The sequence below is a fragment of the Phoenix dactylifera genome, chromosome 9 (genome assembly GCF_051530095.1).
Source record: "Phoenix dactylifera cultivar Ajwa chromosome 9, Ajwa_hap1_PhDact_Kaust_v1.1, whole genome shotgun sequence".
Taxonomy (NCBI): domain Eukaryota; kingdom Viridiplantae; phylum Streptophyta; class Magnoliopsida; order Arecales; family Arecaceae; genus Phoenix; species Phoenix dactylifera.
Window position 1 is genome coordinate 6,642,626 of NC_143198.1, and position 72,089 is coordinate 6,714,714.

The 72,089-nt window shown below is 40.4% G+C and overlaps 2 protein-coding genes and 1 long non-coding RNA gene across 8 annotated transcripts; 1 reads left to right on the forward strand and 2 right to left on the reverse strand.

The window, feature by feature from the left end:
• The first annotated feature begins 3,049 nt into the window (after nucleotides 1-3,049).
• On the forward strand, nucleotides 3,050-21,151 carry RECA1 (recA DNA recombination family protein). 2 transcript variants are annotated; one of them, XM_008777815.5, is made up of 13 exons: nucleotides 3,050-3,473; nucleotides 12,985-13,076; nucleotides 13,178-13,253; nucleotides 16,002-16,064; nucleotides 16,217-16,346; nucleotides 17,720-17,805; nucleotides 17,882-18,007; nucleotides 18,085-18,189; nucleotides 18,300-18,356; nucleotides 18,554-18,616; nucleotides 18,700-18,776; nucleotides 20,010-20,082; nucleotides 20,696-21,151. In XM_008777815.5, the coding sequence occupies exons 1-13, from the start codon at nucleotides 3,282-3,284 to the stop codon at nucleotides 20,795-20,797; spliced, it is 1,242 nt and encodes a 413-aa protein (XP_008776037.2). In that variant the 5' UTR covers nucleotides 3,050-3,281; the 3' UTR covers nucleotides 20,798-21,151. The 2 variants fall into 2 exon arrangements, with proteins under 2 accessions (XP_008776037.2, XP_089781404.1); XM_089925278.1 differs by having other exon boundaries at nucleotides 18,700-18,811; nucleotides 20,696-20,834.
• Nucleotides 21,152-23,050: 1,899 nt separating this feature from the next.
• Nucleotides 23,051-23,994, reverse strand: LOC120112462 (uncharacterized). Its single transcript, XR_015968502.2, has 3 exons — nucleotides 23,447-23,994; nucleotides 23,249-23,284; nucleotides 23,051-23,112 (listed from the first exon to the last, which is right to left on the reverse strand). It is a non-coding gene; the product is annotated as an uncharacterized LOC120112462 (long non-coding RNA).
• Nucleotides 23,995-47,594: 23,600 nt separating this feature from the next.
• LOC103696256 (DEAD-box ATP-dependent RNA helicase 53-like) lies at nucleotides 47,595-56,601 on the reverse strand. 5 transcript variants are annotated; one of them, XM_008777813.6, is made up of 8 exons: nucleotides 56,065-56,601; nucleotides 54,646-54,773; nucleotides 54,102-54,510; nucleotides 52,756-52,854; nucleotides 52,392-52,616; nucleotides 49,428-49,589; nucleotides 48,209-48,876; nucleotides 47,595-48,081 (listed from the first exon to the last, which is right to left on the reverse strand). In XM_008777813.6, exons 1-7 carry the CDS (start codon nucleotides 56,473-56,475, stop codon nucleotides 48,247-48,249), a joined length of 2,064 nt encoding a protein of 687 aa, XP_008776035.4. In that variant the 5' UTR covers nucleotides 56,476-56,601; the 3' UTR covers nucleotides 47,595-48,081; nucleotides 48,209-48,246. The 5 variants fall into 5 exon arrangements, with proteins under 5 accessions (XP_008776035.4, XP_008776034.4, XP_089781405.1 ...); XM_008777812.6 differs by having other exon boundaries at nucleotides 47,595-48,105; XM_008777810.6 differs by having other exon boundaries at nucleotides 47,974-48,105; nucleotides 48,213-48,876.
• Nucleotides 56,602-72,089: the final 15,488 nt, after the last annotated feature.

Genomic DNA, 72,089 nt, shown 5'->3' on the forward strand with positions numbered 1-72,089 from the left:
ATGTAGGGACCTGTTCTTACAGGCCATGTGTTAGGGATCGGAGTCCCTGGTGCTTCGTCAGGAGGTTGTCCGAGCTACCTGCATTGCCTACCAGATCTGGTTGGCCAGGAATGCTCGCACCTTCAGCGAACGACGCATGTCGCCGCGATTTGTTGTCGAGAGTGCCCGCGTTCAGGCGGCAGAGCTGTGTTACACTATCCCTATTGGAGGGACCTTGATAGCTCGGGACACCTGGGGTTCCCACTCTGCTTCGACAGTCTCTCGTACGGTGTTTTTCACCTGGGAGCCTCCACCCCCGAGTTTCCTCAAGGTCAACTTTGATGGGTCTGTTTTGGATGGTGGTATGCGGGGAGGCGCGGGTTTTGTTATCCGGGACCCGTGTGCCAGGGTTGTGGCTGCCGGTGGCAGTCAGTTATTTGACACTTCAGTTTCGAGTGCGGAGCTGACAGCAGCCTGGGCAGGCCTTCGCCATGCCCGGTGTGTCTTACGGGCTAGGTCCATTATCCTGGAGGGTGACTCAGCCACCGTTGTCAGTTGGATCCAGGGGGGTCCAAGGCGTGGCGGTTGTGACCATCCCTTGCTCCGTGATATTTGGGTTATGGCGAGGGATGGATGGGCTTTTCAAGCCAAGCATATTTACCGTGAAGGTAATGGAGCTGCGGATTAGGTAGCTGCGTATGTAGCTTGTCACTCCGGAGGCACCTTATGGATTGGCGATGGGGAGTTGCCCTTGGCACTCCGATATTCTATTTTTTTGACTTTATTGGGTGTATCCGGTCCCGTCCGGTCTGATCCACCCGCATTAGCAAAAAAAAAAAAAAAAAAGTAGACTGTTCATAATAGCTATTTCAACGAAAGAGACTCTTTTGCATTTAGGCATTACATTTCTTCCAAGGGGCCTTTAATTTCAAAGAAGCGTTTGATGGTAATCAATAGTGGTTGGATATATTATTTAAGAATAAATGATCAATTATTTTTCTTGCATGCTTATAAAACACACAATGTTGCCCTACATTCCATCTTTACTTTTGCATATTCTGTAAGCAATTTGTTTCTCCACAATAGCCACATAACAATCTTAGTCTTGATTGGAGCCACGATAGACTAAAGGTACTAAGCAAAAGGGTAGAGTAGCCTATTGCTATCGAGAAACATTGTTCAATAAACATCAAGTTTTGATAAAGCAAACTCTATTATTGTTCAATAAACAAATCAATAGAAAAGGTATCCTTAGAGTCTTTGCTAGTTGCTGTGGTTAAAGAGCACAAGAAGGTTGGGCACTTTCAATAGTAAACAACGAATGAATGAAATGAGATAGACCTGACTACACTCGTATGAATCCTTACTTAGATTCACTCAACGCTAAATTGGATTATAGGAATCTCATATCAATGATCCGAGCTAGTGGATATGATCTACTATCTTTAAACTGCTTATATGATAAAAAATATATATAATTTTGAGGCTTCTGATCTATGCATTATATGGTCAAAAAATTGAATAGTCTAGATAATATGAAACAATATATACTTTTAAGCACTTGATACATGGGCTATGGTTCTTCAAATCACATGATTTTTATATACAAGCAGTTTAGAGGCAATAGAACATATCCAATAGCTCGGATCACTAATGTAGGATATCTATCGTCTGATTAGACATGATTGAATCCGAGTAAAGATCCACTTGAATGTAGCCTAGTCTATTTCTGAATGAATAAAACTTTGGACCCCAAATTTGCTATTGTTCTTGGTGTCAAATGGGTTGGTGACACGTTTAATAGCTTTTGATTACTTGGAATAGTTGATAAAAATATTATGTCAAAGGTCCTCATAAGGTATGGCATTAAAATCTCACTTCTTGATGATAATCAAGCCCCCATTTGAAGGCCCTCTATCTTGAAAGAACCCCATCCAAAACTGGGACTAGAAGGGGCTGAAGCTTAAGGTCTGAGAGATTTGGTTCAGAAAGTATGCCGGTATTAAAGCCACATATTTGGTTTAACCAAGCCATTTGCTCTCAGTTCTTATAGACAACATTAGATCTTATAGTCCCACTTCCATGTCCTCAACGCAACTCCTAAAAGAAGAGAATTAAACTTGTTAATCCAAGCAGGCATGCAACTCGGATTGGACTCAATCCAAAACCGATAAGCCCATTTAACCCAACTCATCAAACACAATAGATAAATAAATATTATATGTTTCATATAAGATACTTTTATGTATCCCGGAGCTATATCGTTTAGTCCGATTATCATGTAATTATATCATTTAGTGCTATTAAAATTTAGATGAAAGTGATCAACCAAAAGAATTTATATAAGTAAGTATCATCATATATGTCATTTGTTTATTAAAATTGATGGACCTTTGAGATATCTCGCACTTTTCTCTTTGATTAAATCCCAATTCCACCTAACATTAACATGATAGATTGTCGCACAGAAGTCTCCTATCTTAAAATCCTTTATCAATCTGACCAACTCCAATTAAGCCAGCCTAACCCAATCCAACTCCGTAGTAACCCAAATCAGCTCGAAATAACTTCAATATGGGCTTTAGTTGGATTGCAATATCTAACAAGCTTCTAATGCATGAAAATCCTTGGAATATAGAGATATGCCTTTTGACAAACTAGGGTTTCATCAAACTGGATCCATGATTGCAACTCTAGAACATAGAAACAAAAATGCTTCAACTAAATTATGTGAAACTTAAATGTGACCTTCGGGCATGATTCTCTTGGTTTACCTATTTGATAAGCTTAGGCAAGACATCTAAGGCCAAAATGACCCAGGGTATAGTGGAGCCGAGCTAGGTCAATCTTGAGTTTGCTCTATGTTTGGTTTGAAATTAGTTTTGAGTTTGAACTGTAAAATCAATTTTAATTTATTTATAATTATTTCGAGCTTAATTTCAAACTTGCCCAAACATGAGCCTAATTAATCAATTTGAGTAAATTAATCCTAAATCGATCTACAAACAATTTTGCTTGAATCAAGTTCATTTTAAGCATGTTAATATTTTAATCGACCCAAAGATTTTGAGAGCTTGTCCCAAGCCAAGCCCTAAAAAGGACAGCGTCCGAAACTCCTATCAGTTGCTCAGTTCCTCCCATAAGAAAATTGCCACAAAATCCTTTTCCTTCATCTTTCTTCTTCTTTTAATTTCCCTCTTTATACGGCCGAGACTCTGCAAACCCCCCCCCCCCCCCCCCCCCCCCGCGTTCTTCTTCTCTTACCTCTCCACTTCTCCCATTTTCGGCGACTGCTCTCCGAGATGGGTTCCGTATCTCTGCTAAAAGCCCATATTCCTTTGGGAAATCCTAGCCTTTTCTTCCCCTCCTCTCCTCGATTCCCAGCTTCTTGTTTTCCCATCATTTCTAGGAGAGCGGCGAAGCTCCGTTGCGAGTTTGAGTGGAAGGGAAACGGCGCCCTCTCGGGGGACACCGATCCTCGTGTAATAGACCGGGTAAAGCCTCTCGCAGTTTGTATCTTGATCACTCCCATTCGAAAAGCACGCACTTGCAAGCCTTCATGCAGGCTTTACTGATTAAATTTTCGAAGCTTCTTTGTTTTCCTTTTCTTCATGAATTTATTATAAACGATAAAACTGGCATCAGCTTTTGTTGGAATTGGCTTCTCTTGGAGTGAAATGGTATAACTTTATGGCAATAGCTATGCACATGTTGCTTGGTTTCCTCTGGATTTAAAAGTGTTTGTTGTGGTGTCTGCCGGGAATGCTCTCTTGATAGTGGATGTTGGTGATGATATGGCCAGCAGAAAAATAGCTCTCTGTAAAGGAACTTTCAGCTAGAACAATCATATTTTGCTATCCATGCTAGTGCATTTGCTCAAGTACAAGAGCAATCTAGCATCTAATTTCAGCATTGATTTAGAAATGCTGGGATGAGAACTCCTCCAATAATGGATGGCATTTTTTCCTCGCTTATTCTTTTTTCCGTTTTAATCCTGCTATAAGGAAATCTTGCTCCAATGCTCCATGTAGACTTTGTCACGCCCCGGATCCGGATCCGTGACACGGCCGTGCTATTGCCGACTACCGCCCACAATAGCACGCAGCCTCATACCTGGGTAATAGGGTAGTCAAACCAACCAAATCTTTTCATATGAAAGCATTCTTAGTACAACATGCTGGTCAGTACCCAAATACAGAGCTTCTATGTAGTTTATATACACAAAAGTATACTTGCTTTACCCCAAAAGAAAGAAGCGCTAATACCAAATTAACGTGTCTCTGGCAGCTATCAGTGGTGAGGCTCTGAAAGAAAAAGTAAATGAACGGATATGAGCTACACGGCTCAGTAAGTAATCATACATAATCTTACCGGATCGAACATAACGGTAACCATGTTTATGCAGGGTTTGAGAAGCTGACATGCATATTTTATCTAATCATCTTCATGGCATAATATGTATGCAATTTAAAGGAGATAGCGGTTATAGCAAAATACAACATTTCATAACGATATATTCAAAACCCGTTGAAAAACCATGTATGCTTTGGCCAAGCACGTTCAGAAATGTCACGGCCCGCCTGCGCAGGGCACGTGACTATCGGGCCCACATGAGGGGGAAACACGGGGCTCCCCTGCCAGATGTTGGCCGGTTCCGGGGCTTCACGCAAGCGTCCTTCACCCCTCACCGATTTTGCTTCTCCCCAAAAACACATCTGCAGGATTTGGAAGCACCCGCCTCATATACCCAATCTCTGAAACGAGCCTCATGATCATGCTTCAAATATCATTTTCATAAAGTATGCAATTTAAACAAAGCAGTATTGCAAATCACAAAATTTTCATAAAACATGCACATGAAACCGTGCCCCCGGCATACCGTGGTCATGCTCTTAAATGCTACTGCGAAGTCATTCTTGGCCACTGGCGGGACCGGCTCAGTTATTAGGCGGCCACTGGCGGGGCTGGCTCAGTCATTCTCGGCCACTGGCAAGGCCGGCTCAGTTACATTGGGTCAGTAGCTCTTAAGAGTTCATAAATAATGCTCAGTATAGGTAGTACCTCATAGATGCTACGGCGAATTCATTAATGGTCACTGGCGGGGCCTGCTCAGTTATTAGTCGGCCACTGGCGGGGCTGGCTCAGTCATTATCGGCCACTGGCAAGGCCGGCTCAGTTGCATTCGACCCGTAGCATTAGTAGTTCTTAGGTACCCCCTTACAAGCAATATGCAGCTAGAGCAAATCATTATTACTCTTTACACTCATGCTAAGAAAAATCATAACATGGAACTCCATTCATTTTGCATGTATCACAAGAGCTATGAAAACATAATATGTGCACAACTATGAATTATGTGACTGACATGTACCACTCATGTTCATGTTTCATAACTCATATCTTAGCATGTAACGTAATCCCAATATTTTGTAGGCATAACGGAATATAAAACATATATCATCACATCTTGTGTAACTAGAGCATGTCGGGTACACATATCATTCTTAGCCTTATGATCCATAAAGATTAGGGCAGATTACTTACCTTTCTCACCAATCATGTATACAATTCAAGTTGTATGAAAAGCACTGGTTCATCTTATAAAACATAATACAGGATCTACGATAAGATTAAGATAGATTACTTACCTCAATTCGCTTTCCAAATTGCTCAAGTCCAGGTGACAGATCCTTAATCACCTAAATCATGTCATAATAACAATATGTTATTTCCTTTTCTACCTGAAATTTAGCCCAAGCCTAATTCCTCTGTATTGGGGTCTTGGCTAGGCTCATAAGTCTTAATTGGCCTTCCGATTGGCTACTAAGCTTAATTCCCAGCTTAATTGGGTTTAATTTCGGGTTTAGGGTCACTGTGACCCGTTTGGGCCTGAGTCAGGGTTAATCCGGAATCAATTTGGCCCCCAAATTAATTACATTGGCTTGAATTGGGCTTAACGTGTTTCGGATCCGAACCCGATTCCGGTCCGTTAACCCACTCTTTTCTTTTCTCTTCTCATTTTCTTTCTTTTCTTTTCTTTTTCTTTTCTTTTCTTTTTTTTTTTTGTTTCTCTTTTTCTTTCTTTTTCTTTTTCTTTTTCTTTTCCTTTTTCTTTCCTTTTCTTCTCTTCTCCTTTTTCTTTTCTTCTCCTTCCCGAAGCTTCCTTTCATCCCGATCTCCCATTCCTCCTCTCCTCTCCTCTCCGGCGAAGGGAGGTCGATGGTCTCCTCCTCACGGGGAGGGGGTCGGACGGCGATCGGCGACGCCCGCAGCCGAGCTCTCGGCTTCCCCGGTCGAGCCCGCGGCCGAGCTCTCGGCTTCCCCGGTCGAGCCCGCGGCCGAGGTCTCACGGCCGTACACGGGCAAGTCCCCTCCTCCCCTCCTTTTTCTCTCTCTCCTTGGTTCCGATCGAAAGCCCTAGCCATTTCGGCCGGTCCTCCGGTCTTCTTCTTCTCCTCCGGCCGGATCTACGGCCTCTTCCTCCTCTCTCTTTCTTTCTTTCTTTCTTTTCTTTGGTCCTTCCCTCCGGCACCACCACCTCTTGCCGGAGAGGAGGTGGTGGTCCGGCCGGGGCTGGCGGCCCTGTGGCCACGCCGGTTGCCGGCTCGGCCCGACCGGCGGCCCGGGGCTGCCCCCCCGAACCCCAGGGTACCCACGGCCGAGGCCGCGGTGTCCGGTTCGTCCGCAGGCCGAGCCCAGTTGGGTTCGGCCCGGGTGGTCGTCGAGTACGCGGCCTGTGAGTCCGGCCCGACCTGGGGCTTGTGGGTTTTTCTCCCTCTCCTGTGCCGGCCTCTTCCCCTCTGTTTCACTGTTGACACAGAGGGGGAGAGCACCCCACAAAGGGGTTTCTTTACTTCTGTTAAACTCTAACCTTAAAAACCCTTACCTTGGTCAGTTGTAGTCGGGCAGTGCTTCCTCCCTAGTAGTCCCTCCTTTCTCAGAGCTTCAGGGTTTCTTTGCCTCCGGCTCTAGGCTTCGGCTCCCTATCTCTTTCTCTCATTCGGTGTTTAGGGGGGTCTGTGATTTGGGGTTGCCGGCAGAGGCTTAAATATCTGTTTAGAGGATGAAACCCCCCCCTCTGAGAAGTCCCATCCTCTCCTTTCCACCATGCTTCGGGACTGGCCGCCGCCCCCCTTGTCTCCGGCGCGCCGGCATCGGCTGCCAGCAGGGGGTGCGGTAACCCCCCCTGTCGGTCTTATCCCTTCATTTTTTTTTTTTTTATTTCAATCATTATACAGCACTGCCCACAGTGAAATTTGGGCCCAAACCTTTAACTGGGCCCATTTCTTATTGGGCCTAGTAGGTTCTGGGCCCGGACATTACATCCTACCCCCCTTAAAATAAATTTCGTCCTCGAAATTAGTCATACCTTAAGGTTCAGGCTTTAAAAGTATTCAACTGCTCTCGATTACCCGATCTAGCACAAGATTAGATCATAAACAACTTCAATCCACCCTTGATAGATATTCATCAAAGTCAAGTGACAACCTTAATTTCTTTCAATCGAATAAAGGATGGATATTAATTAAAAAAATTCAAGCTTCAAATTTAGGAGGGAGAAGGTTCATACCAACATATTCTAGATCCAAGATCAAAATCGATGATCTATTAATTCATGTCAAAAGATGCTAAGAAGTTTCTTAGCATGACATAAAACTGGAGAATCTAGGATAGCACAGTGCTATCCAGAAATCAGAACATTCTCCTTTTATTTATCCAGAAAAAAAAATCTTACTATACAAGAAAACAGATCAAAACTTTCCGAATCAAAAGAATAATACTTCTGGCCAACTTAGATAAATAATTCCGATCACTATGTTTTCGCTGCGCATTCTGATCAAATTCCTTTGAATTCACAAATAACTTTTGATCAACATACTATTTGCCTACAAACAGAACTATTTAATTCCTCATCTGTATTTGCACTTCAAATCTTTCCTCCATCTAGATCGTATGTTACTTAGCCAAAACTTCTTTTTTTACTTTTCCATGAGCGAGCAAAGAAAGGGTATCCCAACATAAGATCCTCTTAAATAAGCGACAACGCTTTAAAATGAATTTTACATTTTCAACAACTTCATTCATTGAAAATAAGCCTTCTTTCCTAATACGAGATAAGCTCTCAAGTCATCTTAGGACATTTTAAGCTCGAAATTGTGTAAACTTCTGAAAATTATTTCTCAGTATCCCAATCTGTTATATTAGGTATCCTTAAATTGCCTGAACAATAATCTGCCCTATTTTAGCATTGCTAGAAGGTGATTCTCGATCTCACATATCCGTTAAAAGAAAGAGATGCATACTTTTGTCGTAAGATCTTTATTTAAAAATCTTCTTCTTTTGTGCTCCTTCCACTAGACGATGATATGTAAAATTATCATCCATTACTTTCACCTTCCTCATGAAACAATTTAAACTTGCTTCTCAATGATAAACGAAGGCATTTAGTAATTGCTCATCTATTAGAGATGAAACACTTTATTCCAAATCTTAGAAGCAGGGATTGCTAAATACAAACTCCTGAAACATCATGTGCTATTGGGCATGTTCCCATATCAACTCTATTGCTGATTCCACTCGCATTTCCTAATGACCCCATGTCATCATCATTCTCTCTTCTTCTTTTTTTTTTTTTTTTGTCAAAACATCAACTAATATTCGTTTAATTGATTTATCACAGGATCACAAACTACTGCACTTTATCCAATGTAGAACATTTGAGCCTAAAATATTCTTCAACATTGAAAATTATTCTCAGAATTTACTAAATGACTTCCAATCGAAATATTAATCTTGCATTATAATTTGCAAAGATCTAATATTTCACATTCCAAGTAAACAAAGGGGAAACTCTTAGATCTCATTTCTCAAATATACTTTCTTTCTATATAATAGTTGCCTGCATAATTGTCATACAGATTTTATCCTTGAAGAATATAAAAAAAAATATCTTTCCTTGTCCAAGCCTGAAACAACTTATGAATAAACCCTATCTTATCATCAAAATAATTAACTTCAAACTAGAAGTATCATCCACGGTACCCAGTATCAAGTTAAACTTCCAATATCACCTATATACTGATACATAAATAATCACAATGTACTTTAATATTCCATTGCTAGTACTCCACTTAACATCAGTCAAAATCTAATTTAATCATAATCCAAATACAAATTACTCCATCGAGAAATCTCCAAAATAATTTATTCTTATTTTGGCATGGCTTGCTAGCATTCTGATTCCAAACACCAAAATCCTTAGTCGTCTTAAGTCTTGAATTCTAATACCATACCAGTCACAATCATGCCCCTAGAATGGTTGTGTATTAGCCCTAACTTCTCTCTTTTTGTTGCTCATTGTCACCTATCAAAATATTTGTGTCAAACAATTTTCGTGATTGACCGATGATACGACTAATAAAATCTTTTCTTTCTTTCCAATTATGCGGAATCTCACCCAATGAGACTTAACTACCCATTCCCTTATTAGAGCTTAAAATTTTTACTCATGGTTAACCTATTGCTCTGATACCACTAGAATGTCACGCCCCGGATCCGGATCCGTGACACGGCCGTGCTATTGCCGACTACCGCCCACAATAGCACGCAGCCTCATACCTGGGTAATAGGGTAGTCAAACCAACCAAATCTTTTCATATGAAAGCATTCTTAGTACAACATGCTGGTCAGTACCCAAATACAGAGCTTCTATGTAGTTTATATACACAAAAGTATACTTGCTTTACCCCAAAAGAAAGAAGCGCTAATACCAAATTAACGTGTCTCTGGCAGCTATCAGTGGTGAGGCTCTGAAAGAAAAAGTAAATGAACGGATATGAGCTACACGGCTCAGTAAGTAATCATACATAATCTTACCGGATCGAACATAACGGTAACCATGTTTATGCAGAGTTTGAGAAGCTGACATGCATATTTTATCTAATCATCTTCATGGCATAATATGTATGCAATTTAAAGGAGATAGCGGTTATAGCAAAATACAACATTTCATAACGATATATTCAAAACCCGTTGAAAAACCATGTATGCTTTGGCCAAGCACGTTCAGAAATGTCACGGCCCGCCTGCGCAGGGCACGTGACTATCGGGCCCACATGAGGGGGAAACACGGGGCTCCCCTGCCAGATGTTGGCCGGTTCCGGGGCTTCACGCAAGCGTCCTTCACCCCTCACCGATTTTGCTTCTCCCCAAAAACACATCTGCAGGATTTGGAAGCACCCGCCTCATATACCCAATCTCTGAAACGAGCCTCATGATCATGCTTCAAATATCATTTTCATAAAGTATGCAATTTAAACAAAGCAGTATTGCAAATCACAAAATTTTCATAAAACATGCACATGAAACCGTGCCCCCGGCATACCGTGGTCATGCTCTTAAATGCTACTGCGAAGTCATTCTTGGCCACTGGCGGGACCGGCTCAGTTATTAGGCGGCCACTGGCGGGGCTGGCTCAGTCATTCTCGGCCACTGGCAAGGCCGGCTCAGTTACATTGGGTCAGTAGCTCTTAAGAGTTCATAAATAATGCTCAGTATAGGTAGTACCTCATAGATGCTACGGCGAATTCATTAATGGTCACTGGCGGGGCCTGCTCAGTTATTAGTCGGCCACTGGCGGGGCTGGCTCAGTCATTATCGGCCACTGGCAAGGCCGGCTCAGTTGCATTCGGCCCGTAGCATTAGTAGTTCTTAGGTACCCCCTTACAAGCAATATGCAGCTAGAGCAAATCATTATTACTCTTTACACTCATGCTAAGAAAAATCATAATATGGAACTCCATTCATTTTGCATGTATCACAAGAGCTATGAAAACATAATATGTGCACAACTATGAATTATGTGACTGACATGTACCACTCATGTTCATGTTTCATAACTCATATCTTAGCATGTAACGTAATCCCAATATTTTGTAGGCATAACGGAATATAAAACATATATCATCACATCTTGTGTAACTAGAGCATGTCGGGTACACATATCATTCTTAGCCTACAGTACATGCATAACATGTTAAATTTCATGTATGATCCATAAAGATTAGGGCAGATTACTTACCTTTCTCACCAATCATGTATACAATTCAAGTTGTATGAAAAGCACTGGTTCATCTTATAAAACATAATACAGGATCTACGATAAGATTAAGATAGATTACTTACCTCAATTCGCTTTCCAAATTGCTCAAGTCCAGGTGACAGATCCTTAATCACCTAAATCATGTCATAATAACAATATGTTATTTCCTTTTCTACCTGAAATTTAGCCCAAGCCTAATTCCTCTGTATTGGGGTCTTGGCTGGGCTCATAAGTCTTAATTGGCCTTCCGATTGGCCACTAAGCTTAATTCCCAGCTTAATTGGGTTTAATTTCGGGTTTAGGGTCACTGTGACCCGTTTGGGCCTGAGTCAGGGTTAATCCGGAATCAATTTGGCCCCCAAATTAATTACATTGGCTTGAATTGGGCTTAACGTGTTTCGGATCCGAACCCGATTCCGGTCTGTTAACCCACTCTTTTCTTTTCTCTTCTCATTTTCTTTCTTTTCTTTTCTTTTTCTTTTCTTTTTTTTTTTTTTGTTTCTCTTTTTCTTTCTTTTTCTTTTTCTTTTTCTTTTCCTTTTTCTTTCCTTTTCTTCTCTTCTCCTTTTTCTTTTCTTCTCCTTCCCGAAGCTTCCTTTCATCCCGATCTCCCATTCCTCCTCTCCTCTCCTCTCCGGCGAAGGGAGGTCGATGGTCTCCTCCTCACGGGGAGGGGGTCGGACCGCGATCGGCGACGCCCGCAGCCGAGCTCTCGGCTTCTTCGGTCGAGCCCGCGGCCGAGCTCTCGGCTTCCCCGGCCGAGCCCGCACCGGCGACGCTCACGGCCGTACACGGGCAAGTCCCCTCCTCCCCTCCTTTTTCTCTCTCTCCTTGGTTCCGATCGGAAGCCCTAGCCATTTCGGCCGGTCCTCCGGTCTTCTTCTTCTCCTCCGGCCGGATCTACGGCCTCTTCCTCCTCTCTCTTTCTTTCTTTCTTTCTTTTCTTTGATCCTTCCCTCCGGCACCACCACCTCTTGCCGGAGAGGAGGTGGTGGTCCGGCCGGGGCTGGCGGCCCTGTGGCCACGCCGGTTGCCGGCTCGGCCCGACCGGCGGCCCGGGGCTGCCCCCCCGAACCCCAGGGTACCCACGGCCGAGGCCGCGGTGTCCGGTTCGTCCGCAGGCCGAGCCCAGTTGGGTTCGGCCCGGGTGGTCGTCGAGTACGCGGCCTGTGAGTCCGGCCCGACCTGGGGCTTGTGGGTTTTTCTCCCTCTCCTGTGCCGGCCTCTTCCCCTCTGTTTCACTGTTGACACAGAGGGGGAGAGCACCCCACAAAGGGGTTTCTTTACTTCTGTTATACTCTAACCTTAAAAACCCTTACCTTGGTCAGTTGCAGTCGGGCAGTGCTTCCTCCCTAGTAGTCCCTCCTTTCTCAGAGCTTCAGGGTTTCTTTGCCTCCGGCTCTAGGCTTCGGCTCCCTATCTCTTTCTCTCATTCGGTGTTTAGGGGGGTCTGTGATTTGGGGTTGCCGGCAGAGGCTTAAATATCTGTTTAGAGGATGAAACCCCCCCCCCCTCTGAGAAGTCCCATCCTCTCCTTTCCACCATGCTTCGGGACTGGCCGCCGCCCCTCTTGTCTCTGGCGCGCCGGCATCGGCTACCAGCAGGGGGTGCGGTAACCCCCCCCTGTCGGTCTTATCCCTTCATTTTTTTTTTTTTATTTCAATCATTATACAGCACTGCCCACAGTGAAATTTGGGCCCAAACCTTTAACTGGGCCCATTTCTTATTGGGCCTAGTAGGTTCTGGGCCCGGACATTACAGACTTCATGTAATTTGATGGTTTCTTTTGGGTCGGGATCTATGATTCTATCACTAAGAATGCTTTATTATTATATTATTTGGCCAAGGAGTAATATATCGTCCTACCCAAGCTAGCATGTTTGACTATAAAATCACTTTTGCAGCAAAAAGCACTGGAAGCAGCAATGAATGATATCAACAATTCATTTGGAAAAGGAAGTGTCACGAGACTAGGAAGTGCTGGTGGTGCTTTGGTGTATGCTGTCCACTTTCCTTAATTCTTTTCAGATTTTTCTATTACTCGTGCATGTTTGTTTGTTCAGAAGCTGCACTAACAATATCACAACTTCATTATAGTGAAACTTTTCCAAGTGGTTGTTTGACTTTAGATTTTGCTCTGGGCGGAGGTCTTCCTAAAGGAAGGATTGTTGAGGTACCATTTGTTATTATTATATATAGAATCTTTTTTGTGGTTGGCTAATCACTCGATAAATTTGTGATATTCTGATCTTTCTTCAACCCTGGTTCTTTGGGATTACTGCCTGTTCCCCATTGAAACAAGGGAAAAGCAAAATAAACAGAAATGCAATCAGGATGGCTTGTCATAATTAAATTAAATTTTTCTCTGATGCTTTCTTTAATTTGGTATATTTTTATCACATACTAAGGATAATGCACTTCTCACCTATAGTGTTATTTAAAACTAAGATGTTTTTGGTCATTAAATGGCATGTGCAACTTGTTCTTTGAATTTGTATCCTATAAATTAGGTGAACTTATAAATTACAATACATTGTAACTTTGTCTCTCTCACCAATTATGTATATAAGTTCCTCTACAGTTCTTGAACTACCAACAAACATCTGCTGCCTAAAAGTTCAGTCATTACTACCTTCATGGCCTTGTTCTGGCAATGATTGTGGTTCAAAAATAATGCAAGCATGAAAGATAAGCCTTGAAATCAATCCTGCATCTGAAGTTTGATGATGTTGATGTAATAGAGGTGGAGTTTCCAAATTAGAGATTTGCCTTTCTAGATGCTACTTTTGAAGATTATTTGATCTAATATCTGGATTCAGTTCTTTTTTTAGTTAATCACAATTATATAAGGTTAAGAAAATAATAAAGGCCACTTTAAGAAAAGTAGTGCTAGGGGGTGGTTTTTCAATGAAACAGTATATATATCATGCTTTTTAGTAAATTGACTACAATAATATGACTAGCTACAGTAGACTGTTGTTTCTATTGATGGTGAAAAACAAGCAGTTGACTTATTAATTCAAGACTGCAAAGACTTCTGGATTAACTGAGTTAGGGGAGCTTATACACTGTCTTTGTCACTAATCACATATATCAATTCTTTCATAGTTTGTGAACTACTAACAAGCATCTGATTGCTAATAATTTCTGACGTCAGTTTATACTGAAGTAATTATATTCTAGGCCTTTCTCTTCAACGATTATGATTTGAAAATAAAGTAAACATCAAAGATAAGCCTTGAAATATGTCCTATATTAGGATTTGGATGAGCTACATAATGTTGAAATAAGATATATTGAATAAGATATATTAGGATTTGGATGAGCTATGTAGCTTTATTCAATATATGATTCGTCTTTTATGTAGCTCATATATTGAACAAAGGTTTTGTTCAATATATGAGCTACATAAAAGGTTTTGAAATAATAGATGAGGGGTTTCTAATATATGATTCGTCTTCTATATCTTATTCTTGGAGATCATTTTGATAATTGCTGGATTCTGTTTTTTCGGTAATCAGGATATATAAAGTTAAGAATATGATCAAGGTCTCTTCTAGAAAAGAAAACTTAGGCCTGGCTGTTCCAAGAAAAGTACATGCATTAAATAATTAAAGAAACATCTAGATCTCATCCTGCAGAACAAATGTTGTTTATCAAGAAAGAGGACCATTAGATGGTTGGTGGCGATCCCATTGACAAAGATTATTTGCAGTAGATTTCATAAATACTAAATGTTTTTGCTCATATAGTCTGTTATAGTTATTTATTACAGAGTGAATATAAGGGCATTTTTTTAATAAAAGAAGCATATATTTATAATGGGATGAAACAACCGTTGATTCAAGAGATGGTCTTCATAGATGATTTAGGGAAGGACACTGTGATGCATGTGGATGCAAAGACAGATGGACAGAACATATCCCAGGAGTTTCAGTAGTTTGAATAGATATGTACAATTCAGTTTTAACAATACTGATGTTAATAATATCACAAGTTGTATTAGACTGTTGTTGCTATTGATGGGGAAGAAACAGCAGGCCATTCTATGATCAGTGTATACATATCTGTTCTCATTTCCCATGTTTGAAATGAAATGGCTTTTGCATTATGTTCTGGAGACCTTAATCTTGGTAGTTCCTTTTGAGGAAGGCTTGTGAATCCTAAGATCTGCAATGGTAATGTTGGAAAGGACTAAACAGAAAAAGCATTTTGTATTGGAATCTTTCTCTTCAATGAAAGATTATAGTTAAAAATCATGAAAGAAAGAGGAAAATGTGTCATAGTGACTATTTTGGCTATCTAGTCTCAGGGTGGATAAACTTTTTCTCAGATAGCAGACCTGCTACCATTACTGCCATCTACCATACTAGCTGTACCAAGAATTCTGTTGAAACAAAAATGATATAACTTGTTTATTGGAAAATGAAATGTGTTCAGTTCATTTAAGTAGTAAAATTAATTTGTATTCTAACTACACCATGCTGAAGCATGACAGTATGATGTCACTATTCCACTTGTGATTAAGCACCGTGGCTTAAGGTTGAAGCACTTTGTTTCCTCTTGAGTCTTCATGTAGTGGTACTAAATAAATCCGCGAATTAAAAATCCTAACAGAGTCATGAGTATCAAATGACTGAAATATGGGTATCACATGATCTCGGGATACACATGTCAGCAGAACAAAGGTTTTGTAGGTCCTTTAAGATAATGTCTAGTATATCTGAATCTAATTCATCAATAATTCAAATGTAGCCTATTCTATTAGAAATCTTTCTACCGATATATTTATTTTGACCTAGAGACTTATTAACATTGGATAATAATTATGTTCTGGTGTGCATTATGAATTTATTTTCTTGAATGGAGAAGATATGTAACACCGGCAAATGGTCTGACTTTATAATGATTAATTTTGCAGATATTTGGTCCAGAGAGCAGTGGAAAGACGACACTAGCTCTACATGCAATTGCAGAAGTACAGGTGTTTATTTGTCAAAAAGCACCTCTTTATCTTTTATTGAGAACATGAAATTTTTGCAAAGATATAGTTAGACTAACTCAGTGCTAGAAAACTTGTCCAAAGTTAATGCCTCAAACAATATAATGATGTTCATATGTGCAACAAATATGCAGAAACTAGGAGGGAATGCCATGCTTGTCGATGCAGAGCATGCTTTTGATCCATCTTATTCTAGGGCGTTGGGGGTGGACATTGAAAATCTGATTGTCTGCCAGCCTGATAATGGCGAGATGGCATTAGAAAGTAATTCTTTCATTCCATTATTTTCTGTTCAGTTGTTAAAGGATGCCGACTGTTTACTCTTTGAGGTTGCCATGCATTTTGTCATATTGCTTCTTTCTGTATAAACTTCACTTGTATTGACAAGATCTGCAAGCATTCCCATGTAAAACATGCCTATTTTCCTATTTTCTTTTGCGTGTTTGTTTTTTATGTAACATTTGAGCAAGCTCAATAAAATGTAGTGAAAAGATCTGAAGATTGCCACGCAGAGGAAGGGAAAAGAGAACTAATGGAAGCGGTAAAGGATTTGATGAATCTACTTTGGATGATTGAATGCATGCTAGAAAATATAGCCTTGGATGGGTATGACCGTCAAATATATTATTTCAAAGGACTAAAACCTGGCTAGTTTGGATGATGCTAGTTGATGAATATTATACTAAATATACCTACTTGGCATAAGAAGCCTCGGATGGCTTCTACATAATATGGTGCATATTAAACATAGTAAATAAGTTACAAGGACCAAATCAGGGTTACACTTTGTTGTTATCACATAGCAATTTCTATGGCACCAACGCGCCATGCTTGCAATTTATATGTTATATGTACATAAATGTCCTTATAAAGTTATCACCGGTCTCATTCACCTATGCTTACTTTTCACTGTATTTGTCTTTAAATTACTCAAGATTTAGCTAGATAGTGCCTTGGTTATATCATATAACTGCACTTTGTATTCTCATAGAGGGATGATACCATCTTCCATATGCACATGTAAGAATTGTGGCTAGGCTCTGAATTTGCTTTCCAGGCTTGCCTTTTCGAGGCCATATTGTCCGCCTCTCTATGGCATTATGCCCTAGGAAAATACACTAAGAGATGATAACATACATGGTGGATAAAATAATGCATTTAAGGGGCTAATTGGACAGCAGATACAACACCCATGTAGTAATTCATGTTTTCATCTGGAAGATGGCATGTTCCATGGTTGGAATTGTTGTCTGATGTCTATGTCTGTTTGACCATCCTTGTGAATGGTGATTTTGAAAATCAGACCATCTTTTTTAGCTTTTAGGAGCTGTCAATGCACTTTTTAGTATATTATCAAAAGACTTCACTTTTTTCACTTTGTTTCTTGCCTTTCTTTTGATTCATGCAGCAAATTCTACAATAGGAAGGTAAACTGACATGTCTTGCATAATTTTTCCCTCTTCCTGCATCAATTAGATACCTATGCATCTTAAAAAAAAGAATATGAAAATTTAAATTATAGTCAGTTAATTTTTGTCAAGAATTCATGGTGAAGGTTGTAGTGTATGGGCAAAAACATATAAGATTAGGAAGATCTACATTTTACGTGTAGTTTAACTAACATTCTTTTATCTCAGTTGCGGATCGTATGTGCAGATCTGGAGCCATAGATCTCATCTGTGTTGATTCGGTCTCAGCTCTCACTCCTCGGGCTGAAATTGAAGTAAGCTTCTTTCTTTACAATTTTTTTAATTGATGTGATCCCTGCTTATCATCAAAGGGTGAAATTTTTGGTTTAGGGTGAGATAGGGATGCAACAAATTGGTCTGCAAGCTCGTCTGATGAGTCAAGCATTGCGCAAGATGTCAGGAAATGCATCAAAAGCTGGTTGTACCCTCATTTTCTTGAATCAAATAAGATACAAGGTTTGGCATTAATTTAACTTCTTCCAGTTTGTTTCTCCCTTAAAGTATATAACTTGTCACTCTGTGAATATGGTAAGATTGGAGTATTCTATGGGAACCCTGAAGTCACTAGTGGAGGGATTGCTTTGAAGTTCTTTGCATCACTTCGCCTTGAAATACGTCATATTGGGAAGATAAAGTCCGTAAGCCCAATGACACTGGCTCTAGTTTCAGTTTGGCTGTGCTAATATTATATTTAATTTATCAAAATATCTACTGTTGACTTTCTAATGGTTATTATTCCTTTCTGCAGGCAAAAGGAGATGAAGACATTGGAGTCAAGGTCCGTGTAAGAGTGCAGAAAAGCAAAGTATGTATAGCAAGATTAGGTTGTTCTTTTTCCTAATAAATTTATTCTGATGATATGAATCAGTATGACAAACCATGGTCACCTAATGATTATTTTCACTACAAACTTTGTGACTAGTATTTGCACACATCATTCAAGATGAGCTGATGCTGCTTTCTTTGTAAGAGCAATTCTGTTTCCTTATTCTTTTGCTTTAGGTGTCTAGGCCCTACAAACAAGCTGAATTTGAGATCATATTTGGAGAAGGTGTCAGTAAACTGGTAATCTTGTACCCTGAGGACAGATTTTAGGATCTTATATGCTTAAAACAAACTACCTCTGAAGCGACTGACTTAAAATGCAGGGTTGTGTTCTGGATTGTGCTGAAATGATGGATGTTGTGGCCAAGAAGGGATCGTGGTATAGCTATGACGAGCAAAGGTTCGACACTTGCATTTGCAATCATTTATTATGGGGTAATGATGTAGATACATACATATATATATATAATATGCATACATACATACGTACATACCTCTGTGTGTGTGTATTTATGTATGTACATATATGGTGCTTCTTCATGCATTCTCCTCAGTGTAAAGCAGTTACTATCATAAACTTAGCTGAGTTTCCGTTTCTAGCATCATCTGAAGACTTTATTGTAAAAGATACCAACTGTATGAAGTTTTGAGATAGCTTATAAAAATCTTGACCGGATACTGCTTTGTTGTTGGTTTTGAGTCTATGTGCTTATTGCACCCTGTAAAGGACCAATATCTTAATGGATCATTTTTCCTTTATTCTTATCTGACGGTGATTGACCTACATACATCAAGGATCTCTCTTACAAGTTCCTATTGTTTGAATGTTCTAAACACTCTGCCTTCCCATGCATGCATCATGTTAAGTGCAGAATATAAAGCATAGTATGCCGTACCGGCCGGTACAAATCAGTCCGGGCTGGGACTGGTACTGGATCAGCATGGGATCCGATACCGGAAGCTTTTTATTGGAAAACTAGCCCATACGACTGCCATATCGGTACGGAACCAGTATGGACCGATACGGGACCGATACGTACCGAGCTGCCACCGGTATGCCGACTGGTACTGGTATGGCGGACCTTGATATAAACAAATGTCAGCAGCATATGATATTTGTTTACCCAGCTGTGGCACCTACATTCCTAAATCCTGACGATCTAGAAAGCTCACCAGTTGGATTAATGTATATGGAATTTCATATCTTGTGTGCCTTTTGCATCAAACTTAAGAGTGCTTCTCACTTTTTCCACGTTTCAGCAAATTCTAATACCCTATTATCTCCAGGGGAGTTAATGTTTAATTATACATATTGTAGTTTTTTGTAGCAGAAATGACAGCAATTCTTGGATCGCTGCTGCAGGTGGACGATTGCTTTAAATTACAGTTGTAGGATGTCATATTCTACGAGAGTTATAAGCTCAATTTAGTATTTGTTTGTATTTGTATTAGCGTTTTGTCATAAACAATGACTGCCATAACCAATATGGGCTTTTGTTAGTGAAAGCATATTAATTCCACCTGGATGCAGTATCCAGATTCTTAAAGAATTACAGCATTTTTTATAGTGTTCATATATTCTCATACAAGTTATTGCAGCTCCTCTAACTATTGTACTTTAAATTTCAAACAGATTGGGGCAAGGCAGGGAGAAAGCGCTGCAATATCTGAGGGAAAACCCTCTTATCTGCAGTGAAATAGAAAAGGTGTGAATCCCTATTCCTTCGGGACATCAACTGGATGTGCGTTATCCAAATTTGAACCGTTTGATAGAACCCTAGTCTCTTGTAATCATAGTTGCAAGGCTGCAAGTTCAAATTTGTATTCACTTATTCTTTGTTCCTTGTGATGGCCCAGTTTCAGAAGTATGCTTTCAATGCTCTTGAAAATCTAAGCAAGTTTATGCTAGCTATTTTCATTTATAGTCACTTCATTGCTCAATAGTCATAAAAGTTGAAGCTAGAATGTGCCTTGCAATGGGTTCCATAAGGCTCGTACAGTACCACCATTACACAGTTATTCTTGTTCTCCTGTCCAGTGCAAGGGGACTTGTGAAATATCTTCAGCTCAGTGAGTTGCAGAAATTTCTCAACAACATTGCAACCTGCTTTGTTGTATCCTTACTCTGAACTATACATGACTTTTGATGCATAATAAAGACCAAAACATTAGATGATGAGATCATTGAGTTGATCTGTGCATTCATGCCATTGTTCTGAATATCAGATGTTCTGTGTTGGTGAATTAAAGGAAAAATTTTCTTATAATATCTGTTTTACTTGGAATGGATATTTGTCATATAACATTATTTCATAGCAGGCTGTTCGAGCTGTTATGATGGAGGAGACGAGACATATGAGCCTCATAGCCTTTGGCCAGTCATCAACTGCTGAAGACGAGATCATATATGATGAGAAATGATCCCTCAGCATAGCTTGTGCTTGGTTTATCGAAATTGTGCACACCTATGGACCAGGGCATCTGATAGTCTGATGTTGCTGAAAATTGTCAGCCAGTGACCATTTGGAGCAGTTATCCTCAAGGAAAGATTTGATCAGTTACTGCAGCAATTTGGCTGTCATAAAGTTCTTGTTGGAGCAAAAGGGTATATAAGAATCATTATTCATACACTTCATTTGTATCACTATACTCTCCTTTTGTTTTAGACATCAGGGTTTCAACCATGGCAGCTTTTGTGTATGGTATGAGCACTGGGAATGGCCATCTTTTTCTATCTTTATTTAGTATGAAGGATGACCTTTGAATTGTGCTGTAGTAACAGATTTCACCAAGCCTTACAGGCTTATAAGTTATCACCAATCACAGATATATAAAGAGATGTTAAAAAGCGGGTTGTCTGCAGCTCCATCTAAAGTTGAAGTCGCAGCATTTATGTAACAATTCAGACCTTGCCCAAAATGGCTAGCCGAAGGGTATTATTTGGGTTTCTTGATCCTATGTAAATATCCAAGATTTATTCAGCGAATAACCGATATGGGGCAATATGAGACTCAGACAGTTATTTTCACATCAATATTCATCTATCTTCCCCTTGAGATAAGCGCAATTATTGTTTGAAAACAAGCAAAACTACTGATATATTAGCAGTTTGGTATCATGCCCGAGCAGAGCAGATAATATGAGCACGTTCCGGTTGGTCTTACATCCCATAGGGGAATGCTGCTTGATATCATATTCAAATCAAGCAATTGAATCTGCTGTTTGGAAATTAAAATTGCCTGCATTCTAATTTTTTGTGACTGTTAATGAAGCCAAGGAAATCTGACTGACAACTTTGATCTTTCATTGCTTGAAGAACTCCATACCTTCATCCCTGGTCGCTTGCAAATATGATAATAATGTTTGTTCTCCTTGGAGGACCAAAAGCAATTTCCATGTCTATTCTTGTCTTTGGTACATATACTCTAGGATTACCTAAATGAACAGATATTGCTGGAGCCTTTATCAACAAAAATGGGAAGCCTTTCTTAGTAATTGATTTTATTTGTATACATATAAGCATATGTTCACATTTAGACTGATCGGATGCGTTGCAGGGATGCCAATCTCTTCTCCAGATCAACTTCAGGGTTTGCTGGAGTTGTATCAGTTCTGCAAACACATAAGAATATCAGAATACAGATAAAAATTGAGAATGAGTAAGAGGAAATAAAAGTTCTCAGCTTACAATCAGTAATTTCACATTATCTCTCTCCCCCCCCCCCCCAAAAAGCTACAACTTGGACTCCTTTAACTCCCAATAAGTGAAGGCATTTTTGGCCTTCAGATAAAAATTGAGAATGAGTAAGAGGAAATAAAAGTTCTTTTACTGTTTTGAGCATAATGCATGAAACAACTTCGTTGCAGCAGCAGAAGGAAAGATATCTGAAGGCATCCTTGACTTCTACATACTTAATAGTTCTCCATAACCAAATGATTTGCAGAATACAACTGTGATCTCTTAGTGCCCAATAAGTGAAGGCATTTTTGGCTTCTAGATACTCAACAGGAGTTCTTCAATAAAGATATGATGTGCAGAGAACAACTGTAATCTTTCAGCGAACCATATAGCTTGAGCAGCTTCCACTGCTCATTGCTTTAGTTTGGACATGGTACACAGATAAAAATTATTTCAGCTAATATGACATTTTATACTTGATGATTTCAACTTCTTTGTAAAGCAGTACCATGCTCATTGGATTGAACAAGATACATCCCGAGTCTAAAGAAAATATAGTAGAAATTTGATTCCTTTGCATCAGGGATCCTACAGGATGAGTGATCACGTTGCATTGGCCTCCAGATAGTTAAATTTGCACCCAAAATAACCAACTCTTTTTAGTTAGCGATCCCAAAGTACAAGCAAACAGAAACTAATCGTAGACTAGGTCACCTCGTTCATCGCCCGGCACTTTAGATAGTTCATCTGGATATCTACAGGAGATACTTCCTATCCCTTGTACTCTTTACTTTCTGTTGATTTGGCAGAATGTATTCACGTTAGAGCTATATAAATTGCTACTTTTAGCACAAAAAAAAAACAAAACTAATCTACATCATCTTCTTTCTTGTCCTGAACTCCTTGAGATGTTACTGTCTTGTTTAGAGTGAGCATGAGGCATAATTGCATAAACACCATTTAATGAACAGTAAAAAGAAACATGTATTTTGTACCTTGTGGCATTGCCTACTTTCTTGTTGTTCGCTGCAATCCGGCCTTTAGGAGCTGAAGATAACTATGAAAGTCAAGAAAAGAGGAGATTAGATCAGCATCAAGCTTATCCATATTGATGAATCAATTAAACATGTATATATCATTTGAAACTGCATCCTGATTATACTCTCTCTCCCTCAAATAAAAAAAAGGGCTACCTGTGAGGCAACATCAACACCAATTTCGACAAGCACCTGAAAAGGAACATCAAGTGAAAATGAGATTGTCATTTCAACTTTGCAATACAGATTGACAAGGAAACTGAAGCGAAATGGGATTTATTTTTGGCTGCTCTAGAAGAATTGAGTTCCATGGTGAATCCCGGCCTAATTGTAAAACTGCAGCAGTTAGTCTACCTGATTAGTGAGCTCTTCTGTTTGCTCCTCTGCCTCGTCTTTATCCAAAGCTTCATCTGTAGCCTCTGACATCATCTCAGTCTGCATAGAAAAATAATATATTTCTTCTTGAAAGTAAAATTCTATGGGTAATTAATGCAGCTACTCTGAAAACAGATATGACATTGACGACTTGATCGAGAATTTATTTGTCTTCAATCTTTTTATTTTCTGTCATTTATGATCTCAAACAAGTCCTCCAAGGACAACTACAGCCTCCAAACAGCAAGTTGTTCCCCAGACTGTGCGGACTGCTCAGGTGAGAAGCCTGTTTTTCATGTCCTGTCCTGATCAGTTGCCTGAGAGCTGCTCAGATTTGGGGACTGCTGCGAGCCCCCCCGATCCTCAGCCACGATGGTTGTCTTCCGAGGACTTCCTACAGTCTCTGAAGACCTCTGCGTGGAGTCCGGGGCAGGAGGAGTCAGGAGTCCCGACTTTCTATCTAGTCTATCACTATTAGCTAGATACCAATGCCCGGATCTTCGAAGACATCAAAGTGCATCTGAGATACGTGGTGAACAGGATGCTTCTCTAGGCAGTGGAGGTCCTCCACCCCGCCACTCCATCGTCCCTTAAGATAGCCAGAAAAATTTAGGGCCCCCCTTTCGCTTTTGCAGTACCCAGGACCGTGTTGGTCTCATGGGAGCTCCCACTCCCTAGTTTTCTCAAGATGAACTTCCATGAAAGTGTTGGCGAGGGGGTGGATCAAGAGGTGCGTGCTTTGTCATCAGAGACCACGAGGCCAGACTGATAGCAGCAGGAGGTTGGTGGATCTACGACACGGTGGCTGCATGAGAGGGTGTTACCTATGCGAGGCGGAGGCTGGAGCAGACCACAGCCTCCTCGAGAGTGATTCGGCCACGGTGATCGAGTGGATCCAGGATTGGAAACGTGGTGTTGATTCTAGACCGCTGCTTCAGAATATCCGCAGACTCTTAGCCGAGTGTGGACTATCCTGAGCTTTTGCACATCTTCAGGGAGACGAATAGCGTTGTTGATTGGGTGGCTTCCTTCGCAGCCCACTATTCTAGGTGCTTTGCTTGAATAGACCCTGTGTCGGTGCCTGTTCCCTTATACTGTCTTATCGTTTCTAATTCAGTTAGCTGTACTCACATCCATCGTGTATGAGCCGTTGTTGTACCAAAAAAAAAAAAGGGAGAGAGCAAGTTGTTCCATCACTAGGCCAGTTATCATGGTCATCAAGTTACGAGTCTGCCTCCAATAGAATTCATCAAATGTGTTCAAAGATGCTGATGAGGTTAAAATACACAACCTAGTAATGGTATCCAAAACTCAAATGCTGGTTGACTTCTCAGAAGAAACTTTTTGATCAATAGTTTGAAGCAAATCCAATGCAGCATTTTGTTGGATGGCAGACCTCCAGAAAAGGTAACTCTTATTGACAAAAGCCTATATGAATTGAGATGTATCTAAAAATAAGTCTCTAAGATTGAAACTTAGTGTAGGAAGAAAATACATCATGCGATAGGAAGGCTATGTAATGATGGTTTTTGTCACCTAACACTTCTTGTCTAGTGTCATCAACAAAATCGGCAGAACTGGTACCAGGCACCATACCGGTTGTCCAGAGAGACGAGTCGGTACGGGCCCGTGCCATGTCGGGTCTGTACCGATATAGTAGAAGAGGCGGAGGAGAGAGAGAACGATAGAGGAAAAAAGAGAGAAGGAGAAGACCGAGAGAGGTCGGTGGAGAGTCAACGGAGGGCCGAGAGCTGCCGCATGGAGGAGGCAGAGGCCGAAGAGCTACCAAAAACCGGCGGAAGAAGGGCTCCCTCCGGTCCCCTATTTCGTTTGAAATAGGAGTCGGAGGGGGTCCTTTTATTTTTGATGTTTTTAAGTGAAAGTCTGCTCCCTCCAATAATTGCAGCATGACCTTAGGCTGTTAGAATGCAATTTTTAGGGATTCCATATCTCTCAGTTATGAATAGACCCAAGGACCCTTTAGGCAAGCAGGAAAAAAAAAATCCTCTAGCTAAGTGATATTTGTTCTCTCAAATTTATTCTTCTTCTTCTTCCTCGTCTCCAACCAAAAAATCTTCCTCCGACTTGAGCATCAGAGAACCCGGTTGGAGCCAATCCAGCGAACTCACTGACCTTATTTGTTGTCTTGCAGATCCACGAAAGCAGCCTGTATGATCGATCCGAGATCGATAGCATCAATAACTATTTTCAGCTATACCTACAAACATATATCCAAGGCATGCTGATGGGATCATTATAAAATCTACATAAAGAAAAATAAAATTAAGAAAGCCTGTGCATAGTTTAACCAGGAAGAGTCAAATATTCAACCTCTGGATAGCATGGAAAGAAGGTTGGCGTGTTAATGTATTTTGATGCAAGAGCTTTTCCATCCCGCTGTACTTCCGCCGCCAGAGATTGTGCCATGGCACCCTACCTTTCTCCCCCTGTCCGCCTCCCTGCCCTCGGTTCCAACTTATCAGCTTTTTATTTTGTAACGCACAAACAAATATATCTTTTATATATATATATATATATATATAGATAGATAGATAGATAGATAGATAGATTAGATAGATAAAACAATGATGAGCAACCGGCAACTCTTCGCCGGCACCTATCAAGGAAACAAATAATGTATGAGCTTGTTACTCCTTTCTCAAATTTTCAATTATAAGAAATAATGTCCCAAGATAGGACAAATAATGTTCCATAACATCATAATTAGGGTTACAAACGGATTAGCTCCCCCAATTTTATAAACAAATAATCATTTTGGATCTGGACAAATTCATTAGCTGATTCAGTAGATGGGGGGTCGGATCTATAGAAAAATTTTTAGACCTAGTCGATCGCTCAAGTTTGTGCATCATAACACTCTATGTATCACACCAACTTTATTAAGTTCAACAATGCCATTATGCCATGTATCATTCCAGCATGCCTTTCCGTTATTAGGTTTGGGCATCACCAATCTCCATATGCCACATGGCATGCAAGCGGTTAAGTAGATTTTTTTTTCTTAATCAAGTTTGTGCATTAGTACTGTTGGAAAGTGTCATGGAGTTGCTATATAGTCACCGTGCTCAATCACAACTATTTAGATGATTCACTTTTCTTAGAAGTCATTTTTCTCAGCAGATATCCTATAGCATTTTGATTAAGAAGCAAGCTTATATAATGACGACCGAGACACTTCCATCCCTTTTATTTTTCAACGGTTTTTGTTCCAAAAAAAAACAAAACTGCAAAATTGTGGCACTTAGATCCTTGCTCTAACTAGCTTTTTGATACAATGTTTGCATGGCACACAATTGTCGTTTTTTATCTGAAGATATTACGTAAGTAGAGCTGCATGCGGTTAGAAATTAGCAAATATAATTGCATGAACCCTTGCATATATCTCAGACATCGCAGTTGTCCTCAATGGCCATAATATAGTTTGCTCTTAGATGTAGACCAAGTAGCATGGCAATAGCATATAGTTTGTTTTACAAAAGTTTTGTTTCATAGAAATCTATAATTTAGAAATTAATGAGCTGTTGCAGTAAGTAGATTTGTACAGTGTCTACAAAGGATCTCATCTCCACCAAAGGCACTGAACATGTGGGCTTCATGATTGTGTACAAGCCTAATTGCACCTCCACCAAGTTGATTAGATCAAATTGTATTGCAACTTGTACTGCATTAGTTCGTCTCCCAATCATTTTTAGTAGTGAGTGTGTTTAAATCTTATGGTTTCTAAATTCAATAAAAAATAAAAAAAATGGAAAAAGTGGACAATATATCTTGTATTTCTACATAATAATTTATGCAACATATTCAGATAAGTTGACTATTCTCCTCTAGTGTAGAGAAAGAGAGAGAGACGTGAATGTGGTAAGCATATTTCTCATTAGTTACATGAATACTGTGTTTCGACAAAAATGCTCGCAAGTTTATAATTGCATCCATAGTCCAAATGCTATAGAGATTAAGGACTTGGTACACGAAATTTTTTTTTTTCATTGGAATATTTTTTTGAGAAAAATGATTTATGAGAATATGATGTTTGGGAAAATAGTTTTGGCATGTTTGATTGATCATAGAAAAGTGGCACATTCTAAAGTGGCTTATATTTGGTTGAGTATCTATTTTTTTTGAAAAAATTATATGAAATACCTATTATACCCTTAATAAAGAAAAAGATCTTATCCATGGATTTTTGATGGCTTAACCATACTTTTGAAAAAAAACAAAATACCTCAAGTTCTAACCGGTGGAAAGCAGCTTTTCCATGTTCTCCATAGGTTTTTCTTTTCCATGGATATGAAAATTTTATTTTGATGAGAATATTACTTTTCCATCTCTCTCATTTGAAAACTTCAATCAAACAAAAGGTATTTTTTTTATTTTTTCATTGATCATTTTTTTTTTTCTTCTTTTCCAGCGAACCAAACAGGCCTAAGGGTTTTGGTAGAGTTGGTAAGGTGAATGCACCAGATGCACCTAAAGCCAACATAGCTTGCTATTAGCAACCCTAAATCCGAGCCGAATGGGCTGAAATGATGGCTTTTTGAGGTCATTGAATGGTTCTGGTGGCCACCTAATCTCCAATACTTAATTAAATATTGCACCTTGTTTGTCACCAGTTTGGCTCATTATCTAAAGTTTCTTTTAGACCTTATACATCACCTTTTATGCCACCTTGCCTTTGATATAATAAGCTTTATTGAAGATGTCACTTTAGCAAGTCCTGAGATGGATGTTACTTCTGGCCCAGTCTTCAAAATGGGATGGTTGAAAGGCCACAACCATAAGATGCTATATTTCGTAGTTAAGTTATCTTACAGCACAAGATACAGAAAGGAGCACTGGAGAGGATTTTTTTATTAGGAAGATCAGAAGATGCTAAAGATTACCTTTAAATGTTGCTTTCTTTCTTCATGATCAACAGTGTCATTATGGTGCTCATCACTACATTTAGAGAGGAACGAGAAATATGACTGCCAACTTATATTTGTTAATTGTTTCCATAGCTTCTTATATATGCTAGCTAGTAACTCCAAACGTGTAATTCTGCATGCAAATGCAAATCGAGTCAAATATTTCTACTTAGATAAAGTATTACATTACCATGATAGAAGGAAAACGACCCTCTATAAGTATGCTACAAAATTTGACCTTGAAAATATATGTATTGAAGATAATTATGCAAGAATATTACTTTTGCATACATACTCGTACAAATACGGCTTATTGCACTTACTCCATAATTATCACTACCGTACATGCACAGGCACACACAATACATATATAATTATTCCATTGATGATACTAATAAGTAACCATTTTTAAATGTAGAATGATAATATTATCATTTTTCATTGATACTCCTTAAAAATTTAATATTCAGTTTGTATTGTCGAGAGCTATATTTTTGCATAATTTTTTTAGGGATATTAAAGTTGAAGGGTCATGAAGTTACTTTATACTTAATATAATTATTTTATTAGCACTGTTAGCCAAAAATCTAATGGGTCGGGTATCATTGCAAAAATAAGATGATTTGATGGCTATATATATATATAAGTAATAATTTTTGGAGTGTAAAATATGCAATTCATATTTATAGGAATATACATGCAAAATACCCTCATCAAAAGACAAATGACATATATTCTATTTTATGTTTCAACCTAGCAAATGAGCTAATAAGCCTATTGGTTGTGCCTCCAGATAAAGGAGCAACTATATCTAAAGCTTGATCGATTGGTGATATTTGAAGTATTTAATATAGGTAATCTCACATCATTTCTTTAAAATAATTTGGCTCACTCCAACCATTATTCTAGAGGAACATAAGGATGTTGCTTTTCCATTTTATCACTGAGAATATGTCTGGCTGCAAAAACATATGTGAAAAGAGAAAATTATATTTTTCATACAAAGAAAAAAAATTGAAATATAGAAACAAAACTTTCTAAATTTGTTAGAAAAATATGTTTTCTCCATAAATTTTCTTGCAATCAAACATACTCTTAGCTATTCTAGCTCTATGAATCGAATAATAATTTTTTAGGCTATCATCTCTCACCTTGATGATTAATCGAGTATGTGTAATTGATTGCAACTCTTGTCAAAATACTTTGAATATGTGACAATGACAAATTTTTGGATAATATGATAGGCACATGTTTTTCCATTAAATCATGATTTTTGATACTTTTTTGTTGCATCAAAAATTGTTATATGCATTCTATATGCAAGAAACTATAAAACAAAACATTTTATAATAAGAAATAAACTAATTTGGAAGGCTATAAATGCTAGATTATCGTTGATGGATGCAAGGTAATGTTATTATGTCAAAGAAAATGAAAAGTCTTTATAACATGATATTTGCAATATATCTTTGTTTTGAATATCAGGGGAAAGTATTATCAATACAAATAGAAGGCGACAGTTAACTTGCTCCATCCCTTATAATTCACAGATGTATTCATTATCTTCCATATTCATATATCCTAAAGTTTATCGTGTTCTCAATAATGTCCCAAAGGAGAAGGATGATTGAAAGTTGGTGCACTTAGTAAAGTGAAAAGTGCACTAAGAAAATCCATTTATTTATAGATATACTGAACTCATCATAATCACTATCCATTGAGTTGAAGGGTTTATCACTTTGTCACATATAAACACCACATTAGTTTACAATGTCTTTAAGCTTTATATTCTAGCAAAGTGGTATCTCTTGTCAAGCATAACTCTAAGAAATGATCTAAAGAAGAGCTTGACCTAATAACCAAAGGTATTGGATTGAAGTACTAGCTAGTGCATCCCCAAGTACTAGCTAGTGGATAATGTGGATGGGTCTCTCTCTTTTTCTCTCCAAAAAGGCAACAATGATCCAACCTTCTCAAGTACAAATCAACAAAATTAAGTAAGACCTATGTTACTTTAATTCAATTTATTAGGCAAACCTTAAAAGTTCAAGCATCCTTTTCATTCAACATCCATTTAAAACTTTTGAATGTTTTCTCCTTGTAAAATCATATGCACTACATGTTCTTAAATGAATGTATCCACAACGAATTAACTTATCATAATCTAGGGCAATATAGATGTATTTGGAGGAGCCAATAGATTTCTAATGTCATGGGGGCACCCCTCAATATAGTAGAGGAGTATTGCTTGAAACTACACAAGTCTATAAGGGGTTCCAACATGAATAGTTGATGCCGCACAAATGCGGAAAAAGAGGAGAAGAAGGAAGAACAAGAGAGGAAGAAGGAAGAAGAGGTTCTAGAGACACAAGAAGAAGAGAAGGGGAGGAGGAGGAGGAAGAATAAGATCTGGGAGGAAAAGAAATTCTTAATCATTCATTAAACCCTAATCATGAAAATAGTTCCCTATATATAGGGCCCAAATACACAACTTGCATAAACCCCCCTTACACAGAAATAAATCCTAATGAACCCACAAATAACACAAATAAGCCCTAAAATGCAAATAAGCCCAGAAATAAAATAAACCACAAATAAACCCTAGAATGCAAATAAGCCCAAAAATAAAATAATAAAATAAATATGCAAATAAACGAGTCTGGCTCAATCCGAGGGCTCAGGATCATCTGGATGAAGGGCTCTGATGTCCCCATCAACTCCTCCCGGGTGAGAAAAACTCGACCCCGTCGAGTACAGGTCTGGCCGGCTGTCGTACTGCTCCAGAAAATCAGGGTCAAGGCGCTGCAACTCGGCTCACGAAATCCACGTCACATCTGATTCGGCTCGATTTCCACCGAACAAGGTAACCTTGGTAGCTTCCTCTCCTGGTAGAAATAACCTGCTCATCTAATATATGTTCTATGTGTTCTCTGCGTGCATGAAACTTTGGAGGTGGAGGCTCAATAGCAGGTGCTGGGTCAGGGTGATCAACAACAATGGGTGTATCAACAAAAGGATCAGAAGGAATGAATGTGGACTTCTTGTATGGGACTAAATCTTTAATATTAAATGTCGCACTAATCCCATAGTCTTCAGGAAGATCTACAACATAAGCATTCGAACTGATTTTCTTTAAAACTTTGAACGGTCCCGCACTACGAGATTGCAACTTTTTGAACATTTCCGAAGGTTGTCGTTCAGGTCTAATTCTTACCATGACATGATCGCCTACATTCAATTCTTTATAACGTCTGTGCAAATCAGCAAGAGATTTATATTTTAAATTATTAGAGTGAATATGTTTGCTGATCTCCTGATGCAATGAATGCAAGTGTGAAGCAAATGATTGTGCAGACTCAGAGACTCTATGTTGATGAGACATGGGAATCAAGTCTATGGGCTGCCTAGGTTTATATTCATTCACCACTTCGAAAGGACTCACGCCTAAGGACCTATTGACCGAACTATTATATGCAAACTCGGCGGTCGGTAACACTAAATCCCAGGTCCTAGTATAGGCTGATGAAAATTTTAATTTAGTGCCAATCATGTGTCCAAGAATTTTCCTAAAGGAACTCACGAATCTAACATCTCTATCAGACATAATAGGTGTTGGAAGGTCAGGAGGTCTAACGACTTCATTGAAATAAAGTTTGGCAACTCTAGAATTGTTAGAAGTCCTAGGACATAGGAGAAAAGGCGCCATATCCGAAAAATGGTCCACAACCATAAATATGGAATCATGCTTGATATAGGTACGAGGAAGTCCCAACACGAAGTCCATATTGACATCTTGCCATGAGATCGTAGCACTAGACATAAAATCTAAGAGGTCGTTCAACCTAGGGATGGGAAAACGATACTTAACCGTAATTTTATTGGGGGTGCGGAGTGTGGGTATAGCACAGGGGCTCAAACTCTCATGAATATACCCTCGAGTGAGGAGTTTGTCAACTTTACATTTCAGTTCGGTGTGGTCGTTTGGGTTGAGCCTATGATGGAGAAGAGTTGGTACGAATGCTCCAGGAATGAGGTCAATGACGTGCTGGAGGTCACGCATCGGAGGAAGTATATCTGGAAGATCCTGAGAGAAAACAGAGTGAAACTCCTCCAACAGGGAAACTACTGCGGGTGGGTGCTCAGGATTCGACTCCACATTGATAACTCTAGCCACAAGGTTAAACACAGGTGATTGGCTGTCGATATCTTTCATTACCTCGTTCGAAGTAATGATGTGAAGTGATTTATCTTTCCGTAGGGTAGCACTCTTTTTTGTAGAGGCGGGCTCTCGGGGAGGCAATGAGTTCAGTACAATTTTCCGACCCTGGAACATAAAGCTACACGAATTCGAACGTCCATGAAGTGTGACGTCCCTATCGTATAACCAAGGTCTCCCTAAAATGACTTGACCTACGTCCATCGGAAGGCAGTCGCACCAGATCTCGTCTTTATAAGATAGGAATTGAATCGGTACAAGGCATCTTTCCGACACCGAGATGGATGTCTTATCTACCCAGGCTACCTTATATGGGTTGGGATGAGGGGTAGATTTCAGGCCGAGGCGGGAAACAACTCCAGACGCAATGGCGTTAATGCAACTCCCGCTATCAAATAGGATTTTGCATGTTTTATCATTGATCTTAAGAAACGTGTAAAATATGGAGGTTCTACGCCAATCTTGTTCGGTCTTGGTTTGAGCTAGAGTATACCGAACCACATGAAGCCTAGGATTTTGGTCATTCCGATCAGTGGGCTCATTTTGGGGTTCAGACTGGATAAACTCTAACCCGGTCTGTTTGTCTCCAAAGTCTTCTACAAAATCCTCGATGTTTGGTTCATAGACTTCTTCGACACATTCAGTCTCCTGGGTTCCTACTTCAAGTTCAGTCATTAGATAGATCTTGGCATTACATTGGGACGCGATATGGCCAAACTTTTGGCACCTGAAACATTGGGTTTGGCTTCTAGAACGAGGATTGGGACCTAGTATGCCCTTTTCTTTATCATTTGAAGAGTTCTGGACAGGTATCGGGGATGTCCGAATCGGTGCTTGGCTAGGGCCGGGCTGGTTAGAAGGATTGGGAAGCTGCCTGGGTTTTGATTAGGTCGGGCTCCTGGGGCCATGGGTCGAGGGTCGGTACGCCTCACTACAGAGGCTTGTAAGAAACTATCTACATCTTGAGCCAACTGGTATGCTTGGCCAAGGGTGGTAATCTCTCGGAGGATTAATTCTTTCTGAATCTCCTCGCGGAGTCCTGCCTGGAACCTAGAAAGAGTAACAGTCTCCTCTTCGATTACACCGCACCTCATGTGAAACTCTTCAAATCGTGCAATGTAATCGGCGACGATTAAAGTCCCTTGAGTTAGTTTCTGCCACCTATCCATAAGGCGTTGTCGGTAAGAGAATGGCATATACTTTTCATTCAGTTTTTCTTTCATATCCTCCCAGGTGGTGATACGAGGAAGCCTTTGGGTCTCACGCATATGTTCAACGTTATGCCAGTACCAGTGAGCTTGCCCAATAAGCTTCATTTTAGCAAACCGTACTTTTCTATCATCAGTTATGTCGTACCACTCAAAATAATTATCCATGGCTGCTCTCCAATCAAGGTACACACTCGGCTCTAATTGACCAGTAAATGTGGGAGCATCTACTCGTACGGTACGAAGTAGTCGCTCGTCAAGATCGCGCTGGTGATCAGGAGGAAGTTGGTTCCTAGGGGGATGGGGAAAAGCTACAGGTGGTGTGGTCAAACCAAGCTCGGGATAAGCTGCGATTGGGGTTGACGGTTCAGGAGTCCTAGGGTGTTGGACTAGAGCATGGATCTCTCTTTTGAATTCATCTTGATCAGCTCGTAATGCAGCTAATTGTTCCAAAATATCTTGTAGAACTCTGGGGTCCATGGTGGGTAAAGGGGTCTGAGAGTCAGTGAGGAGGTACTCTCTACCACTACGGGTTGGCATGCAGGGACTACTCTAGTTGGTGATATGATATGCAATGCTACTAATGAACCCTAACTTACTAAATGCAATGCAGGACAACCTACTAATGCAATCTACTATGAATTCGGAAATCAGCAAATTTTCACAAAAATAACTTAAAATTAAATATTACTAATTTTGCACTTTGGTTATTTCAGAATTAAGGCAGGAAATTAGTCACTATAAGAAATTAGGTTGCAAACACGTATTACAGTCGTTCAAAGTCCGAAAGTAATCTGATCTAGGAATGTTGAGAACTATCCTGCCGCTAGGGTGTGCTAATTTAATATCTAGATTTAGAGGGTGAATAGGACGGGTGTGGTAATATATGTTCAGGATTTCAAAATATGACTGGAAAGTAAGTTTTCAATTATGGTTGTCATGCAAGAGAACTAGAACACAATTAGATAGACAAGCCCAAAAGGAGGAAGAACCTGTTACCTGTGATGGATGCAGTCAACCAGAAGCATCCATTGTGGAGTCTCGAACACGAAGTCGGCACCGGGTGGAGCTAGCTGAAGCGATGGGTCTGGATCTGCAACACAAGGGACTCAGTGGAGCTGATTGCTGAAGCCAAATTATTGCAAGGCTGCAATGGATGCCAAGGGGATGCTGCCGTGGGCCTGTGGTTGCAGTTGGGCCCGTGTAATGAAGAGGGGAACAGGCAGCGGGGTTGGCACGGCCCTGCGGAAATGGTGGCCGAAATCAGAAAGTTGCTGCGGAGGCGGGAACGGTCGGAAACAGTGCCGGAAGTTCCTCGGGCGGCAACGGCTCGGGTGGAGGTGCCGGAGGCTGGCGGCGCTCGGAGTAGGCACGCTCGGCAGAGGCGGCGTTCGGACGGAGGCAACGGCGGCAGCGACGGGATGCGGTCGGCGGCTCGGGCTCTGGCGGCACGACGGTGAAGACGCGGCAGAGGCGGTGGTGGCGCGGCGTGCGAGCTTGGGCGGCGGCGGGAGGTGGATTGGGCTCGGGCGGCGCGGCCACGGAAAGAGGGAAGAAGGAAGAAAATGACAGAGGTAAGGTTTTTTTTTTTTTTTTTTTTTTTTTGCTTGTTGGACCCGGGTTACCGGGTTGTGGGTAACGGGTTTAGGACTTACCCGTTACCTGATTTCTTCTTCAACCTCCCGTTCGATTCGGGAGGGCGAACCGGTCGCTTCGGCGGCTGCGGCGGAACGCCCGAACAGAGGGGCTATGGCGTTTGCGGTCGCCGATCCGTGGTCGGCGGTGACATGCGGCGGCTTCTTCCGACGATCGGTCACAGGACCGACGGTGGCAGAACCGTGGAAGTCGTGGCACGGTGGGTGTCCGTGGGGCGCGATGACCTTCGGCGGCGAACCAGCGGCACGGCGGCGTCGTGAAGGGAGACGGCGGTGGGTGTGGGCACAGAGACAGGGACGGCCAACCAGGAAGGGGCTGTTCTCTTCTCTTTTTTTTTTTTCTTTTTTTTTGTCTCTGGTGAAAACCGACAAATGAAACTTCCATGGAAGAGAAGCAAATGAAACGCTTTCATAAAAATTCTCGTAGAATCGAGAATGAAGTTTTCATTCTGTACATGCCAGATCATGAATTAGTAACTGCATCCAATCTCCGAAAAAGTCCCAATTGTTTCGAACTTTCTATTTTTGGAATGGGATATTTACGGAATCCCCATGAATAGATCAAATCTTATTCCATGATATTTCCATAAGATTCCTCTTTCTTATTCTTAAGCAAGCCCCCGAGAGGGCTTAGTTGATCATGATTTATGTTTCATCTTTCTTGATATCAAATAAATAATCAACATTTCTGAAACTATAACTGCCACTATCACTCCGACTAGGAATGTTTTTCTCCGTACCATTTAGAATGGGTTCTTCACTTCTACTGGTATGCCCAATAGCATCAAGACTATCCATTGATTTATTTAGTCCACACCTATGCTCTAACTTATTGTTAGACAACATCGAATTGAACCACCATTTTTCCATAGAGTCTTCTTGCCCCCTATTTGATGAAAATACAATAGATGAATAGAGGGGAGGGGGGGGCTGGTGAAAACCGAGAGAGAAAGGAAGAGAGGAAACACTGGACCGTGGCTTTGGCAGCAGGGGCAAAGCCGACGTGGCTCTGATACCAAGTTGATGCCGCACAAATGCGGAAAAAGAGGAGAAGAAGGAAGAACAAGAGAGGAAGAAGGAAGACGAGGTTCTAGAGACACAGGAAGAAGAGAAGGGGAGGAGGAGGAGGAAGAATAAGATCTGGGAGGAAAAGAAATTCTTAATCATTCATTAAACCCTAATCATGAAAATAGTTCCCTATATATAGGGCCCAAATACACAACTTGCATAAACCCCCCTTACACAGAAATAAATCCTAATGAATCCACAAGTAACACAAATAAGCCCTAAAATGCAAATAAGCCCAGAAATAAAATAAACCACAAATAAACCCTAGAATGCAAATAAGCCCAAAAATAAAATAATAAAATAAATATGCAAATAAACGAGTCTGGCTCAATCCGGGGGCTTAGGATCATCTGGATGAAGGGCTCTGATGTCCCCATCAATAGTACATAGCACAAGTGCATGCGGTAGTTCAATTCAAGGGGTGCAAGTTAGCGTGTTTTGTGCTCGACTTGATATTAGGAGTAGATCCAAGTCGAGACAAAGGGAACCATCAGCCTAGGCTTTGAAACGAACTAAGCAACTTGAGCTTTGCTCAAAAAAAGCTAGAGTCATAGTTGATTTGAAGCTAAACAACATGAAGTTGACCCAAAAAAATAAGCTCAAAAATTTCTAGCCAAGCCAAAAATTGACTAAGCTTGATCAAGCTCAACTCAATAAAGCTTGAATATAATTTACCATATCGTATATTATATAAACAATTTAATGAAAGTGTCCCTTTCTCGTTCGAATCTTCTTCCTCATGAAAGTGTCCATTAAAAAGTATGTATCGCATGACCATAGACTATGTACTGGTGAATGCTATATTTAAAAACTATATATTGATTCACCTGGAGGTATGTATTAGGTTGTTACTAGGTATGTATCAAAGAAGCTTAAAATATGTATTAGAAACGTATCAAATATGTACTACCTAGGCATGTATTGTGTATTGATGAGCATGATATCATGAAAACTGTCTATCAATTTGTCTGGATATGTATCAATTTATCTGAAGGTGAGTATTGGATCGTTGCTGGTTATGTATCAAATATATCAAAAACCCATCAAGTGTATATCACCTGGATAGATACTATGTATTGGTAAATACGATGCTTTAGAAACTATGTATCAATTTGTTTGGATGTGTATCGATTTGCCTGTAGGTATGTACTAGGTCATCATTAAGTATGTAACAAAATATATATATATATATATATATATATATATATATATATCAGAAATCCATCGAGTGTATATCATCTAAACTATACTATGTACCAGTAAACATGAAAAAAATTGCTCTATTCGATTATTTTTTTTTAGGACATGCATCAAAGAATTTTTGTTTCTCGTAGTAGCAGGTTTATTCCATCTAGTACGATAAAGATGTCTGCATGAGCTGGATGACTTAACAATAGCCTCTTTTCAACCGATGAACCCTATCTTTCCTTGGTGCACCCACGCTACAAGAGAGATGAGACAGAAAAGATGGCGGAAGCTGGGCTGTCTCGTCCTAACACGGAGAAAAGCTGCTGATAAACCGGTAAAAGGAGAAAACAATGGGTGGGCAAAATATTACCCCCTCCCCCGGCTGTAGCTAGCTCTGATTCTCGAGTAAGGTCGACACAGAGAATCCCAGTTAAATCTTGCAGCTGTGATTCGCGAGTAAGGTCGACACAGAGAATCCCAGTTAAATCCAAGCATTCCGGACAAAACCCAGTCCAAAAGGCGCAGAAAGAAAGAAACAAAGCGTGAAGGAATTCCAATTTCTTTCGGAGGAGAGAGGAAAGCACTCTATTCCTCCTCCAAAGGCAGAATATATCACTCTTTTTATTCTTATCCCTTTCCCTTGGAGGGGAACCTACCGAGCCAGCCTAAAGCAATAGCTCGAGCTCACACCTACCTAGTTTTCGAGGGGAGTACTTGTTTTTCTTAGTTCCTGCTTTGCGTTTGCGGTGGGGTGTTTAAAGCGCCGGTAACATGTTCTTATTTTGGAGTACCTTTCTAGAGGGTTTGGTGTGGTGTTTGAATTGAAATTCCTCTCCTCACGCCTTTAAGTTCTCCATGATCACCACCTCCTCAATCCTTGTCCCCTCACCTCTCTCTCTCTCTCTCTCTCTCTCTCTCTCTCTCTCTCTCTCTCTCTCTCTCTCTCTCTCTCTCTCTCTCTTCCCTCGGCACCTGCCCAATTCTCCCTAAGACAAGGTCATGTTATGAGGTTTAACAAGAAGTGGGGTTTGTTTGGCTTAAGTGGGATGGAAGAAGAGGTAAAATGGGTTGTGCCTGGCTCCCTGTATGCCACTGGCTTAGAAACTAATCTACCAATAGATTAGCTACTGCGGGTGGCATGCGAGGAGCCAAGCATACTCTCTCTCTCTCTCTCTCTCTCTCTCTCTCTCTCTGTATTTATATATATATATATATATATATATATATATATATATATGTTGTTTTACATCTTGTGCGTTCTTAGAATGTTAAAAGATGGGATGAAGTGGATATGGTGTGTGTTCGTCTCTAAGTTTCTAAGCTTTGTGTTATGCTTGGCAGCTGTAGAAGTGATTTGGCGGCCACACCTCATCAGAGCTAAAGAAGAAAAGGTTTTGGCTACTAAAATCTCTCTCACATCTTGATATTCTAATTTGTAGAGGATCTATGTATCCATGCTTGTGATTTTAGCTTAAAAAATAAACATGGTATTATCATTTATTACTTATTGGTATATTAGTTTTGAGAACAATGACCGACAGATAAGTTATCGATTTAGATATATGAGTTTGATTGGTGCAATATAGCGTTGCCTAATAATTGTCTTGGTATCTTGGCTTGTTTATATATTTCAACCAGCTTCTCTTTGAGCTAGTGAAGGTCTTCCATCGTTCAAGAAAAAGAAAAAAAACAAAGAGATCTATGTTTCTTGATGTTAATTAATGATGCACCAGCAATGATGTTTATGGAAAATGATGTCATCGATTTTAGCTTTTCTTTCTAAAAAATATATATTCTTGATTAATAGATGAGGGAAGCTTTCATTTTGTTAATTGTAAAGAAAATCAGGAGGAAGTCTCTCTCCTCGATTCTTTCATTACCAGATGACTCATTCTTAGACAGGTTTTTGTATTCCCTTCAACTTCTCAGTGAATGAAGGCAGATGGTTCAACATTTCTCAAAAAGTAATTAGCCGGGTTCCTTGAAATGTGCTTACCTCTTGGTTAATCATGCACGGGTACGTACTAATGTGAATAGAAATGGTGTCATAGGTTTTGGCTTTTTGTCTTCTCAGTTCATGGATCAGAGAAGTATTCTTAAATGTTGAGGGTGAAGATGCATTCTTAAATGGTTTTTTCTTTTAACAAAGAAAATTGGGCGGAAATCCCTCTCCTCCTCCATTCTTTCCTTCATTGATATCTTAATGACAATTATTGAACCGGATGTTTTCATTGTTTATTCATGACATGAATGAGATTTTTTGTAGAACAACTTGAATCTCTTGATGATAGGGACAAGATAAGCACACAGAAGGAAAAAAATAAAACAGAAAAATTCCATAATTGTGTGAAAAATATAACATAAAAATAAGTCAATGAGATCCTTAGTTTTGAGGAATTGATTTGGCAATATATGTGAGAAGAAATTCATGCAACTAGGATATATATATATATATACAGAATTTTATTGGTTGTGTAACTTGGCTCCGCATTTAATACCTTGGGTGGCTGCTTTTAAATGAAAAGAGAATTTTACCAAAATTTTTGCCTGGCTTTATCCACAATCTGCATTGTAGAGGATATGCTTCCTATATATTTTTTATTGCTATGAGCTGATATGCTTAATATAAACACATTACTAATATTTTATGATGGAGAACCCTTGAGCTGCCATCTTATTTTACATTCTAATATTCTTATCAATCTCCTAGACTGCCTATGAAGGCCTCTCCTTTTGTCTCAAACATGAGCACAGACATCAAACTCCAAGATCACTCCTTAAAAAACTCTTCGTTTTTTTCAAATGATAAAGGAGTCAAAAGCCACCAGGATGACTCCTTAAAAACTCACAAATGCAACTGGATACAACTGTTGTAATTTTGTTTGGACTACCATATGTCTCTTTCCAAGTGGATCACAATGTAGATCCAGGAATTCTGAAGCCATAATTTCACCAAGAACTCAGTTTCATCTTACCATATTTCTGCTCATCTTCAGACTCTCTCCCTTTCCTTCAACACTATCTCCTCATAGCACTGTGACATGGCCTGCCCCACGTAATTGTAAGGCCTTGGGGAACCCATCAGAGAGAAAAAGCTTTTGTACCAAAAAGTTAGTTTGGTGCGTCCCACCAGATGAGCGGTCTCCCAGTCGAGCCTGGCGAGCAACCCTTTGCGTTTCTTTTTTTTTTGGAGTTTTGCCCCCGTCCGTGGAGCCGAGACAAGGAGTATTCTGTTTCCCCAGGGAGAACTGTCAGCTTTCCATTTTTCCAAGGTCTGACAGGATGATGTCCTCCTCAAGTCTCATGTGTTTCACGGCGTTATGGAGTAGATAGATACTGATCTCATGACCCTTCTCTACGGCTGTGTTCCCAAGTCCATCCTTTCCTCTTCTCACACCACCCTCCTTTTGGTTCAAAAAATAACTTACAAACATCACAAAACAATCCTGAAACCACCTGACGCGCAAATTTTTCACATGCTAATCCTCGATCTTTCACCAAGGCTGGTTCTGATTATTTTTTTTTTTTTCAGCACCATGTTTTGCGTACCGTTGAGAGTAGTAATTGATTCAGCCGATATAGTTATTAGATATTGATATCACTGACATGACCTTCACCTACTTTAGATCGGATTTTCTTCTATTTTGGTTGGAAAGAAATAAAAACAATAAAAAGTTATGAAGATTGTACCATAGGTAAGATTTTTTTTTCCAAGTTCTTCAGTGTGGTGAGGAGTTGTCATCAACTTGCTATCTAGCTTTCGTGGTCACTTGAATTTGTCATCCAATTAACATGCATGCAGAATGCTGGACATTCTTTTCACGTGTAGTATATGCAAGCGTTGTCCTCAGATGAAGCCATCTCATCTACCTCATGAAGTGTATCATGTCTAAGAAAATTTCCATAGTCCTTGCTATGGTGTTTGATAAGCATGGGAAGCGTACATCTGGTACATGCAAGCACATAAATTTGTGCATTTTATCGTGTGCAAGAAAAAATCCTTAGACACTGCTGGTGTGCTTGATAATTATGGCAAGCAGTATTTGGCACCTGCAGGCATTTAAATTCGATCTACATGCACATAGTACATTTAAATGATAGCATTGCTCAATTATTAGTTGATTTACAATCAAACACAACTTAATCATGGAAATCTATTACATGTTTAGCATCATCATTGTCTATTTTGCTCTTTGCTTGGTGGCATTAAGGATCTCCATGGTATTACATCTTGTGTATTAAGCTTTTAATTTCTTCCTAAAGATCGTGCAGGGTACAATGGTTGTTGGATGGTAGCTAGCAATTGTTGGTTATATAAGAATAGGGCCGAAAGGGGGCTGGGCCATGCCTGTGCCCAAACTCGGCCCGAATATTTTTTGGGCCTCGGGCCGGATTTATGCTAAAAAATTTTTGAATAATCCAAACCCGAGCTTGACCCGAGCTCGAGCCCGAGCCCAACCTGAACTCGATTGGGCTGACCCGAATTACTCATTTTGACCAAAAATAGGTATGGGCCAAATCAAATTGAAGTTTAATATTTCATAATACTGCTTCACAAGTAAATGAACTAGTTAATAATTGGGCTCTCTCCTATAACACAAGTAAATGATACATGACACTATTCTCAGCTAAACGCATTCTAATTTGTCCTTTACTTCTGATTATTCTTTCTAAATAACAATATACAAAAACAAATTGGTCTGAGTCTGAATTCGGCTCCATTTCGGGCCTTGTTCGGGCTCGAGCTCGAACTAAGCCTAGATCAATGACATACCCGAGCCTGGCCAAAAAACGAAGAGGCTCCACATTTAAACCCAAATCCGGTCTAAACTCTTTCAAGCCTAGCCCATAGCCCAGCCGAAAGCCAGCCCAGCGAGCCCATTTCTATCCCTATGTAAGAAACAATTCATCCAAATAAGGATATTTAGGAAACAAAAATTGTAGGCTGTGCAAAACAATCATAATTTTAACATGGATGTTGATGGTGATAGCATCATGGATAAGGGGAGAATAAACTGACCATATAAAGCATGAATGCAAAATGTAAATGGCTTGTTAATCAAATTTGGCAGGAAAATATGGAACAACATAATAGTATAGTCCAAATAAAGCAAACCGCTCGATATAATTAAAGAGTTGCTTGGAGTTTTGTAGTTGAAGTTACACGGTAGGTCAAATCACATTTCTTGACTTATACAAAAGCTGACTACTTATATTCGGAGAGAGGCTTAGAAAAAAGAAGTCTATTTTTGACAAACATCCTGTTGAACATCTTGCGAGCGAACGTTAGGTTAAATACCCGAGGTACACAGAGATAAGAATTTTCTGGACGAAAAAATAGGTTTTGAATCTACTGATAATGAGCGCCTGGGCGTAGACCTGGGTGCCCATGCACAGCGAACGAATGGCAGTGCAAGCCTTGAGGAGGGTGGATAAGGTGAAGGAGAAGGGCAGGAAGGGGGCCTAGGGATGGTGCGCAGCATCATAGAGATAGAGGGGGTGGGTGACGGTAGAGGAGGAGATAAAGTGAAGAAGAAGGAAAGGGAAGAGAAAAAAAACAATTTTCAAAAAACAAATAATAATAAGATACCTACTCTAGTAGTTGCAATTCATTTCGTAGCTATTTTGATTGTAGGTCAACCTACTACAATATAGTCTGAAGTTACACTTCATCTGTAACTTAAGACGTATATGGCTCTACCTACAAAACTCCAAATAGTCTCTTAACAACCGGAATCGACCTTCTAATCTCAAAAATACGAAAAAGTCCAGATGCAAAGGCTCATGCATGATTCTATAGCTACCCTTTTATTTTCTCTGGTTCAAAAGCCGACCCGCCCAAGCCCTCCTTTCTCTTGGGAGACCCCTCTCCACTGCTCCCACCAACTACACCTCTCTCTCTCTCTCTCTCACACACACACACAACTGGAATACCATTTTCAAGGTAAGATCTCCTTTTTCCTCATCAAGTTACCAGTTTTTGGGCTTCATAAAATTATTTTTGGGGACTTTTTTTTTTGGGGGGGGGGGGGGGGGGGGGGGGGGGGGGCGTAGCAATGGATTGTAGGAGATAAAAGGTTTTGGCTGCAGGCACTACGGATCTCAGGGTGGATAGGTTCTGCCTCTATCTATTCAAAAAACTATAGCTTGAGTTTTGCTAAGAATTAGTTTGAGGTTTTAGTGTATGTTGTGAACTTATAGACCTTTAATCTTGAACAAAAAATGACAAATAAATTGTCAAAATGACTTGTTATAGAGGTAGAGAGACAAATAAATTGGATTCGAGATGTTCTATGCTCCTCTGAAGTGGCTGTCTTGGTGAATGGAGACATTGGAAACTGGATATCCCTTGTCACCCCTTCCCTTTTCTTTTTCTTTTTTTTTTTTTAGTGAAACGGCTGCTCACACTACTCTCGCATGAGCATAACCAACTACATCACTATTTAGAAGACTACATAAAGCAGAAAGAACAGATAACCGCTGGGTCCACATAAAATTTTCAGAATGATGAGCAACAAATAAGGCGACCCAATCCGCAGCTCGGTTCTCCTTTCGAAAGACGTGCCTAACCTGGACAACACGGCACTCCCGCAGCATGCATCGTGTATCACGTAGGAGCGGGTACTCAACCCCCTGCCCCTCCTCTCGTAATGCTCTACCAACACAACTGAGTCTCACTCCAGAATTAATGATACAGCCGGTATCAAGTACATGTCTCGCATATGAGAGCCCCTCCCATGCGGCCCTGAGCTCCGCCCCAAAAATTGAATCCTCGAAGGAACAACATCCCCCCGCAACAAGCAGCCTGGAGCAGTGGTCTCTAATCACAAATGCCGCACCCACGCTCCCGCCCCTGGCAGGCAGACTCCATCAAAATTCACCTTGAGATGGCCAGGAGGTAAGGGCTCCCAAGAGACAAGAGCAAACCTGGATGCTGTAACAGCGAAAAGGGGGTCCCAGATATCCCTAGCCAACTCAGATGAATCAGATCCTACAACTCAATGATCTCCACAGCCTGACGAAGAGCCCATTCTACCACAGATCTCAGGGGTGCCCTCTTGTCCTCGAAGACTTTATCATTTCTGTCCAGCCAAATATGATAAGCTAAATAAACAACAGTAATACCCCACCCGATAGTGCTCAGAGATCGAGTAGCATCCCTAACCAGCTGTAGAAAGTCCCCCAGCATAACACCGAGCCTCGGAAGAAAAAACGATGCCCTCCTCCACACCTGAGCTGCCCTAGGGCACTCAAACAGAACATGGCTGACAGTCTCCACCGAATTCGGGCACTCCCCACACATCCAAAAAATCCTGATACCCCTTCTGGCTAGCATGCCCCTAGTCGGCAGGCAGTCCCAGACCACCTTCCAGATGAACAATGCCACTCAGGGGTGAACCCACATCCTCTAGATCCATCTACCATCACACTGCCTCATCGCCTCAGCCCCCATCACCGCATGTATGTCAGCCAAATGTACCCTAGCCGACCCAGTCGCCACCCATACCGGCCTATCCTGTGCACCCTAAGGAATCGGGATGGCAAGTACCCTCTCAGCTAACTGCACCCCGAAGGCCTCCCTGATCAAAACCTCATCCCACCGACCCCTACCAGGGACAGTCAGGTCCCTAACTCTGAGCCCGACCAACCTCGCCGAGTCGACCATCATCGGCATCCACCCGAGTGGTAGCTCCGGCACCCACCTGTCCTCCAAGACATCAATGGACTACCCATCACCAATCATCCACCTAATCGCCGGTAGCACCCTTAGGGCATAGGAACATATCTCCCTCCATATGAAGGAACAGTGACACCTAGCCCGGGGCTCCACCCCTGAAAGGTATGCACCGTACTTGGCCCTCAGTAGGGCACTCCATAGACTATCTGGCTCTAGAGAAAATCTAGCAGCACGTCGCGTGGCTGGTACCTCCTGTCTCGCCAACAAAGACTGAACTCCCAGACCTCCCAGCCTGAGAGGCTGACAGACTAACTCCCACGCCACCAAATGAATGCCTCGCCTTCCCTCTCGTCTGCCCCACAGAGAGTCCCTAAACAACTACTCCAAAGACCTCAATAGCGCCTGCGGCACCGATGTATTCGCTAGTAAGTACACCAGGATCGAGCTCAAAACCGTCCACACTAAGGTGATCCGCCCCATCATGGAAAGGGCATCCATCTGCAATCTCTCCAGTCTGCGTCTGATGCTCTGCTCGGCCTCGGAGCAGTCACTATGCCGAAGCCGCTGCCCAATGATGGGAACCCCAAGATATCTCATCGTACCCTCCTGCTCGCCCACACTCAGAATATATTTAATAGAAGCCTTGATCTGTAGCTGGATCCTAAGACTAAAGCAAATAGCTGACCAGCGGCAGAATAGTAATCCTCCAAGATATCCCGTATCACCCTCGCCGCCCGCCGCGTCGCTCGCACTAGTAACAGACAATCGTTAGCAAATACTAGGTACGAGATCTAGCACGACCCCGCTGCTGGACTGTACACCTCCAAGACCTGATACTCCGCTGCATGTCGAAGGGCCCTGGATAACGCATTGGAGCAGAGGATGAACAGCAGGGGATAGCGGGCAGCCCTGCCGGAGACCTATCGCGAACTCGAAAAACTGAGTGGGTGAACCATTCTCCAGAATAACGAAGGAGGGAGAAGTCACGCAACCCATGACCCATCTAATCCACTACTCATAGAACCCAAAACTCATCCATGCATTGTGTAGAAAACCCCAACACATCCTATCATAGGCCCTCTCCATGTCTAGCTTAATCCCCATCAAGCTCCTCTACCCGAGGCTCGCTAAAGATCGAACAAGAACTCCTAAGCAATAAGAATATTATCTGTAATATGTCGCCCTCCCACAAAGAACCCCTACTCCGGACTGATGAGTCTAAGTAGAACCATGCATAACCTGACCACCAGAACCTTTACCGTAGCCTTGTACAGAGTAGTGCACAAGCTAATCGACCGGTAGTGGCACGACTTTGTGACGTCTATCTCTTCGATATTATAGCGACAAAGTTCTCTTCCAATCTGCTGGTATGACTGCCGAGCTAAAAAACTACTGTATCACCTCCACCACATCCTGACTAATAGTCGACCAATACCTCCTAAAGAAAATTAGGGAGAACCCATCCGAACCTGAGGCCCTATCCTCCCCCAAGAACCCTAATGGATGCAAACACAAATGAATATTGCCAAAATGTTAAAAATTCCATCAACATCCGAAAAAATAGGATGAAAAGACCAGCCAGATATCATCTAGTCCATCTTCGCCCCTCCCAAGGATTCATTCATGGCATGAATAAAAAGGTGAATAAAACGCATCAAAAATGTAAAGCAGCCAAACTCTTGTTTTATGCAATCATGGTAGATGCAAGGGCTAAAAACTAGATCGCTTCTTTTATCCGAAAAAATCTACATGGCTTCCTAAACAAGGTAGCAGATTAAGTTTTTCAAAAGTCCTTTATCCCTAAATGGAGAGGCAAACAAAAGTAGAATAATCAATTGCAACTATTTCTCTAATTACATTCAATTGTAAAGTAGAATAATCAAAAGATTACACATTAATCAAGACAAATACGAATCAACCGAAATGCCATTACATCTCTGCAAGTATCTTTCTTGTGGATCCAATAACACTCAAAATGCTTTCCTCCCTCAAAACCAGCCCTTCAATAAAGCAGACTTGCCCCAAACTCCAATATTAAAATTGAAATGACCAACCTGATCGAACAAATCCATCGACCCACTCCAGGCCACTACAGCTTAAATCGGAATGGCTTACCGATCTCAATTAACATTAAATAAATCCACTGAATAAAAAATAAAGCTTAGCACAGACCAAACAAAAAGAAACTATTTACAAATAATGAATTAATAATAATAATAATAATGAAGGATATTGACATTGTGGGACTGAAAATCCTTAGATCAGTTAGTTTACCAATTCTAGACGGCACACTTCCAAAATGCGATCCCTTTTCAAGTGGCAGGAGTATAATAATAAACAAAACTGGGCAAAAAATATATAACTACTAGAAAAGAAAGCACCATATGGTTCTTGGTATACATTACAGGTATACTGCTCTCCAAAACCACCAATCATACATCACTGATGATGAAAACATGTAGATTATTTTCCTGTCAGTGGTTAGAGAACCTGAAGCTTATACATCTAGACGTAAACTTGTCCTGAAACACCCTTGGGAGAGAAATGAAACCTGATGCTGGCCCCTCACTGAAGCCGCAAGGCTGCTGTTTCTGTAGTGTCTCAGACTTCCATGGATGCTGTCATCCACTATCCATTACAGCAAAAGAATTGGAATGGCATCACATGATGGGAAGCCTGTTACCAACAAACAGCAGCAATCTAAAGCTGATTTAGGCAGTGAATCAATTCATCAGATAAGGCGTGCAATAGGGGTAAAAGAAAATTAAAATATTAAGACACGCATCTGGTACCAGCAGCATACTTGCATGTTCTTCAATATGTATTAGGTAGAATACTAGCCTAAGATGAGCTCATAAAAGATCTTCCTGGCCAGGCATCACCAGCATCATCCTTGCCAGAACCTCCACCATTAGTGCCAAAATTGCTTGCACCAAATCCACCGAAGCCACCTTTTGAGCTGGAGTTTCCAGAACTGTTAGAACACCCAAAACTGGACTTGCCGAAACTACCAAAACGTCCTGAGCTCGAGTCACCAGAACTACCAAAATGCCCAGACCCTGAGTCACCAAAGCTACCGAAATGCCTGGAACCTGAATCTCTAAAACCACCAGAACGCCCTGATTCTGAGGAACCAAAACCACTAGATCGGCCACCAAAACGCCCAGAACCTGAATCTCCAAAACCACCAGAACGCCCTGAACCTGAATCACCAAAACCACCAGATCGGCCAAAGCCAGAACCACCAAACCCACCAGATCGACCTGAACCAGATTCACCATATCCACCAGTGCGGCCACCAAAGCCACCGGAACCACCAAACCCACGAGAACGGCCAAATCCAGAGCCCCCAAAACCACCCCCACGACCAAAACCTGAGCCACCCATTCGACCACCTCCATAGGTGTCAAACCGGCCACCCATGCCACCAAACACGTCTTCGCCTCCACCCTCTACCGTAATTCTTGGAAGCTGAAACGAACAAGGTAGCAGTCATGACGAAGTGAACAAGTTCCCCATAGGTTTTTAGATATAAAGAAACAAGCAAAATAACTATAATACAAATATCAATAATGACATCATCAACATTTCATACATCATATATTTAAAAAAAACAAGGCATCTATCATTTGCTAACCATACCCATTTGGCATATATTTTAGGTCAATGAATAGAGGCTTAGGGCATACATGCACTTGCATCACTTGATCAGGTAAGTGTAATAGACACATGGAGAACTCAATTAGTCCTGTCTTCCAGTAAAAATAGAATGCATATTTAAAGAAGCAGATAACTCAAACAAGAATACATGATTCTATTTGAAAATTTCACAACAGCATAATGCCTTCATTAGATAATTTTTAGCCTTGAACCAGAAATATGCTACGACATAATCTCAACACCCTATGCAATTTTCTGATAAGCAACCAGCAATATTGTTTAGCATGCACAAGGTGGATAACGTTTAGTACGTTATAATTATAAATGAACCTTCAAAGAAAAATTTAAAGAAACAACTGTACCTCAGTAAATTTGCATCCAACATCTTGCTCAATGACCCTGACAGCTCGAGTTTGCTGGTTAGCGTAAATGAGAATGGCAGTTCCTTTCTTCCCAGCTCGCCCTGTTCGACCAGATCTGTGAACAAATAGCTCAGAAGTGTTCGGCAGTTCATAATGTATCACCTGGGTAAGGAAGGAAGGGCAATTTAGTTTTAAAAAAGGCTAGTCAAGCAATGTTCGATAATGCATTAGTATATTAAAATAAAGGGGAGAGAGGGGAAGCAAATAAAAACAATTCCTCAACAGGGCAACAAAAAATGCCAACAACTAACATATCACATCAGAGATATTTATTAATCAATCTCAAGTTTAAACAAACTTAGTTAATAAAATAGCCTTCTATTCCTAAGACAAACAAGTGCCTAAGTAAATAGACTCATAAGCTCATGAGCATTAATGATTTGTGATACAAATACAAACAAATCAAAAGCATCCTTGTACTCCTCTGTCTGCTAAAACCAATGGATCCGGTGGAAATAGAAGACAATAAACCTAACAATGCCCATGAGTCACCAAGAACATCTCCCTGCATTTTGGAAAATATTACACCAGCACCATCCTGCCAATTGTGAGCTTCAGAACCAGCCTCTTCAATTAAGAAGATGCATTTCCACCAATAGATCAACAAACTGAAGATTCTGATGCTGATGTTATTGTCAAAAAATCTCAAGAATGAAGTTCGTGCAGTTCTTTCAATATTTGTCAATATTTGGCGCATAAATTGTTCACTTAGAAGGCATTCAAACACATAATCCGCTAGTATGCAAGATGACTAAAAGGCATCCAAAAACATGAAAATGGCATTAGTAATATGCCCAATAAGGTGACTAAACTACGTCTTTCTTGCTCAATCAGAGGTCCCATCCTTAAAGCATTATACAACCCAGAAAGCATGTAAAATTTTCTTTTCCAAACCAGTTCTTTTTGGAGGAGAAACTATGCGCTTTTTGAAAATGGCGGAAAAAATGCACCGGGTTTCAATTCGATTTCCGGCTGGCAGCTTTTGATGCAAAAAAAGACAAAACGGGATTTGTTCGAAATTTCTTCGTTCGTCCCCCTCGGGGGGATTTACTTATTCGCGCACACATGCGCACTGTAATGACACTACGTGTCATTTTAAGGTGTAACTTGTTAGATGAAATCGCGCTATAACGCGATTTCATCACTCCAACGAAGAATCTACCACAAACGAGCTTTAACCTATCTTAAAGCTCGTTTTTTATTAGAATATTGAGGGTCTTTTTGTGGGGGTACCCCCCTTTTTTCAAAATATCCTCAATCTATAGATTCAATGTTATGGTATTATACCCTCCTTCGGCCTCTGGCCTCGTCCCCCTCGGGGGGATATCCGGTCCATAAATGGACCTGTCACTTGGGATTTGGTCGTTACCCCCTTCGGCCTGTGGCCTCGTCCCCCTCGGGGGGATTAGTTTGTTCCGAAGTTTCTCCGATCGGAGTTGTATCGGAGAAACTTCCTTCCCTATCCCTAAAGTTTATAGTCTGTTACCCCCCTTCGGCCTGTGGCCTCGTCCCCCTCGGGGGGATATCCGGTGAATAAGTCTACCTAGAAGGGGGGAAGTGCTTTCTGCGCGGGTGCGTGGGAAGCACTTCATTCTTCAATTTATTCCCCCTTGTGAGGGGGGGTAACTCCGGAGTGAAAGAGGTAACTACGTTACCACTTTCACGTAGGAGTGGGGGGGGGGGGGGGGAGTTCGCCTAAGTAGTTATATCCCCCTGAAGGGGATATAACCTTAGGCTTATCCCCTTCGGTATAACACCTTTGGTGTTACACCTACGGGGCCCTCAAATTTGAAACCCTTCGGATTTCTTATCCCTCGTCCCTTATAACACTCCTACGTGAAAGTGGTAACTCCGTTACCTCTTTCACTCCTCTAGAACACGGAATTTCAGAATTTCGTGTTCCGTTCGCTAGGTTAGTTAGGAGCTCACTAACTAACCTAGCTCACTCTCTTCCGCGTGAGGGTTAATGAAGAATGAATGAGTTCCCATATCTTTCCTTACCGGAAAGTCAAAGATCCCCTATTTCATTCTCCCGAAAAACGAAGGTCGAAATCCCTCTCTTTCTCACCCCGGGGAAGACCACTTTTATCGTATATAAACAACTAATGGAAAATGGGAAGTCGGACTTAGAATCTGCTTATTCAATCTCTTGTCCAGATTAATCTCTCACTCCACCAGGGCAGTTGGCTTTCGCGAAGCAAGGAGTCAGTTCATCAATGCGCTACGCTAGTCATCACCATTGAGTGCTGGAGCAAGAATTCTATGAAAAGGGGAGTCAGAGTTTCAAAACAGCCACTGAAATCGAGTACATTGAGAGATCTTCGGATTTTCGGTCTACAGGTCGCGCATCAGTCCCATATGTTCCCATCGATACAAGAAGATGCTCCCATAAAAATTAGCTAATGGAAACAACGTAATGTTTTCATAGTAACTAGAAGAAAAGGTGGATATCATCATAACTCCAAGTCTAGAAGAAAAGAGTACTATGCCAAAAATGTTCACATGGAGGGCATTCAAACACATAATCCACTAGTATGCAAGACAACTAAAAGGCATCAAAACATGCAGCATAACCAACGGTGTTAGTAATATGCCCAATAAGATTATTAAACTGTGTCTTTCTTGCTGAATCAGGGCTCCATCCTTAAAGAATAATACAGCCCAGAAAGCATGTACAATTTTCTTTTCCGAACCATATAATACTTTAACAAGCAAAGGATACCCCTGTAGAAATTAGTTAATGGAAACAGTGTAATGTTGCCATGCTAACTAGAACAATGCGAAGATATCATCATAACTCCAAATCCAAGTAGAAGAAAACAGTAGATGTCATAAGAATTCTAAATCCAAGTAGAAGAATGCAATCTAAATTAACAACTAATTTTAAAAATATAAAATACTTACCAAATCAACATTAGGTATATCCAATCCACGAGCAGCGACATCAGTAGCTATCAATATATTAAAATGACCATCGCGAAAGCCAGCAAGTGTTTTCTCTCTCTGATTCTGTGAAATGTCACCATGAAGAGCCTGACATCCAAAACTCCGACCCATAGCATAAGACAGCCGATCCGCATCACGCTTTGTTTGAGTGAATACAATGCATTTTCCTCCTTTAGCATGTTCCTATAAAAGAAACATCCAGAAGAATGATTTTTACAAGCTGCACTCAACCAAGCTGAGGGGAGTTGCAAAAAAGTAACACCCAACAGTGGCAGAGTTTCCCTTTTGTGGGGGTTTGGGAAGGGTTGTGCCAAAAGTTTACCCTTATTAATGGCCCAAGAATTGATGACTTTGAATAATTATCTGAAGGAATTGAGTAAAGCATGATTCCTTCTGGTAACTTTTGGTTAGAATCACCGACCTGCAAGGGGGAAAAATCCTCAAGTATTTCCCAGTGATGATGAGATGCTTATCTCAATATAAAATAATATTACAGATAACATATTGTTAAGAAATGGAATAAGGTGTAATATGCTTGTATCTCCATGTGGGGGTTCTGGGGCGTTGATTAAGGGGGACTATGTAAACGACAACTTGCCGGCAGATATTATTAGTAGTCAAAAAATTGTGTAGGAAACTCTAATAGATAAGCATGTCATACAGAAATAGTTTGAATATATCACAAAAATTTCCACATTGACATGTATTATTTGGTAAAAATGTTCCATATAAACCTCAAAAGATGATATTACCAACATGATGGTGTGCATCCCACCACTCCTTTATTGTAACACTCCTTTATTGTGGACCCTGCATCTAATTCAAGTAAGGTTTGCATATTGTGGTTAAAAACGTGGGTCATGCTGCACAGAGGCTAATATTCCTTCACAAGATATCACAGGAAAGTTAATTACATTTAAAATGAGTATATGACTTAACATGGAAAGTCAAGGTTGAAATTGAAGTATCAAAACTTCAATCAATATGATAGGGCAACAAATAATCTATAAAGTGGTGACTTGCAAAGAAGGGCATATACAAACCTTGAAAGGAGAGGAGTTTGGGTTCTCCACTAAAGTAACAAGCAAGTTGGACAGATATTATAACCAAAAATCTAGAAAGAGAGTTGCTCGGGACCCTGCGAAACTTGGACGAAAACTCCTAAAAATGAAATGAAAGAGAAAATCCTAACATAATGTGATAAGGTTTGAGAATTACGGCTAAAAGGGAGCTATAAGAAGCTCGGCTAAATCAATATCCAAGGGCAAGATGGGAAAAGGAATCTTTTATTCTTTTTTTCAAAAGGCATTGTTTGATTTTGAAATCATTAATAAAATGGAGAACCTAGAGAACAAACCATAGTCAACTGACAAATATAAAAAAGTAAAATTGAAAGCTTTCAACAACATATAGCATTGTTAGAAAATTTTCATAAACAATTGACATATGCAGATTCTGCATCTAAAAAAAAACCAAAATGATAATGTTCCACATCCGAAAATGAACTTAAGAAAGAGGTGAAAATATTCATGTGAATGATACACAAGCTAACATAAACACTAATCAAAGAGAGGGTCAAAGATAGATAGATAGACATAGAGAGAGATTAAGAATTCATAATGATAATAAGATATTACAAGGATTTATTAGATAGGTAATAACACTCACAAGGTCAATGGTAACTGGATCTTTTAGGTATTTCTGGGTAAGCCTTCTAATCCAACCAGGCATTGTTGCAGAGAACATCATGCTTTGACGTTTTGAGGGCAATTTTTCTAAGATTATCTCTACATCTTCATCGAACCCCACAGCAAGCATCTGATCAGCTTCGTCAAGAACAACAAATTGGACTTCTGACAAATTTAAGGCACCCCTCTTAAGCAAGTCAATAATTCGACCAGGTGTTCCAACTACAACATCAACACCATAATCAAGTGTTCTAATTTGCTGCTGGATCGATACGCCTCCGTAGACACAAAGCGTGTCCAAGGGGGCAGATTCCCTGAATTCCTTCTCCACTTGTCGAGCAAGTTCCCTAGTTGGTGCCAAGACTATGGCCAAAGGATTCCTACCTCGCCTGCAGATGCGGATGAAATGTATAATCATTACATCATAATTTTCAGTAAATAGATGCAAACTTGTATTGTTACTTGACTGCAAAAGATTTCATATATCTAACATACGATTCACATGTTGCCATCAATAAACTAACCCATGCTTAGCATTAAAGCGGATAATTTTATCCATAATTGGAATTCCAAAAGCAAGAGTTTTCCCTGTCCCAGTCCTTGCCCGACCAATCATGTCTCGTCCTTGCATAGCTGGTTCAAGAACAGCTCTCTAGACAATAAGCCACAAGCAACATTAATCAAAATAATGGTAGCATCAACATTGTTGAGGAAATTGTACAATCATATAAGTTCAATAATGAATGAAAAAAAAATACAGGGCTGATTAAAAGCATGGAATAATCAAAATCGATGCATTCAAGTTATGAAATCAACATGCCTAATTACATGACAAGGGCTAGGAGTATCATGCTAAAGATGTTGCTCACCACCAATACAAAAATCATAAAACAGTTAATTTTGTTATTGCAGGACCAATGTTTTAATTTTGTTACCGCTGGAACCAATGTTTTAAGTACTGGTGTCAATAACCATACCGATACCCAATCAGTTCAGTGGTTGCATGTTAAAGATTTTGCTACCAATAGTATTGGTTCCCCACAGGTACAATATGTTAGGCCCAATTTGGACCAGTACAGTCTGGTACTCAGAAACATGGCAGAAATACTCATGAGACAAACACAACCATAGTCTCATTTAGTTATTTACTTATTTATTTATTTTGGGGGCAAAGAGGGGGGGAGGGGGCGATTGGCAATTCAATTATGGGTCACTACTACCTACATTTATAGGTGTTACGCCGGTCTTTGCTTGAATGATAGGGATGAAGAGGAGATGAACTAAACAGTTGAAACTGTGAGAAACAATTCCTGGACTCTTGCAGAAACACAGTACTCATTAACTGAAATGATTGACTAACAAGTATACATTAAACTATAATGTTTTAATTGTGTTGTAATTAGAATGAAAGTGTGTTTTTCTAACTTCAATGTAAATACCATTAAGGGAGTGTAAACCTAGTTTCTCATCAACATTGGAAATGCCAACTATTGAACAATAACATTTCTCACACAAAAGTCTCAGTCCAACCATCATCTATTCCAGTTCAGCAAGCCCAGACTGATCTAGTTACAACATGGATACCTATAAGTTCTCCGGAATTACAAAGAAGAGTAATAACTCAAACTCTAGCAACGCACTTTTACAAGTCACAGTAGATTAAGGTAACGTCACCGAAAAGGCACCTCACTACCTCCCTTTTGTTCCTCTTGATACTAAATTTATCCTATTGTTCTATTCAAGGAAAGAGAAGCTAAATTGGCCCTTTGTATTCCACCCATTCCTGACCAATTACTCTAGCAAATGGAGACTTCCAACATCAAAGTCAATTGCAAACAAGAAATGGAACAACTTTTATCCCAAATTCTTCAAATTCCACCCAGCACATAACAAAAGGTAAACCGTTCTAAACCAACAGCACCTCCGAAAGGAAGCGCCATTACCTGTATAGGAAAAAGCTTCGTGATTCCCTTCCTCGCGAGGTCAGAGATAATCTCCTGCGAGATCCCCAGCTTGGCGATCTCCAGCCCCTCGTCCCCTCTCTTCGCGCTCCCCTTCTCCTCATCGTCGAAGTCCTCCACGGCGTACTCCGCGAAAGCCACATCGGTAGCCCTGAACTCCAGAGGCCTCGCCGAGAAATGGAACTCCCTCCGTGGAACATCACCAAACCCAAGGTTCTCTGCGGATGCGATGCCAGGGAATAGCCGGAATACGCCGGCGGGGGCAGAGGATATGGGCTCCGCGGGGATCAACGACGGCAGGCGGAGTGATTCCGCCGACACCAGGGCGGCTAGGGATCGCCTCGACGCCGAGGAGGCGATCGAAGCCGACCTCCGGAACAAGTAATTCATCATTTTAGGGTAGAAACCCTGGAGGGGAAGAGAGAGACAGAGAGGATAAACCCTAGAAAACGGCTAGGGTTTTGGGGAAGAGAGAGAAGGAGAAACTGGAGACGGCGTATAAACCTCGCGGTAAGGGCAGCGAGGGGAGAAGATATTTATGCGCGAAAATCAGGATGGGTGTTGGGCGAGCATCGAAAGGACGGCGTAGCGGAAGCGGCATTACGAGTCCAGCGGAGATCAGACGGCTGTAGGTGCGTTGAGACGGTGGGTCCAAAGTGGTCTATCTGGTTTTACATTTTAGCTGATTGGATGGTCAGAATGAGGGTGGTTCTATATACACCCCCCCTATTGCTCAGGACACCCCCCAAAAATTAAAAAAAAATTAAATACTCTCTACACCCCCCCATTTGCTAAGGACACCCCTAAAAAATTAAAAATTCCTAAATTACCCCCCACCCTTCCCACCCCCTCACCTAAATTGCTCTCTACACCCCCCAAACCCCCCCCCCCACCCCGCTCTTCCCCTCCAAAACACCCGCCGGCTTCTCCCTTCCGCCCAAAAAACCTCGCCTCAAGCACCTCCCCGGCCATCTCCCGAGCAACGAGCACCTCGCCGGCGGAGGAGGAGGGGGGAGGCGGAGGAGGAGGACGGGGAGGCGGGGGGAGGCGGAGGGGGAGGTGGGGGATGGGGAGGAGGAGGAAGGAGGACGGGGAGGTGGGGGAAGAGGAGTGAGAGGAGGTGGCGGAGGAGGAGGGGGGAGGCGGAGGAGGAGGACGGGGAGGTGGAGGGGAGGTGGAGGGGGAGGTGGAGGGGAGGTGGGGGATGGGGAGGAGGAGGAAGGAGGACGGGGAGGTGGGGGATGGGGAGGAGGAGGAAGCGGGCGCAGGGGGGAGGGGGGAAGAAGACGAGGCGGAGGGGTGATGGGGGAGGCGGAGGAGGAGGAGGAGGAGGAGGAGGACGGGGAGGTGGGGGATGGGGAGGAGGAGGAGGAGGGGGAGGGGTGATGGGGGAGGCGGGGAATCAGGAGGGGTAGGAGGGGGGAGGCGGAGGAGGAGGACGGGGAGGTGGGGGATGGGGAGGAGGAGGAAGCGGGCGCAGGGGGGAGGGGGGAGGAAGAGGAGGAGGAGGGGTGATGGGGGAGGCGGAGGAGGAGGAGGAGGAGGCGGCAGTGAGGAGGAGGGGGAGGGGAGGAGGCGGCAGTGAGGAGGAAGGGGGGTGTACTGAGAAAATTTCAAGGGCAATATGGTAATTACACTAAAGGTTAGTTTGGGTATTTTTTTTTTGGTTTTTGGGGGGTGTCCTTAGCAATAGGGGGGGTGTATATAGAACCACCCTCAGAATGAGGCCGTGACTAAATGGCCGGCCAGCTAGGCTACACGTTTCCTTTTTCCAAATTTTATTTTTTAAAAATAATTATACTTTACTGAGGTTAGGCTCAATTTTGCTCAGCCCATATCTAATTTACAAAATAGCATTTAACCCATTAAACGTCAGATCATTTCACCCATCTTAGGTTCTATCGTTCTTTGTTACCCATCTTTATATTGAAATAGCATCAAAAGTTTCTTTTTTATACGATTTCGTATAATTTTAGAACCCAGTCCTTCTGCAAATTACAAAATAACATTTAACCCATTAAAGGTCAGATCATTTAACCCATCTTAGGGTCTATTGTCTTTCGTTACTCATCTTTATATTGAAATAGTATTGAGAGTTTCTTTTTTACGCGATTTCGTATGATTTTGGAACCCAATTCTTCTGCAAATTATAAAACATTTTTTAAGTCCAAACTTTTTCACCAAATTGAAGCTTTTATTCACCTAGTCGAAGTGGAAAAACGAGCAGAAAATCGACAAAGAGGTATGTAGCATTTTTTCAATTTTGAATTTTATGAGATGAATTCTTTTATTTTCCAAGAAGAATTGTACGAGGATTAAATTGTTTGTTTTCAAAATATCAAACTTAGAATTAGAAATTAGTCTATGGGTATTAGTATTTTAGAGTTCGTGATTTTTTTTTTCCAGGAATGAGGGTTTGAAATTGTTTATTGCAGTGGCTGGTCTCATTTAGCGGTCGTGTTGGAGGAAATTACAAAAAAAAAATCCTACAAATGTTCCACCTTTTAGAGCCTTATGTGCAAATGACAATGCGATTTGATCTCCTCGAACATTAGCTCAATAAGTTAGAGCAAAAACTCCTTTTATGTTTTTTGAAAAATAGGAGAAGAAAACCCCCTTCCACAGACATTTGATTATAAACATCATGACTTTTATGTGGAGAAACCTACCTTTATGTGTTAGACAGACCAAATTTGCCTTCTAATTGGTTTACTTGAGTTGATATGCTGTACTTTGTGAGAAATATAGGGAGCCTAGAAATGTCCAGGTGATATTATTATCTAAGACTTATTGATGGTGCTACCAGTGAACCATTTTTATACTTTATACACATCAAATGCCCGTTTAGTTTGGTGTAAGTAGGCCTAGTAGGAGAGCCTGAAGTGGCGGCTTGGGATTTCTTGGCCTGATTGGACCAAGTAGGAACTCAATTTTGGACTAATTAAATGCTCCAAGTGCCCCCACAACCAAATCATATCAAAGTGAATTTTGATGCTTTCATTCGGCCTAATTCTGCTGGTATAGGATTTATTATTCTAAATCTCATGGTACGAGTATTATATGCCGCATCTATTCTAATTAACATGAAATCTATTCCAATGGCTCAAGTAAAGGCTGCATGGTGTTACTGTTATCTATGTTTTAGTATGATAAAATCATTTTAGAGGGAGATTAAAAGATGGTAATCACATGGATTAATGGCAAGTAGTCTTCGCAACATTCCACACCGAGGAACATCAGGCTTCTTTATTCTACCATATCAGAATTCTTATGCATTCATGTTCTTTGAGAAGCTAATTATATAGCAGATTAGCTTGCCAATTTTGCAAGCATCGAACGGGCTAGTTTGGCTTTCTTCATCAATATTGATGTAGCAGGAATCTCCGAAAAAAATAAATATCCAGCCAAGCAAATAGGAGAAGGGCTAACGACAGCAGAATCGCCATGTCAGGTGATATGCTGATACTTTTCTTGGAGCCTTGGATTAAGTAGAAGTTGGAGTTGGCTTTAGAGTTGTTTGATTCCTCTGGCTTGCATTCTTTATGATGCCATCCAATATAAATACTTTACATTTGGCTTAAGTAGCACATGTCTAAAATAAAACCAAAAGAAGTGTGGGTCCTTCAATCATGCAGAATCTGTACCAATTAAATCAACGAATGCGGTGCTGCCACGTCAGACATCTCAATCCTGCTACTGCCCTTGGCGATATATACCATGAATTATTGATGACCTAAGCCATCTAATTAATTCTGTACACTAAATTATTGACAAACAGATATATTTAATTCATTATGGAGTATAACTAATGGCTGATGCTAGGTGACTGGAATGGAAATGTAAATAAAATTGCTGCAATCTTTAAAGTATAAACCGCAGTATATTATGCATTAGTATTGATGGGAAGATCTTACAACATCCTGTAAGAGATATTTGCACCATAAATAAAGTAACAGTAGTCAATGATATTGTAACTAAACTATAGAAGCATCACATGAGGTATTAAGATGCAACAGACCAGATACAATGGGGCAAACAGAACTATGTAATTAGAATAAATGAGTCTAATCTCTCGAATCCTTTGTCTTAGGTTTGAGGTATTGCATAGTATTGGAGGAATACATGGTTATCCTCTAGGCTTCCAGAAGATAAATTTCTTACTACAAAGCAACCTTCTTTTAAGATGGAGAAGCTCCTATTCTGCTCAAATCATCTTGCTCCAGGTAGATCCAAACCATGGTGGCAACCAATGATCAGCTCGGAGAAACCTTACAAAGAAGCCTTTTTTCGGTCAAGAGCACTACATCTCCAATTAAGTTCTTCTTCTTCTTCTTCTTCCCTCTTTTTTTTTTTTTTTTTGCTACAACGGATGACTTATATATGTCTAGAGTGAATACATCTAAAAAAGTCAAAAAGTAACAAGTCTTGAAGCGCTCTAAGTAGTTACTTCTCGCCAATCCAGGGAACTCTTCTAGAATTTCTTCTTATCTTAGGAATGTACTAATCTCTTATTCCACACTTTCATCTTTCCTATTTTTAGCACAAGACCCTATGGCCTTTCCATGAGATTGGACAGATGATATCATTAATCTAACAAGATAATCTCTATATTAAATTACTCTACTAAAAATGCGCTTTATATTCATCATCTCTCTCCAGAAATCGTATTAAGCGATAGTATACATATATAGAACAAATCAATAAGTTCAAATTTGAAATAAAATATAATGTTGAAAAAATCTGATCTTATTTATTTTATAGATTTGTGGAGTAATGATCATTTGATACAACCCTTTTTTTTCTCCTAGAAAAAGTTATGCGCATGGCATGTTAATTAAGTGAACGTGGATGTTCATGCATGTCCAAGCAAAATATTTGCATACTGGAGCTAGCTTGCTTATTCTCCGAGATTTATTATAGAAAAGATCCCTTAATAATGGAAGGAAAGCTGCTAAAATAGCAAATAATCCTTGCAGATAGACAACCCTGAAAATAAGATTAGCACTAAATAACATGATTAGGGATGAAGGTATCATGACTATGCGGCAGTCTCAATATGATTGCCTTCAGAGTGGATCGAATAGTTACATCCCATATTGGAGGACTTGATTACTCAGATGATTTTCTTATTTTATCACATAGGAAGAGCAAGGAAGGAGTACCTTATAGATGATTCTGATCATATAAAAAATTCAAGTGAAAGAAATAACTGTCACAAACAATTCTAAATATACAATATTAGCCCAATGAAATTTCTGCATATAGGAGGGTTTGCCACCCAAAAACTGGCTCTTTACCCCAAAACATGACTGCTTAGGTTCTAACACTCAATGTCATCAAAACAGCTTCAGTCTCTTAGTATTCTAATATTTTAAATTTTTACTAAACCCTATTTAATATATCAAAATCATCTATAAGGCTACTTTACAAAATCTACTTAGAGAGCTCTGGCTGTTCCTAAATCTACATAGAGAGCTCTGGCTGCATATAGGAGGGTTTACACTTACTAATAGAGTTGATCATGAGTCAGTCTTCAAGCCAAAATTTTATTCATTTTTAATCAGACTTCAGGCCGAGTCTATTTAAAATTTGATATTTTCTGCATTAAAGTTCTGTCCATGATCAACTCTAACATCGAGCTTCTCCCTTGAAATGATTAATTTTTTCTGCATCCACGTCCGTTCCAGTTAGAATCTTCACCTACCAGCCTAAGCTTATAAAAAAAATTTAGATGAGAATGCTGAAGTTTTGCGTAATAATTCATCAAATTAAGTTTTTGGAAATATGTCTCCACTCGAGTATGATTCCCCATGTAGGGAAAGCGCCCGGCGCACACAACCACCGCAAGCATCGCCAGCCACTATGCCAAAGTGGCAAAATTGTATTTCCTTCCAAATCGGAGGGGCAAATTAAGAAGGGTTGCTCTGCTCTCTCTTGCTCACCAGAAATAATACCACTGAGCTCCACCCGGCTAGTCCAACCGAAAGCCCCCCTCCCTCCCAACCCTCTGCAAGCAAAACCCTAACCCTATCATGTGATCTTCCTTCAGTCCCCGATGGCGATCTCTCCGATGGCTTCCGTCCGTGTCCCCGCCCGCGTCTGGATGCCACTCCTGCAAACGCACCGCCGTCTCCTCGTGGGTGGAAACCACACCTCCTCCAGGTTCTGCACTCGCTAAACCCTCCCTCCTCCCCCCTCGCTGGCTTTCCATCTCCTCAAATTTCTTCCCCCTAAAAACCGCTCCTTTGGTGCAAGCAATGGGGCCGACCAGATCCATGGTCCTCAAAATCCTCGTGGCCTCCACCGCATCGGCGGCTGCAGCCATCCTCCTCCTCGACCTCGCCGCCAGAATCGGCGGCGCAACCGGCAGGTGCGACGCCTTCCTCTCGGAATTCCCCGCCCCCCTTGCGAACTCCACTGATCTCGACGCCGCCTTCCGCGAGCTGATCGCGAGGAACTGGCTCTCCCCCGGCGGCCGAGCGCTCTGCGTTGGGCCGGGCTCCGGCGCCGCCGCTGCCGCCGCGCGGCGGCTGGGATTCCGCACGGCCGCCGTCGCCGCCCCCGCCGCCGCTTGCTGCGGCTTCCCCTTCGCCGCGGCCTCCTTCGACCTCGCCTTCTCCGCGGCGCTGGACCGGGCCCGGGTGCCGGCCCGGGTGGTTTTAGAAATGGAGCGGGTCCTCCGGCCCGGCCGCGTGGGCGCGGTGCTTCAGCTCGCGTCCGGTCCGGGTCTGATGAAAGCGGCCGCGCCGGTCGCCTCTTTACTACGGTTCTCAGAGGTGATCGGAGCCCGGGAGGTGAACGGATCCGCGATGGTGGTGTTCAAGAAGAGGGGCTCCCCCGGTTCGGCGAGCATTGGGGTCAGCAGTGGCACGTGCGACGACGCAATGACGAAAATACCACTGTTCTTTGACGAGATCATCCAACTCGTGCGTGACGCGGACGGCGTTCTGGTAAATTGGCATAGGCACACGTGCCAACTCCTACGTATCTGTTCGAAAAAAAGTCCGGCTCTCTCACTCTAACCGCGTTTCGGCGTCAGTGGAAGCGTGGCAGAAGGAAGAAAAGGCAGTATGAAGTGTCCTTTTCTTTTTAATATTTTGAAAATTTGGAGAAAAAGCAAAAAAAAAAAAAAAAATACTGACGGTACTTGGAACTTGGAAGTGACTCTCGAGTCCTGACCGCCGTGTTGTGTCTTAGCCGCTTGGTATGATGCGTGTTAATAAAAGTGGGGCCCACCTTGGATGGGGGTGTCCTCCATTGATGTGGTTCGTTTGATTCAGTTGTGATTGGGTATCACTTGGAGATGCTTGATCCGCCTCCATGCATCAGGTGGAGCATGCTCTTCTGTGGTCTCCGGTGATCGAATCGGTTTCTCTTGGCCCTTCTTTTACTTTAATTTGGTAGTATTGGTTTAGCCTGACTGCTCCCTCGTTCTGGTTTAAAAAATTCAGCATATTGGCTAACCTTTGCAGATGCCAAGTTGTTAACATCATAGCTCTTATTTTGTTTGTAGAAAAAAAAGAAAAAAAATATGGTCAACGCAAAAGTAATGAGATACCTCTTGTTTGATTGGAGTTTTCAAAGAAGAGAGATAGAAAAATTAGATTCTCATGGAAATATGTTTCCCACGTTTCATAGGAAAGTTTTTTTCCATTAGAAACATGAAAAAGATACTTTTCCGTGAGTCGGAAATCGCTTCATTTTTATTTTTTTTCTAAAAAAGCCTTTTAGTATTAAAAAAGCATTGAAAACCTAATTTTTATTAAGGGTATAATAGGAATTAGATATAACTTTTTCAGAAAAGTGGATGGTCAACCAAACATAAGTATTATGGAAATATGTCATTTTCCCATTGTCAACCAAACATACCAAAAGTATTTTTTCAGGCATCCTCTTCCTAGGAATCTGTTTTTCAGAAATCATATTCCTAGGAGGAAAAATGCTTTCCGCGAACCAAACGAGCCCTGAGGTAAAGTCCGATCCTTTGAGGCCCATGTTAAGAAAGTGATATTTGGACAGGGTTAGGTTCATCGTTAGCATGGGATGGTGGTGGAACATTTGCCAAGCTATGGCATGGTTATGGTTTATATGTTGGGATGGTGGTTTATATGTTGTATTAAGGAGGACGGAAAGAGATTGCTTTGGCGAGTTGGAGATGGATGGGGCATCATCCGTTAGCGCATTATGGTATCGTTTCAATTTATATATATATATATATATATCCTTGTAAATTTGTTACTTGCATATATATATCTTTATAAATTATTATTTTTTACATGTCTAATGATATTAACATACATTTAACTAATAAATTTGCGAGGGCATATAGTGAATTTTAGATTTTTGTAGGGTGTACATGCAAAAAAATAAAACTAAAAATCATAGAGAATAATAGCAATCGAAGTGTTGTTGTCAGAATATATTTTTATTTTTTTAACTGAATAATCTTTATTCTGATATTAGAGCATGTTCTGATATTTTGATAGCTACATTCTGACATGCATTTCAGGTGCGTATACCATCAATTGTTCGATGGTTGAGTAATAACTGTATTCATGTAACAACACACTTACTGCCTACTTAGTTTCTCTTTCCATTTGAGAAGAGGTGAAGAGTGAAAAAAATTTCAGTCTAAAATGGAATTTAGGGTGAATTTTCGTATTGCCCCAGTGGAATCAAATGGAGATGAGGATAAGTTTTTTTTTTTTTTTGATTGTGGAAATGGCTATAGAAAGCCACGTAGTTGCATCATTAATTACATGACCAAAGCAATTAACTTTGGTACAACGGTGAGAGACCTACTTTTGATGATGATCTTCTTAGTTTCCTTGTAATGGTTACTTGCAGATCCTCTCTTATAGCCCAGACTTCTGCAAACAGTGGATCTTTTTATTGTATCCTCTTTATATAAGCATGACTATCAGCTTTTCTAAGAACAAAACCTGCCCCAGCCCAGGGGACTCCTTGCTGAAGGAGCCATCAGTATTGGCCTTAACCCATTCCCCTGAAGGAGGTTTCCATTTAACTCAGATAAATTGGTTTATGGAAATGAGATCCTGGGCTGCATGGTAGACTGGTAGTTAGGTTGGGCCATGCCATTGGCTCTGCGAGTGTAACAAAAAATGACATTATTTCAGGCTCCCAAATCTGCGTAAGTATTAGATACTCCTTGTCATTCCATTCCCTTGAGAAAGACAGTTGCATTATCCATTCCCATAACCATGCTGCCATATCTCTATAGAGTATCTACACTAAAAGAAACAATATTACCAGATTGATCATGTGATTGATACAAAAAGAGTAGAAGCAAATCCAAATCTATTGAGATGTTGGTGAGTACTGGCACTGTTTGTGTTTGTTCCTCTGTACAAGGTCCATTTTTTCCCAGCTTCAGTGAATACTGCTGGTCACTGATATGTTCTAATTTTTTTCTCTGTTTTTTTTTTTTTTTTTGTTGGGTGGGGGGGGGGGGGGGGGTGCCTACTCTTTGGGAGGCCTAAAACTGCTGAATTCACTTTGTTTTTCTTCCCTCTTGTATCGCTTCATTAAATCAATGAAGCGAATATAGAGAATATAGAGAATTGCAAACTAGTAATGGCATGCATATTTCAATAAACATTGTCAATAGATTAATTTTATGCAATGGGAGAGATGTAATCCATAATAAAGTGGGATGAAGATGCAGGGCCCTAATTTACCTTTGATTTGTTGACTGCCTGGGAATTTTTATAATATATCTCCACCACTAAGAAACATTTCTAGGAATTTTAGTGCTCCAAGGTTCAACTTGTTGTACTTCATGGATGTAAGGCAGACCAAGAACAGGCTACATTGCAGAACCTTCAGATCCTGTTTAACAACCATAGCAGTTTTGACAGTTTGATGATCCTTGATAGCCGAAACCCCCCATCCTTAGGAAGTTTAAGAATCCCCCGACTAAAATAAATGCATTCCCCTATGATCTTTACCCTTCTTCCATATAGAAGGTCCTGATAATTTTGCTAATGTTAGCAAGAATTAGAGTCAGGTCTCCAAGAAAATGCAAGCCAATATATGGCTAGAACATAATAGCATCAACTAGAATGATCCGGCAAGCAAGGGACAATTTTTCTCCTTTGCAACTGCCGAACTTGGCTTAATTTTTATCAAGAAGTAATTACTACCCATAGGTAGCTGAAGACCAGCAATTTGAACCCCAAGATTCATGAAAGGCCACTGACCTATCTGAATGTCTAAACTATGGGCCACTGGTCTTTGGAATTTAGGATGCATTCACTTGGGAAAGTAATGATAGACTTATCAGTATTAACCATTTGGTAAGTGGGATCCCAGTAGTTGGCAAACACATTCCTATTAGCAACACAATAATCAAGAGAAGCTTTAGTAATCATCAACACATCATCAGCATATGATATGTGACAAATTTTAGATCCATCAGGGTGATACTAAATCCTTGTTAGTCTATGCAACCACCCCACTCTATTGGGGACATTATTAAGAACTTGAGAACATAAATTAAATAATTAGGATCATAAGGGGTCCCCATGCCTAATGCCACACTTACCTTTAAACCAGTGATTAGGCTTCCTATTAATAAAAAGCTGCGATGGTGGGAGTTGATATGCAGGTTATGATCCATTGGATCCACATTCTAGGAAAGCCCATTAATCTAGAAAGCACCTAATAAATTGATTCCTAACTTAGCATATGATAGGCTTTTTCCATGTCCAGCTTAATCATCACAAGTTGGTTCTTATACTTTTGTCGCATTCATTATATGAGTAACTTCTTGGGATAAGATTGACATTATCATAAATATTACAATCAGCCATAGAAGCAGCATGCCTGGGGCGAATGAGGATTCCTAATAAAGGCTTCACATGATCCATTAATTTGGCAAGAATTCTATAAGCTACATTTTATAAGGAAATGTGTCTATATCTTTCACAGACATGGGTTATCTTTTTTGGGTACCAACATGGGTAGATTCCCGATGCTATGAAAAATACTCAAAAATCATACACAAAATTGGGCCCATATGATGCCGAGAAAGAACCCTAAACTTGCCACATCTCCAAACTAAGAGCAAAATTAAAATCATGGAGCATTCAAATGCACAAAAAGGAGGTCTCCTGAAGGTAAAATACGTGGGAAGACCACTTCAGCTCAAACAATAAAAATGGCTATGCCAAAAACCATATCTGAACAAGCTTGAAGTGGTCTTAAAATAATCTAAAACAGAGCTTAAAATGAGGGAGATATAACCGATTTATCAAAGATGTGTCAATGCTGACAAAGTTCTAGATATTTACAAAAATACCATTCTTTAGTCCATTGATTTAAGGATAATTGTTCTTTTATTTTGATCTTAATTTTCTTGTTTATTTATTCCAAAAGTTCATGTTAAATGAGTTCTAAATCCAATAAACATCGAAGATTATTATTTTTCATTTTGTATATTATATTTTATTTTATTAGGTAAACTATCTGATGAAGATTGGGAAAATTCTATTGGCTTTAGAAATCTCTCCTATAAATATCTCTTAATTGTACTCAATAGCAAATCAATTACAAAATATTCAATAAAAGTTTCTTTGGGATTGCTCTTAATATTTATGTGGTGTGGGCTGCTCAAGAGCCCTTGGTGCATGAGGAGATAGTGATGAGAGGCTGGGCAGTTTCTGTCAAGGTCTTGTGAATACCTTTAGAGGCAAGGCTGAAGGTCCAACAGGAAGAGGTGCAAGGCTTTCTAATTATTTTTTAGCTTCTAGTTCTAAAATTTTCTTTTCTAGTTCTAGTTTCTAGTTATTTTTTAGGTAATTTTCTTTTTAAATTTGCTTCTAGTAGTTGATCTTAATTTCTTTTACTTCAAATTTTATTTTATTTTATGCTTTGAATTATACTATTTTGATCTCGTGCAGGCTAAGAATTTTCATAGGTTTCCTTATCTGCATTAAATTTGGTGTTGGAGCGAGTTTTGAATTCCTAGTTTTTATATGCTTAGACCTTGTGATGCATGCATGCTTTGTATAGGAATGCTAGTTTTCTTCGAATATGAGTCTTAATCTATTTTAAAATCCCATTCAAAAGAAGTTGAATTTCCTTTTTTTTATAAAAAACTCCTAGTTGACTTAGGATTCCTAGTTGAATAATAATTTATTATTAATTTCAGAAAATTATTTCCAAAATCTTATTTGCTTTTGAAATCCTGGTTACTTCAAATTCCCAGTTTTGATGCAGGTAAGGAACTCTACAAAATCCTTAGCCCACACAAGATCAAAGTCGTTCAACAAAAATAGAACCAGAAGCAACAACGAGAGGTAGAAATATAACTAGAGGCAGTTGATATGAAACGAAGAAAAATATAAAAAAAGAACTAAAAAATAACTAGAAACTAGAAATGGAAATAGAAGTAGAACTAGGAGAGATAAATAGAAGGCTTACACCTTTCCTTCTTACTGTTCCATCAGCCTCACACCTCTGGTCTTCATTGGGCCTGGATAGAAGCATTGTTGGAGATTTTTGTGGAGGTCTTAATGTTGAAAGTGCAGTGCTTTGTGGCATACGGGCACCTTCAAATATTCTTGGAAATTTGAGCAACTTGTGATGTAGCTGCACTTCACACTACCTGTATGGATATGTGGGGAAATGATGTTATATTCTCTGCAGCATGCATCTGAAATTTGTTGGTTATTATGGTACGTCAGCGTGCATTTGATTAAGTGGGCTATGGGTTATAATTGTGCAGATTATGGTCGTTGTGGAAATTCTTTGTTGCAGTTAATTAAAGGGTTGGGATTATGGTATGACGTACCAGCCCGACTGGATAGTATAGGGCGTACCATACTAGTTTGTACTTGTTCGAGCCGGTACGAAGCGTACCGTACCGATTCAGTACCGGTAGCGTACCGACACTCGGTATGAAAAAAATTTCGTACTGTACCGTACCAATATTGTGCTAGTGTGGCACCTGTATAAGGTCTGGTACTGAGGCGGCGAACTTAGGTTGGGACTTTTCTGAGATGCAGAAAGAAGGCTATTTCATGCATTGCATTCCCAGCACGATCTGCATTAGGATTGATGATAGAAGAAAATAAGATACTTAACTTCTATGACCTTCTTGTAACATTGATAATGTTTCTATTTATACACCAAATCCAGTTCTACATCTGCCACCGAAACCCCATCTGTAACAAATATTCTGCAGTAAATTATGTAGGCACTCTTATAATGAAAAATTGCAATTTGTGTTGCATTCGACTCTCATATGCAGCTTTCTTCTTTCTGCTTGAGGAAGCCATGTATCTCTGCAGATGTTAATTGCTGATCTTTGACCAGCAATCCATGTACCATCTACATGACATGGATCGAACAGCTATGATCAACAAAGTTTCAACGCATATTATGACTAGCACATAACCTGTTGACAACCCTCTGATTTGGTATTGAATCCTAACTAAAGCATCTTCTAAGTTGGAAGAAGATGGGCTTGCCATGAACTTGAGCAAGTCAGTTGAAGGGAGGATGTACCTTGTTTTGCAGTTGGAGCTCATGTACTAGAGCACAACCAGCATAGTTCATTGGAAGTATAAAGTGTTCTAAGGGAGAAGACATGTATTTTGACTCCAAGGCATGATATATGTGTGAAAAATCAAATTAGGATGCAAACCCAATAGATGTAACTATTGAAGTATACAAAACATGTTTATTTTCTAGGATTTAGAAGGCAGTTTGAAGGATAACTTGTAATAAGTTCTTAATTATCTCTGCGGTAATGTGGATTCAAATGTGGTTTCCTATCTTAATGAAAATGCTGTCAGTGATTTTCTCACAATTAATGGATCCATTATGTTAGTACTTGAAAGTTCTTCTTGAAGATTTTTCTCTCTGCATGTCTTCATTTAGCTCCAACAAAGATTTCCCTATCATGCCTGAGAAGAAGAATGCCATATGATATTTTGGGTTGGCTGGACTATGGTTTCGCAACAATTCTGTGGTAGGTTAAGCCTCATTAGAACTATTTTATGCTTGTCAAATTCAGATTTTTCAACCAAATCAGTAGCTCAGATATATGTGTGTGTGCAGGTACATATTTAAGTGCATATCTACTGAACTAGAAATTAAATATCTGTATCAGTTTCGTTGGTGATTCCTTCCTGCTGTGGACTAGTTTAAGAGAAGAATCAAGTATGGTCTTCTGGGCTCAAATTGGCAACAGATGCATGTTAATGTAAATTGAGGGAAGCAATAATTGTATTGGATTTTTAAAGTAGATATGTAATAAAAACTAGGAGGAAAAGTGTTTGAAATCATTATAACAGATGATTTAAAAACCATTGTGAATGAAGTTTGAAATAAGTATATTACAGGATGCCAAGGACCTAAAATGCCAAAAACCATCAAGGATGGTTTCCAACGTGCACAAAAGAAAGCTAATAACTTGGACAATTTCAAAAGCCATGGATGGATGGATCGATAAATAAGTTATAGATCCAAAAATACTCTGCCTCATATACTAATCAGCTCAGATGGTTATTCATGTGGCTGTGTCATAAGCCTGTCTTATAAGATTGAGAAAGTTGTTTAGCTTCTTGGAAGTATATTCAGGACCCTAGGTGTTCTCAACCCAATGGGATTAGCAGTTTATTGTATGTGTGGACTGAAATAGGAGTTCACCTTTCAAGTACTCCTAAATTTGAAGGTTCCAACTTGCTTGTAAAGCCTATTTGTTTCCATCTCTATTACAACTTGGAAAAGAATCTATCTGTTGACTAATAGGCACCTTCAGTTTAGCATCAACTTGGATGCTTCTTGATCTGCCTGCTAAAGAAGGGTGCTGTATGGCCACATTATTTGTTTCCCATGGCTTGGTGGGCTAATCTGTGGAGAAGGCCTCTGTTCAGCATTTTGCTTCTTCTACCACCTGAAAATGTCCTTAATGGCCTAACCTGCTATTGTTGGAAAGGTCCATGTAATCCCAATTTTTGTGTCGACACCAAGAAAAAATTATATCCTACATCGCGTGCACCATGTGGCCGTGCATACATCCAATCATAGCCACTCACTTCTGTAGCAGTGCACCCAGATGTGCGCTAGATGAATAAGGCCTACAAGAACGAGCAGCTGCGATTGGCGGCGCGCCAATTACTTGCAACCAAAACTACAAGGGGCTTAAGAGAACATACGGAGAGAATACGCGATCCGATCATTCAGCTAGATTAGTCGTCCTCTTGATCCAGCAGTGCTGCATATGGATATTGCCTACTTGTTGCACCCAAAACTCTGAGGGGATTGAGAGAATATTTGGAGGGAATGATGCAATCTGATCAAGTGTCCAGGCTAGCTGTCCTCTCTATTTGATAGTGTTGGAATGGATAAATATATATTGTTTGTTTATGGATTTGTTATGGGTCAAGTAGATGTTCCGATTGCATGAGTATTAGGCTGGTTTAATGAGGTTATGAAAATGTATGATTAGGTTTTCTTCGAATCATATCCTCCCATATCAATGTTGTATTTTTATGTCGGCCTCTATCTGCCTTCATCGGGATTCTCATGATGAGTTTCACTCTGTAGTTGTTCTTTTAGTTTCATTAGAGGGAGGAAAAAGATTAGTGAATTACCTCGATTAGATGAAGTCTAACGAGTTAATGATAGTTTTATGACTTCAGGAACAGCCGAAGTTATCCAGGTGAACTAGAAATTATAACTGGTGCCCAGATAGTTTGGTGAACTCACTTTCAATCACAAGAATTCAATAGGTCTCGTGTATTTCATGGGCCAGTTAAAATTTGATACTAGTTAGAAGTATTCGTGTTAGTGTATAGGATACTACTATTAAAAAAAACTTATTCTTTTTGGCGCTTTTTAAAGCCTATTCTGATGCTTATAAGTTTTGGTAATTTTGGCGCCGACGCTTTCTAAAGCGTTGGCATTTGGAGAGTGGAAATTTTTTTTGCCGACACTTTTCAAAAGCATCGGCAATAATGGAAGCTTTGCCGATGTTT

Bases quoted from the DNA above. Each gene is read 5' to 3' on its own strand.
- RECA1 (XM_008777815.5), top strand. From the start codon at position 3,282: ATGGGTTCCGTATCTCTGCTAAAAGCCCATATTCCTTTGGGAAATCCT. The intron at 13,254-16,001 runs GTACCATTTGTT...TTAATTTTGCAG, and splicing joins CTAAAGGAAGGATTGTTGAG to ATATTTGGTCCAGAGAGCAG. The intron at 18,357-18,553 runs GTATGTATAGCA...CTTTTGCTTTAG, and splicing joins TAAGAGTGCAGAAAAGCAAA to GTGTCTAGGCCCTACAAACA.
- LOC103696256 (XM_008777813.6), bottom strand. From the start codon at position 56,475: ATGATGAATTACTTGTTCCGGAGGTCGGCTTCGATCGCCTCCTCGGCG. The intron at 54,511-54,645 runs GTTAGTTTATTG...CCGCATCTGCAG, and splicing joins CGCTTTAATGCTAAGCATGG to GCGAGGTAGGAATCCTTTGG. The intron at 52,617-52,755 runs GTAAACTTTTGG...TTTCTTTTATAG, and splicing joins TTCTTGGGCCATTAATAAGG to GAACATGCTAAAGGAGGAAA.